At 41.9% G+C, this 72,089-nt stretch overlaps 1 protein-coding gene and 1 pseudogene across 2 annotated transcripts in view; one reads left to right on the top strand and one right to left on the bottom strand.

Annotated features, from left to right (window-relative positions):
- Positions 1-38,687: 38,687 nt before the first annotated feature.
- On the top strand, positions 38,688-47,323 carry LOC122430731 (pregnancy-associated glycoprotein 1-like). The gene is made up of 8 exons (XM_043451553.1): positions 38,688-38,828; positions 40,097-40,217; positions 40,312-40,430; positions 41,620-41,675; positions 42,747-42,857; positions 44,372-44,513; positions 44,609-44,707; positions 47,180-47,323. The coding sequence occupies exons 1-8, from the start codon at positions 38,688-38,690 to the stop codon at positions 47,321-47,323; spliced, it is 933 nt and encodes a 310-aa protein (XP_043307488.1).
- A 20,830-nt stretch (positions 47,324-68,153) lies between these two features.
- LOC122430822 overlaps positions 68,154-72,089 on the bottom strand; it is a 9,226-nt pseudogene continuing 5,290 nt past the window's right edge. The window contains exons 7-9 of the transcript XR_006266383.1: positions 70,396-70,537; positions 70,210-70,308; positions 68,154-68,458 (exon numbers count right to left, since the gene is read on the bottom strand). The product of XR_006266383.1 is annotated as a pregnancy-associated glycoprotein 1-like (transcript). The remainder of the gene's footprint in view (positions 68,459-70,209; positions 70,309-70,395; positions 70,538-72,089) is intronic.

Genomic DNA, 72,089 nt, shown 5'->3' with positions numbered 1-72,089 from the left:
ATTAATATTTGGATGACAGACAGTAGGCTTCTTAAATATCAGTCGCTGTTGTAGGAAGGACCAGGAACTAAGCTTAAAGTTTGTGGAAATTTAAATCCTGCCACTTTCCTTCTTGAGAAGGAAAATGAAGCACCTTATCACGATTGTTCCCAATTCCTAACTTTAAACTATGCAGCTAAGGAGGATCTCATGGATATCCCATTAGACAATCCTGACATGGAAATATTTACTGATGGCAGTTCTCTTGTTCAGGATGGAGAGCCTAAAGCAGGTTACGCCATGGTGACTGCTGAAGAGGGTTTTTAAAGCAAAATCTCTACCCCAGGGAACCAGTGCTCAGTTAGTGGAGCTTGTGGCTCTGACCCAAACTCTAGAGTTAAGCAAAGGGCAGCGGCTAAATATCTACACTGATTCTAAGTATGCTTATTTGATTTTACGTGCTCATGCTGCAATATGGAAAGAAAAACAGTTTAAAACAGCAACAAGAGAACTTAAACATTTCAGAGAGATTGAGAGGCTTTTAACTGCTATATATTGTCCTAAAGAAGTAGCTGTTGTGCATTGCAAAGGACACAACAGAGATGGGAGTAAAGTAGCTGCAGGAAATCAGCTGGCTGACTGTCAAGCCAGAAAAGCAGCACTTTACGAAACCCCCTCATTACAGACGCCTTTGATCTGGACAGGTCCTATGGAACAGGAAAAACCAAAATACACTGAGGACGAATTAGAAAGATATGAGAAAAGAGGAGCAAAGATTACTGGTAAAGGATGTTTACAGTCTGAGGATGGATGATTCATAATTCCTGAAAGTGCTCAATGGAAAATTCTTGAGGGTTTACACCAGTGTTTTCATTTGGGTGCAGAGAGTACTTACCAGATGGCTTCTCGTTTGTTTGAAGGGAAAAATGTAATGAAAACTTTAAAGAACATTATCAAAAGGTGTGAGGTATGTCAGAAAAGTTACCCAAAGACTTAAAAGCTAGGAAAATCTGAATTACAGCGAAGTTGAAAGTGTCCTGGATAGGATTGGGAAATTGATTTTACTCATATGCCAGAAGCTAAGGGATATTCTTGCTTACAAGTTTGGATGGCTACTTTTAGTGGATGGATTGAGGATTTTCCACATCATAGTGAGCAAGCTAAGGAAGTTATAAAGATTTTAATCCATTAAATTATCCCCAGGTTTTGACTGCCATGGAGCCTTCAGAGTGAGAAGGGCTCTGCCTTTAAAGCTGCTGTAACCCAGGGGGTGTCTAAAGCTCTAGGAATAGAGTATCACTTACACTGTTCCTGGAGACCCCGATCCTCAGGAAAGGTTGAAAAAGCTAATGACATTATCAAAAGAAATCTGCACAAATTAACTCAAGAGATGCAGTACAATTGGATTATAGTCCTACCCATAGCTTTAATGAGAGCTCAAACTGCCCCCAGAAAGGAGGGCTTGTCCCCCTTTGAATGCATTTATGGAAGGCGTTTCTTACACACAGACATTGTTATAGACCCTGAAGCCTTGGAATTAACTAGTTATGTAACTCAGCTCTCAGGTTTTCAGCAGGCATTAACAGAACTCCTGGAGACGACTCCTGACCTAGCCTCTGAATCAAGAAAGCCTCTATTTGAGCCAGGAACTGAGGTCTTCCTAAAAACATTGGAGCCTAGGGGCCCATCCCTCAAGCCCCACTGGGAAGGCCCTTACCAGGTTATTCTTTCTTCTCCCACAGCTGTCAAAGTGCCAGGAATTGTTTCTTGGGTACATCACACTTGAGTTAAGAGGTGACAACCTGACCAGAACTAAGTGACTTCATTTTATGTCTTTACTTTCTATGCTCTGGCTTGGTACTTTTCAGATGGGCCTGATAATCTATGTGAGCCTACTTACGCTGACTCCAAAATTCCTGAGTCTGCCATCTGATCCTCAAGACAATGACTTCCTTTCCTGGGTTCACTCCTCTGCAGCATTTCACAATCAGTCTAACTGCTGGGTCTGTGGAGCACCCCCTCCTCATCAGTGGAAATCTTCCCATGGTGGACATCTCTTCTTCAAGGAAATACAAGAAAATACTCAAGAAAACAACCCTAAAATGGTTGGGTGCAACACATTGTACTTTAACTATGGATATAATTTGATTTTTAAATTTGATTGTCCATTGTTGGTTCAATGACGAGTTTGCTACATATAAGGCAAATAGGTCTAGATCTAATGGTTTTTTACCTGACGTGTATCAAGTATGGAATGAGGTTATATGGTTAACTCCTGAAAAAGGACGTCTAATATCTACTGTCCCTATATGCTGGGAACATGTAGAGCCATCTTCAGAAGTTAGTCGGCAACTTAATTACAGTGATTCGAAACACTTGGGATTTTTGCCTCAGGAAATATTCAATATAATCATTCCCTTGTGTTCCAACCCCAATTCAGGTCCTCCCTTTTTCTGGCCAGGCACTGATTGGGACTGAATATCTCAGTCAGGCTGGCTTTCTCCAATCGGGACTTATTGGATATGTGGATCTTGCCTATGGGCATGGCTTCCCCCTGGTTGGATAGGAACTGCACCCTAGGTCTAGCCTTTACTCATGGCTTTCTATTTTCAGAGCTTCCAGAAAGGCCTGCTAATTTACCCACCTTAAAAGCCGGTGGGCAAGGTCTGTATTTTACTGGTATGATTATTTGGCTGCAGTGTTTGTTCCCTCTTTGGGATCTATATATATTATGCTATGAGTGAATACTTAGACTAATTTTACTCAACACGCATTACAAAATTCTCAAAAAGCTATTTCAGCTCTTAATGCTGAACAAGCACAAATTAGAAAGGTGGTTTTACAAAACAGATTAGCTTTAGCTATTCTGCCAGCTGTGCAAGGAGGAACCAGTGCCATTATTCATACCCAATGCTGTACTTGTATACCTGATATGAGCACTGATGTCACTCATTTTACTAAACACATGCCCTAATGATTGGGGCTATGGAGACTCCTGAAGCTTCATTGTCTCACTTTGGGAGACGTTAACTAGTTCCCCATCGTGCAAAACTATCTTATGACAATAAATCTGATTGTTCTATTTTTGCTGCTTTTTCTCTGCATCTGTAGCTATGTAATTCGATTTGTTTCTAGTCGAATGAAGGCTTTTAAGTTACAAATGGTTGTCCAATCTCCTATGAGTGCCACAGCTTCCTCCAACTATTACTTGGGGTCCCTGGATCAGAGACCCTCAATATGAGGGTTAGGAGAATATATTGCCTTAACAATTTAGGGACCAAGCCCCTAGACAGCAGGAAGTAGTTATGGAATGAAAAAGAAGCCCCTTTCCCTTGGCAACATAATTCTCCTAAAAGAAAAGGGGGAGGGGAATGATAGAGTCAAATCCTAGGCAGATTGATAAGAAGTCCAGGGGTCCCCAATGAGAGAGGGATCTGGAATTCTCAAGGAGGAAGAAAGGACAAACTTTTTTGCCCCTCTACATTCCTTAGGATTATATAACAATAATGTATCCTGCTTGAGGACAGTCTTTGGGAAAAAAACGTTCTGGTTAATCCTGTTATCTTAAAGTGTAATTCATGGGAGTAGGTCTAGTGAGGTCTTTACAACCTTCAGACATTCTTTTGATTTACTGTAATAACTAATTAGAGAGTATATAACTCCATGGCTAACACTAGCAAGGGGTACTCTTTCTGCCCCCTTCTTATGCCTATGTCAGAAGCTTTCTCTATCTCTTTTATACTTTAACAAAACTTTATTACACAAAAGCTCTGAGTGAACAAGCCTCATCTCTGGCCCCGGATTCAATTCTTCTCCTCCGGAGGCCAGGAATCCTGGCAATTTTGCATGGTTCAGCAACAACGTTTGACTGTCACCTTGCTTATTTAAATTATATGCTGAGTACATCATGCGAAGTGCCCAACTGGATGAAGTAGAAGCTGAAATTATGATTGCTGGGAGAAATATCAATAACCTCAGATATGCAGAAGACACCACCCTCGTGGCAGAAAGTGAAGAGGAATTAAAGTCTCACTTGATGAAAGTCTAAGAGGAGGGTGATACATCAGGCTTAAACTCCACATTCAGAAAATGAAGATCATGGCAGTTGGTCCCATCACTTCATAGCAAATTGATGGGGGAAACAATGGAAACTGTGAGAGACTTTATTTTCGGGGTCTCCAAAATCACTGTAGACGATTACTGCAGCCATGAAATTAAAAGATGCTTGCTTGTTTGAAGAAAAGCAATGACAATCCTAGGCAAAATTTTTAAAAGAAGAGACATTACTTTGCTGAAAAAGTTGAGTATAATCAAAGCGATGATTTTTCCAGTTGTCTTGTGTGAATTTGACAATTGGACCATAAAGAATGGTGAGCAGTGAAGAACTGATGCCTTTGAACTGTGGTGTTGGACAGGACTCTTGGCAATGCATTGGACTACAAGGAGATCCAACCAGTCAATGCTAAAAGAAATCAGTCGTGAATATTTATTGGAAGGACCGATGCTGAGGTTGAAGCTTCAATACTTTGGCTAACTGATGTGAAGAACAGACTCATTAGAAAAGACCCTATTCCTGGGAAAGATTGAAGGCCAGAGGAGAAGAGGATGACAGAGGATGAGATGGTTGGATGGCATCACCAACTCGATGCACATGACTTTGAGCAATCTCCAGGAGTTGGTGAAGGACAGCGAGACCTGCGTGCTGCAGTCCTTGGGGTTGCAAAAAGTTGGATACAACTGAGTGACTGAACTGAACTGAACATACACCATAGCAAATGCTATTTGCAATTGGCGTGTTTCTCCAGCAAGACTGGGTCTCCCCAAGGCCTCAACACATATCCCCAATCAAGTCTGCACCCAGGCACAGAAGTTAGTGCCTAGCATTCACAAGGCATTCAGTGAGTTCTGATTGCAGGGGGACCTCCATTGTAGTCGACATAAAGGAGTAAAGGACACATTTATCCTCCTGTCTCAACTCCAAAGTAGACAAGATAAATGAAAGAGCAGTTTGTTACATCAAACATCAGGCAGCAGAGAATGGATTCCTGAGCTGAGGAGCAAGCAAGGTGAGTTCCACAATTGCCCCAACTCTAGAAATAATTTCCAACACATCCACGGAAGTGGTATCTCGGCAGAGACAAATGGTCTCCCCAAGAAGAGAGATTTGAGACTCTAGATAGTTGGAGTTCACAGGAGAGAGTAACGCACAGAGATCTGTGGCAGTGTACAGGGGATACCCCTCCAGTTTTCAGCAGAGATTTGATAGCACTGGTCAGTATTATAGGGAGCAATGCTTGAGTCTCAAATTGAGCGAGGTCTGATTCTGTCTCCACCCACCAGTGTGCAAATTACTCATAATTCCCATGACAACAGTATGGCCCTGAAGACAATATTGCCTTGTTAGTGGGGATAGTAAACCTCGTATAAAGGCTGGCCTCATCTCAGTTAAAAAACTGAACAGCAAGCCTTCAAAAAGTACAATTGTTTCCAAGAAATTAACAGTGTTTGCAAACAGTGCCAGGAGAAATTTATAAAAATTAAAAAAAAATACAGCATCCAAAGGGTAAAAATGACCATATCCAATATAAAATTTCCATATAAATTCTGAAAGTATTTGTCTTAGGTCAATCACAATATTGTAAATAATTATCCTCTAATTAAGATAAATAAATATATTTAAAAAGAAAAAAATTTTTTGATGTGCAAGGAAGCAGGAAAATATCCATAATGAGGGAAAAATCAATTAGTAAAAACACAGTTAAAATATACATTACATAATTAGCAGGGAAAGACATTAAAAACCTGACTAGAACAATAATCCTTATATTCATTAAGCTGAAGAATATTAAGTATGTTAAATAGAGACATGGAAAGTAGGAACAGAAAGACTTTGGGAAAAAATGAATTGTCCATCAAAGAGATTTGAATCTAAATATGTGCAAAATACATGTAAAGACTTCTAAAGTATATGTGAATGGAATCCCACAGGAAGTGAAAGGAGAAAAGAGAAAAGAACTTCATAATTATTGGCTGAAAACTTTCCAGATATGATGAAAGCTTTAAACCCATTCACACAGAAGCTCACTTAATTCAAGGACAGGAAATATGACAACTATTCAAAGGCACATCATAATTCATTGTTTAAAACAATCAACCAGAAGTGTAACCAGAAGGAAAAACAGACGCAGTAGAACAAAAAATTGGGAATGACAGCAGATTAGGCATAGGAAACAATGTTAGCCAGAGGACACTGGCACCACATCTTAGAGTGCTGAGAGAAATATAATTGACTCAGAACTCTATACCCAAGAAAAATACATATCAAAACAAGATAAAATACTTTCTTGGACATAAAAGGACTACAAAACTGCATCAACTCCAACACACGAATGTAATAAATGTTTTATAAAACATCACAACTCATAAGGAATTTAAAAGGAAGTGGAAATCTGGATCTCCAGGGGAATGAACAGTACCCAAAATGATAAACATGTCATATATATTAAAAGGTAAATATAGGGACTTCCTTGGTGGTCCAATGGTTAAGGAACTGCTTTGCAATGCAGGGGATGCTGGTTTGTTCCTTTGCCAGAGGACTAAGATCTCACATGCCACTGAGTAACTAAGCCTGCATGTCTCATTAGAGTTTACATGCTGCAAGTACTGAGCTTTCCATACTTAAATAGAGAGTCCCGACCACAAGGAAGACCTGCATGCCACACTAAGACCCAATACAGCCAAAGAAATGACAAATAAATATATAATTTAATAATTATTAATAATTATCATAATTAATAATGATAGACTGGCAAGTTAAAGATGCATACCATGGATCTTAAAACTATTTAAAAAAACAGTTATTGTTAATAAGTGACAAAGGATATAAAAGGAAATCACTAAAACTACTCAGTCACAAAGCAGTCAGGGATAAAAAGAGAAATGGAAATAAAGAACATGGGACAAATTGAAGATAAAGAGCAAGATGATAGAATTAAACCCAACTAGAGTTAACCCCTCAGATGTGAACCCAGACTGAAGATATAACCCAGGACCCAGACGACAGCAGATCCACATACACTGCACTCTGCAGCCGAAACAGAGCCTGCCAGTCTCCAGGGCCCCATGTGCCTGGGCACAGAACAGCCCCAAAAGTTTCTATGGGACAGTAAATCAGAAGACCTCCATCATACAAAGTATATGTTCTGTTTATAAAGAAATTGCATTAGAAATCAATGTTCACTGGACAGAAGAATTAGCTGATAGCATAGTGCAGACCTTCCCTTTTTTACTGCTCTGATTCTTCTCAGGAGGGAGAAGATAAATTGACAGGACTTATGTCTCTTCAGTACTAGACATACTTGACCTGGGATACATGATTGATTTTCACGGTTCAGTCTCCTCTCTCTTCTCCTCTCTTGCTCATCCTGGGCAACAGGGACTGCGTCCCTAAACCACCACTCAATCAGTACAAACGAATCCAGATGATATTTGCCAAGTCTTTCACATACACCAGTGAAAACTTGTTTCCTCCTGTTTTGCATCTCTGGATCTTTTCAACCAACCATGTCTCTTGTCTCATATCCTGGAATCCTTGTCCTCTCTCAGTTGAAGTGACTTTCCCATCCACAGGACCTCAATTATACCCAATGGAATTCCCGCTCAGAGTGACCATAATACATGGAAAAAGAGAAAGAACAGGCAGCTCCTTACTCTCCTCTCTTGTTCCTTCACTACATACATTCACTGAAAACCTGTGTAGTAAGTCTATTACATACAGACCTTCAAGTTGAAAACTTTCAAACATGTAAAAGTGCATTTTCATGTACAATCCCATCAGTTAGTTCACAGATCTGACACACATTGCTGTGGGCACATCCTAGAGAAGTGGGTGTGCTTTGTGTACTTTATTGTACAGAAGTGTATGGAGTACAACAGTGCAGTATTTTTATTTCAAGCCTACGCTGTCTGGATGGAAGCATAAATGCAGTGGTGATGTAGATGGTACTACTACTCATAAAGGTGTGCTTAATTACTCAACTGTGTCCAACTTTAGCGACATATGGACTCTAGTCCGCCAGGCTCCTCTTACCATGGGGATTCTTCAGACAAGAATACTGAAGTGGGTTTCCATGCCCTATCCAGGTACTGTTTCTTTTATTGTTTGTGTTTGTTTTTTATGTATTATTTGCGTGAAAAGTGTCATAAAGCTATTAAACTATAGTAATATATAGCCAATTATCCTAGTTGGCTACCTAAGTAACTTTGCTGGACTTATGAAGAAATTAGGATTTTTGAACACCCTTTTGAAATGTAACTTGTTCATATACTGGGGACTTACTGTTCTGCTAATACCTGTGGATGCAAAAGTGAACACATCCCCTCCAGGTCCAAGGAAGTCAGAGTTTTGGTTGGGATTTTAGAGGAAACATGAGATCTCCATAATTGTACCCATCTCAGTCCTTCAAAAGACCTTGATCAGGACAAACAAATACTAAAGTAGAAAGAGTCATTGTGATTCTACCCACTTCTAGAAAGTATTGCTAACTCCTTGGTACTGGATCTTGCAATGCTGGTGGACTAGATGGAGAAGTGATGTGAGCAGAAATAACAAAGGTGAGACAGGTAGGTCAGAATGTGAGGTAACAAAGACAAGGTATTTATAAGGTTAAGAATTGAGAGAGATTTGGGACCTGAGTTGGAAAAGCAGTTTTCAATACAAATTGGGTCACGTGGTATGTATAATCCTCACTTCAGTCCTTAGAAGTTCTCTACGGACCAGTCTGTCTCTTTTTTTCTGGAGCACAGTTCAGATCCATCCATCTAGCTGTTCTCATTGCTGCTCCTCCCTCCTGGCTCCCACACTGTGTCCAGCTGTTCAGCCTCATCCATTCAGAAAAGGTTTGTTCTATAAGGCAGGCGCTTGTGGCTACCTTCAAAATTACCTATTCTCTGCTTCTCTTTCACAACTGACGATAGTTTGTTATATCGTTATGAGTCCAGTAGCTAGAGAGCTGCATTTCCTGCCCACCCACTCCTAGTCATGACCGGTGACTTTGAGATGCAAGCAGACCTAGAAGAGGGATTTCTTGGAAGACTGCTTTCAAGGAGCTGATTTAGCTGAGAGGTGAGACTCTTTCCTTCCCCACATATTTCCTAACTGTTTTCTGAATTGCAGTTGTGATGGCTGGAGCTCCTGTAGTTGTATTGGACAATCATGTAAGCTTGGAGATGGATACCACCCAAGGTCTGGCTGGCCCACCTCCACCTTTGTTTCAGTGGGAGGGAAAAATCAATTTTATCTTGCTAAAGTTATGGTTGTTTTAGTTTTTTTGTAATGTGCATGGAAACTTAATCCTGATACAACTATGTGTTTAATGTAATATAGCCTTATTATTTTGTTGGGTTTAGTGAATATATTTATATTTTACATTTCTCTTACTTTTTATTTTATAAATTGATTCATAAACCCCAGGTATACCTAAATTGTATAAATGCAAAATTATGATTATAAGCATGCTTTCCTATAGATTTTGCATTTTTATACTTTCTTATCTTCCTACGTTTCTTGTTTTCTCCATATTTGTACAGCCTGGGCCATTTCCTCTCTTATAACCTCATCCATATCCATGTCTGCAGGCCAAAACTGACTGAGAGGTGTGTGGGGAGAACCAAAGAAGAATGAATTACGGGGACATGACTGAAGGATGGTGGCCCTTGTAACTAATCATGAATGTTCTGTAGTAGGATCACATTCCCTTGCCCGCCTGTGGACCCACCACCTCCAGGTTTGCCATGACCATGGAAGATACTTCGGCTAGTGGAATTTGAGTATAGATGAAAAGTCACTTCCAAATGGAAGTATTATTTTGTGTCCTATGAGCTGGGATGCAGATTTAATGACAGGAGCTGGAGTAGCCATTTTAGACCAGAGGAAAATAGCATGGGTGGAAGATGTGACAAGAAAGAAGTGGGTCCCCATCTCTCTGGAGAGACCTGCACTACCATTATATGAAAGAGAATTGAAATTGTATTCTATTTAAGACTATGTTATTTAGGGTTTGATTTCAGTAGTTGAACCTGTAACCTAACACTCATAATAGAATAACTGATCTTTGTGTTAGCCTTGTCTTGACACTAGAGTATGAATGAGACAAGATCTACTGATATATACTTACAAGTGAGTCAAGTGACAGCCCTGCCCTCTGGAAGCTGTGGTCTACTGTGGGTTTCAGAAACTCAAGCAAGAACAAAGCCACAAGGCAGGACAGTCAAGATGCTGTAGAAACACTTGGGAGGGGGACTTAAATCAGTTCTGGTCTCAGGAGGTTGCTTGAAGCAGGGGACAATCCTCTATCAGTCTCCTCATAAATAGGCCATGGTGCCAAGTTTCATGTAAAAGTGATGCATTTCAAATTCTTTCCAGAGTGTTTTCCCTTTTGATCCAGTGCTGAAGACATGCGTTTGAGACCTGTTTGGGAAGATTGCAAATGCCCCAGGGCGACTAAGCCAGTGGGCCATAGCTACTGAGCCTGAGTACCCTAGAGCCTGTGATCTGCTCAAGAGAAGCACAAGATTGAAAACCAGTGTGCTGCAATTGCAGAGTAGCCCTTGTTTGCTGCAAATAGAGAATTCCTGAGCAGCAATGAAAACCTACTGCAGCCAAAATTAAAAAAAAAAAAATTCTCTCAGAGAAACCAGTGTGGTCTCAGAGGAAGCAGGAGATGACAAAGGATGAAACCAGTCTGGGTCTGATTTCATGGAATTTGTGGAAAGGGAAGCTACAGTCTGTTTTCACAGGGAACTTAGGACATAATTTGTGCCTCAAAAGTTCCCCAAACCAAGGCTATGGAGCTGGGATTTCACTCTCCTATCAGTACCTCCCTCTCCTGCTGCAACTACACCCAGCTGGTGTCTCCGAGCCCTTGTATTAGATCCTCCAAAGACAAATCAAAGGTGACACTAGAAGCAGGATACACCAAAGCTCAGGAAAATGCAACCTCAGATGATGTCTAGATTTCTGTACACATTCTGCCATCTTCAGCATCATATCTGGAATCTTGCGTGTCTAAAAAACCCCATGGGTCTCTACAGGCAAACTTTTTTTTTTTTTTCCTAAATTGAGCTTTTAAGTCATATAGAAGTTTAGTGTATTTACAGTATTGTATTAATATTAGTTGTATGGGAAATTAATTCCCTTATACATACACAAGTACCCATTCTTTCTTAGATTCTTTTCCCATACAGGATATTACATACTACTGAGCAGAATTCCTGTGTTATACAGCAGGTCTTTGTTGATTATCTATTAAGTGTAGTAGTATACATATATTAATCTCAAATTCTCAATTTACCCCTCTTCCACCTTGCCACTGTGGTAACTATAATTATTGTTTTGACCGAGGGAAGTGTCTAGGCACTTTTTGGATCAGAGTCTGTGCTTGTGAGAGCACAGTAGCCAGGGAAAGCAAACCTGAAATACACTCATTTGAGATGATGCTAAATGTTGAGAAGGACCTGGCCATGCAAAATGCTGGGAGAAAAGCATTCTAGATGTGGGAAGTAGCCACTGTTAAGAACCAAGGTAACCAAGCTTAATAAATGGCTACCCATCCACTGCCAACCATCCTTCCATGCTTGGAACTTGGTCTACAGGCAAACCACCATGACCTCATCCCATACTTCAGTTGTGAGTTAGCAGCAATGAGCCATATCAACCTTCCCAAGAAGGAAGAACCTGGGGTTATCACAAGCCTGAATCGGCTCTGGACTCAGGGACGTGTACACAAACTGGTTATCACCAGGAGCATCGGGTGCCAGGAGCACCACCAATGCCTTGACTATCTCCATGCACTTGTTCTCAGGCTTAGAAACTCCAAGGAACTGATAGAGCAAAGAAACAAGTAATCACTCTTGTTTCATCTTGCCCTTTGTGATTCTCATGGCCCTTTGACCACACTGCTCTGTGCCCTAAAACTCTTTCCTCTATTCCTTCTTCAAAGGTGGCTTGTGAATAATATTAGCCCCTGACTCTGAATCCTGGTGGCTGAATCTCAACTCACAATCAGCTGGGACCAGAGATGTCCAGCCTTGTCCTGTGTTTCTATCCTTTTTCTCCAACATGATTCATAAAGCAAAGTCCCTGAAAAACAAATGTGGTTGTAAGCTACTCAAGACCTTTGAACCCCATGTTCTCTTGGAGCATCAAAGAGGGAACACATCCCCTTCGTTCAGGCTAGTCTCAAACCCAAACTTCGCTCAGCCAGGGCTTCCTGTGGAAACATAAGACAATTATCTAAGTTGCCAGAAGGCTGAGAAGAGAATGCTTCTCGATGTGAATTCAGGTTCATGTTATCCAGGCAGCCAAGGGTCTATGTTGTCTGAATGAGGAGCAGGTGCTCTTTGGATTCTAAGTTGGGAGTGAGTCAGTCACCACCTGCACGACTGCCTCCTGGGGTCACTACAGCTGGGGTTTCCTCACTGTGCCTTGAAAACAGTAGAAAAAGCCCTGAATATGGCTTTCCTGCTGCTACATGGAGACGGGTCTGCTGATAAAATTGGAACCAGACTTGAGGGGCAATAGGAAAGGAACTTTCACTCTGGTGCTTGCAGACTGAGAGCTCCCCAGCAGCGGATGCAATTGAGATTTTGCTCATCTTGCCCTTCCTGGAAGTCTCCTAGCCTGGGAACCAGAGTTCCTGGATCCCAAGTCTTCACTAACTTACCTGCAGCCTTAAGGTGAGTCATGCACCCCAGGGTTCAGTTTGCCATCTCTGAGATGAGGAAGACTGGACTTGCTCCAGAACGCTTGTTCCAGACTGAAGCTCAGTGCCATTCAGTGGACAAGTGGCTCAGAGGTGTGTGTTGCTGAGGATGTTGAGGCTGCCTCTGCTGGGCCAGGGCTGTAACTGGTGATGTTCCTGGGCCCTGGGCTCAGGACTGGAAGTGGCAGACCACTTGGCACACAGCTGCTGTGACACCGAGGACCTTAGAGGCCTTGCTCCCTGGAACTTACCATCACTTTGGTTCTGTGGTGTGAGATCAGGTATTTATAAGTCAGAAGTTACCAATGGGGAAGATTGTAGATTCTTCAGCAGAAACCCAAATTAGGGTGAAGAATCCTCTCTCCTAAAAAACTCTGGGAACAAGATATGCCGATACTCTCAGACAAATTTTGTAGTATTTTAAACACTATTTCAAGTAGGTCATCTTTTGGGTGATCTGCCATTTGCTCTCTATCTTGGGTGGATACCCACAGTTACAGTGGAATTAAAGGGCTTCTGGAAGAGGCTGTCTGTCTCCCCATGACTACTTGGCAGTGAGTACAGTTCTATCCCCTCCACATCTGGAATAAGACTTTCAGCAGGAAGGATGTGACCTCCAAGTGTAACCAGAAGACTTAGGTAGGTCTGGCCCTCTGTTAGGCACTATTCTTTGCCCAGTGCTTCCTTCTATCCTCCTGAATCCTGTGCAAGCTGCCCACCTCCTGGTTCCTGGGTTCTGAATTCCTCCTCCCTTCACTTGCAGATATCTACGCAGTCCCACGTGTGGCTCACTCCCTACCCAGGCCCAATCCCTTACCTCACAATCGCACTAAAGATGGGAAAACCAAGGAGGGGTCTGTCCAGTTCATTCTTTCTAAAAATGTCCACATTCCTTCTGCTTCCAGACCCTGTCCTGAATTAACATCTCCAGGTAGATGATTCAGCTTAGCAGGGAAGAGGAGATGCAGATGGTGGGGAGGGGTTCGGGGGGAGGGCGGTACATTTTTCAGGTGTGGGGGACAGTTTTCAGATGACAAGAGATGAGTTGGAGTAAGGATCATGTGGTCCTCCAATCACTCATTCATTGGGAACCTGCCTGAATCTGCTATCTTTGTCTCCTCAGGGTATCACTAAGACAGAATCTTCAAAGTGGACTTTCTATAAACTTCTTACTACTAAACGATTTCACACATAACAAATATAAGTAGGAAGAGTGTCATGAACCCTGTATTTCATCATTTGACATCTATAACTACAAAACTAACCTCTTAGTCCCACAGGTTTTCATAGACTGGAGACTATGCAACATCCAGGTGGTGGACTTTTGAGTTCTCGATGAAGACATTCTTGACTTGCATCAGGTCTTTCTCTTCTTGCTATGATCACACATGTGGTGTGGGAAGGGAAGGAGGGAGAGGGAGAATAGGAAAGAAAAAGAGGGAGAGGCTAATCCCATCAAGAGGGACCACCATCAAAACCCCATGTCAACCTGCGCACCTCCCAAAGACCCTACTTCCTAATTCCATCACATTGGGAGTCAAGGGTGGACACAATTTAATCCATATCAGCTATGCAGATCTGTTTCTGAATCAAGAGAGACCCTCATTTCATTCTCTCTTTTACTCCATATGCATTTTTTCTGAAGTATTTTACAGACAAGATGAACATTTCACAAAATGTACATAATGAGTATTTGGGGTAAAATGATAGGATGTGAAAAAAATTGCTCTTTTGTTCACAATAAAATGAACATCTTATATCCAGTCCATATGCAAATTTCCCTGATTTACAAAAAGCAGTTGTCTTTTTGCAGTTTATTGTAAGAATGTACTCATTTGTTGCACTTGGTTGTTCTCCATTAAGACAAAATAACTGCTCCTCTCCCAATTATAATGCCATTTACTTCTTCAGAAACTGGGAGGAAGCAGGGTGGTTTGTGTTACAGAATGTCCCACTGTTGTGTTTAGAGCAGGAGTCCACAATACCAGTGCAGTGGGCCAGGACTAATATGAGTCCTTGGTCTACTAGGAACCAGACCTCCACAACAGGATGTGAGCTTCAGGCCAGTGAGTGTGGCTTCCTCTGTATTATAGCTGCTCCCTGTCACTCTCTCATCACCCCCAGAAGGGACAGTCTAGCTTGTTTTCCTGGAACTGTTTGTAGTTACATAACATATGCTTAATAGAAACAAAAATAGCATACATATTTATTATTTCCTTTCTCAGTGCTTAGAATGGTGAGTTGGTGCCCTAGCAGTCCATCACAGTGACAAATTAGATGTTGCCTATTAACATTTGGACACATTCGACCAGTTTAAAATTAAATATTAGAAAACTCTGATCAAGGGATCCAGCCCCATCCTTCAAGGCAAATAGAAGGAGAAAAGGTGGAAAAAGTGACAGGTTTCTTCATCGTATCCTCTAAAACCACTGTGGACAGTGACTGCAGCCATGAAATCAGAAGATTGCTTCTTGGTAGGAAAGCTTTGACAAACATAAACAGTGTGTTGAGAAGCAGAAATATCATTCTAGCCAACAAACTGGTAGATGTTTGGCCTTTTCATTTGGATTCCTAAACTTTCTGTCTAGTCCCACTGGTTATTGAAATCCTTCAGGTCCCTGTCATTCAAGATTCCCAAGATGATTTTGTGCATTTCTTGACCCAGTCCTGAAATCAGCTATGTCTTTAAGATTATCTGATGGGAAATATATTTAGAAGCTACATGTTAGACCTCAGAACAGTCACTGTTGTCAAGTTTTCGTGCTTCTAGGTTTTACAGTGGTCACAGGAGGAAGTATACATTTTCCTCAGAAAATAAAATAAAACTGAATATAATTATTTGGTACAAACTTATGCTTTCAGTTGAATATTTAAGACAGCAGGGTTTTAATTAAACTTCTTTATGTTATATGTGAACCTCTTTTACTAGCCACTGAAAGACTTACACCAGAACGTTAGTTTTAATTATTGTTTTGCTTTTATCTATTAACACACATACGATTCTGTCACAATAACAGAAACAATATCAGGAAGAGTAAGTTGTTGAATTATTGCTAGTCACAGCTGCTGTGGTGGTGCCGAAATTTGGCAGCTGTAAGGGCGGCACAGAAGCATGGTGGAGAGCAGCTTGCCCACGTCCAAGATCGGGGGCAGCAGCCGAGAGGAGCTACCCTGCTTCTAAGGTAAGGAGCAGTGACTGTGCTTTCCTGGAGCAGCGGTGAAGAGAGACCCCACGTCCAAGGTAAGAGAAACCCAAGTAAGATGGTAGGCACTGACAGAGGGCATCAGAGAGCAGACAGACTGAAACCACAATCACAGACAACTAGCCAGTCTGTCATATGGACCTCAGCCTTGTCTAACTCAATGAAACTAAGCCATGCCATGTAGGGCCACCCAAGACAGATGGGTCATGATGGAGAGGTCTGACAGAATGTGGTTCACTGGAGAAGGGAATGGCAAACCTCTTCAGTATTCTGGCCTTGAGAACCCCATGAACAGTTTGATAAGGCCAAAATAAAGGACAGTGAAAGATGAACTGCCTAGGTTGGTAGTGCCCAATATGCTTCTGGAGATCAGTGGAGGCATAACTCCAGAAAGATTGAAGGGATGGAGCCAAAGCAAAGACAACACCCAGTTGTCGATGGGACTGGTGATAGAAGGAAGATTCGATCCTGTAGAGAGCAATATTGCATAGGAACGTGGATTTGTTAGGTCCATGAGTAAAGGCAAATTAGAAGGGATCAAACAGGAGATGACAAGAGTGAACATCAACATTCTAGAAATCATTGAAATAAGATGGACTGGAATGGGTGAATTTAACTCAGATGACCAGTATATCTACTACCGCGGGCAGGAATTCCTTAGAAGAAATGGAGTAGCCATCATAATCAACAAAAGAGTCCAAAATGCAGTATTTGGATGCAATCTCAAAAGTGACAGAATGATCTCTGTTTGTTTCCAAGGCAAACCATTCAATATCACAGTAATCCAAGTCTACACCCCGACCGGTAATGCTGAAAAAGCTGAAGTTGAACAGTTCTATGAAGCCCTACAAGATCTTGTAGTACAAACACCCAAAAAAATGTCCTTTTCATTATAGGGGGATGGAATGCAAAAGTAGAATGTCAAGAAACACCTGGAGTAACACGCAGATTTGGCCTTGGAGTACAGAATGAAGGAAGGCAAAGACTAATAGCGTTCTGCCAATAGAACACACAGGTCATAGCAAACACCCTCTTCCAGCAACACAAGAGAAGACTCTACACATGGACATCACCAGATGGTTGACACCGAAATCAGATTGATTATATTCTTTGCAGCCAAAGATGGAGAAGCTCTATACGGTCAACAAAAACAAGACCGGGAGCTGACTATGGCTCAGAGCATGAACTCCTTATTGTCAAATTCAGAATGAAATTGAAGAAAGTGGAAAAACACCACTAGACCATTCAGGTATGATCTAAATCAAATCCCTTATGACTATACAGTGGAAGTGAGAAATAGATTTAAGAAACTAGATCTAATAGAATGAATGATGAACTATGGACAGATGTTCATGACATTGTACAGGAGACAGGAATCAAGATCATCTCCAAGAAAAAGAAATGCAAAAAACAAAATGGCTGTCTGAGGAGGCCTTACAGATAACTGTTAAAAGAAGGGAAGCAATAAGCAAAGGAGAAAAGGAAAGATAAACCCATTTGAATGCAGATTTCCAAAGAATAGCAAGGAGAGATACGAAAGCCTTCCTTCGTGATCAATGCAAAGCAATAGAGGAAAGCAACAGCATGGGAAAGACTAGAGATCTCTTCAGAAAATTAGAGATACCAAGGGAATGTTTCATGCGAAGATGAGCTCTATAAAGGACAGAAATGATATGGCCCTAACAGAAGCAGAAGATATTAAGAAGAGATGGCAAGATTACCCAGAAGAACTGTACAAAAAAAGTCTTCATGACCCAGATAATCACGATGGTGTGATCACTCACCTAGAGCCGGACATCCTGGAATATGAAGTCAAACGGGCCTTAGGAAACATCACTACAAACAAAACTAGTGGAGGTGATGAAATTCCAGTTGAGCTATTTCAAATCCTGAAAGATGATGCTGTTATAGTGCTGCACTCAATATGCCAGCAAATTTGGAAAACTCAGCAGTGGCCATAGGACTGGAAAAGGTCTGTTTTCATTCCAATCCCAAAGAAAGGCAATCCCAAAGAAATGCAATCCCAAAGAATGCTCAAACTACCGCACAATTGCACTCATCTCACATGCTCGCAAAGTATTGCTTAAAATTCTCCAAGCCAGGCTTCAGCAATACATGAACCATGAACTTCCAGATATTCAAGCTGGTTTTAGAAAAGGCAGATGAACAAGAGGTCATATTTCCAATGTCCAATGCATCATCAAAAAAGCAAGAGAATTCCAGAAAAACACATACTTCTGCTTTACTGACAATGCCAAAGCCTTTGACTGTGTGGATCACAATAAAATGTGGAAAATTTTTCAGGAGATGGGAATGCCAGACCACTTGACCTGCCTCTTGAGAAACCTGTATGCAGCTCGGGAAGCAACAGTTATATGTGGACGTTGTACAAATAAGAAAGGAGTACATCAAGGCTGTATATTGTCACCCTGCTTATCTGACTTATATGCAGAGTACATCATGAAAACGCTGGACTAGAGGAAGCACAGGCTGGAATCAAGATTGCCAAGAGAAATATCAACAACCTCAGATATGCAGATGACACAACCCTTATGGCAGAAAGTGAGGAATAAATAAAGAACCTCTTGATGAAGGTGAAAGAGGAGAGTGAAAATGTTGGCTTAAAGCTCAATATTTAGAAAACTAAGATCATGGCATCTGGTCCCATCGCTTCATGGCAAATAGATGGGGAAACAGTGGAGACAGTGGTTGACTTTATTTTTATGGGCTCCAATATGACTGCAGATGGTGATTGCAGCCATGAAATTAAAAGATGGTTACACCTTGGAAAGAAAGTTGCCACCAACCTAGACAGCATATTGAAAAGCAGAGAAATTTCTATGTCAACAAAGGACCGTCTAGTCAAGGCTATGGTTTTTCCAGTGGTCATGTATGGATGTAAGAGTTGGCTATAAAGAAAGCTGAGACCTGAAGAATTGATGCTTTTGAACCGTGGTGTTGGAGAAGACTCTTGAGCGTCCCTTGGACTGCAAGGAGATCCAACCAGTCCATCCTAAAGGAAATCAGTCCTGAATGTTCACTGGAAGGACTGATGCTGAGGCTGAAACTCCAATACTTTGGCCACCTGATGCAAAGAGCTGACTCATTTGAAAAGACCCTTATGCTGGGAAATATTGAGGGCAGGAGTAGAAGGGGATGATAGAGGATGAAATGGTTGGATGGCATCACTGACTCAGTGAACATGAATTTGCGTGGACTCCACGAGTTGGTGATGGACAGGGAGTCATGGAGAGCTGCAGTTCATGGGCTCACAAAGAATTTGACATGGCTGAGTGACTGAACTGAACTGAAGTTGTTGAATATATTTTTTTATTTCTTTCCTCTTTTTTTCTTTTGATTTGCTTTGATTTTGTTTTTGATGGGCAGTAATTTTGTTTTTCTTTCGATGATATTCCCTTCTGAATGTAGTCATAAGCCTGAATTTTAAAGCCACTTAAGTAATGTGTTGTTATATGCAGCTAGTCACCAACTTGATGCAATTAGATTTATTAGTCTTTGTTCTCAATTTTTTCCGTTTAGTTTAGTCCTTCAGTCATGTCCGTTTGTTTCCATCATCATGGACTGCAGCATGCCGGGCTTCCCTATCCATCACCATCTCCTGGAGCTTGCTCAAGCTCATGTCCTGTTTCTTTTCTGAACCATGACACAGAAATCTGACTGAGCCAGTCCTTCTGTTTTGTGGGCTCCAACAAGCTAATGATTACTGGCTCAGATTTCTCCCTTCCTCAGCCTTACCAATCAGCCTTTGCTTGCTAACTATTTCTCACCTGAAATCACACTGTAAGGAGAGATGTAAGGATTTTGGTCTCTTGAAGGTTTCCACATCTCCAGCGTAGCAACAAGTAGCTGTTATGGCTACTGTTCATAGCAACAACTATGGAACCTGCACAGTCCAATCTCAGCCTATTAAATGAAAATGTCCCCATATGGCCCCTCATATTTAAAATACCTACAGTGGCCTTAGAAACCTTCCTATGCCTGCTGTTTAACGAGGAAATTTGTGTGGACCTCATCTAGTTTTCTTTCCCAAGCATGATTCCAACCATGCAATGAAGCAATCAGACATTTAAACATCTAACTACCCACAAAAATTGACAAAAGCAAACCACCCATCGTACATTTCTCACTTAACTCAAAACAATATTGAAGTGATCTGCCGCAACAATCTGATATATTGGCATGTACATTCCAGACAGGATGTTTTTTCTGGATTCGTTTTCCACCTAGTGCAGAATGTCTACCATGAGCCTGGCCCTCCAGCAGCTGGTCACCTGGTTTTTGCAGACTCAGTCCACTCCAGATCCCTTCCACATCCCTCAGTAAAATCTAGAGAATAAACTCAGTCAAAGTACTCACTCCTGCAGAAAACAGCTTTTGTTTTTTTAGAAAACAATATTTGGTAACACATGCAAAATCTTGTGCTCCTTGCCTTGGATTCAAGGACTTGTACCAGAGGGTGGGAAGCTTCCCCTTCCACCTATATCTTGTTCCACTCCCACCAGGGCCACAGGCTTCACTGGACCCTGTGTCCTCATTGGTATTGTTCCGTTCCTAAGTCATGTATGACTCTTTGTGATTACATATATGGCAGCAAAACAGGTTTCCCTGTCTTTCACTGTTTCGCGGAGTTTCCTCATACTCATGTCCATTGAGTCGGTGATGCCATCTCACCATCTCATCCTTTTGACACCTCTCCTTCTGTTAACAATCTTTCCCAGCATCAGGGTCTCTTCCAATGAGCTGGCTCTTCGCATCATGTGGCCCAAGTGTTGTAGCTTCATCTTCAGCATTGGTCTTTCCATTGAATATTGCTCAACCACTTCCAAAACGAATCTCATGTTTCCAATCACCGAACAATATTGAATATTGATCAAGTTTAACAGTGCTGTGATCTTGTCCTCTGGGAAATCCCAGCACTGCCACCCTGCTTTACTCTTAGGATTCTCTCCACCTGGCATAGAATTACTTCTCTACAGCTTCTCTTGCTTGAAAAGGCCTGCCAACCCATCAATGTCAGCTACCCAGGGATTCTTTCTTCCTCATTCCCCAAAGACCTCTGCCTGGCCCCTGATTATCCTGTGTTCAGAGGACTTGCTATATCCTGCTAACTCCTTGCTATATCATGGGGTGCAGCACACCAGGCTTCCCTGTCCATCACCAACTTCTGGAGTTTGCTCAAACTCATGTTCATCAAGTCGGTGATGCCACCAAACAATTTCATCCTCTGTTTTCCCCTTTGCCTCCTGACTTTAATATTTCCCAGCATTGGAGCCTTTTCTAATAAGTCAGTCTTCCCATCAGGTGGCCAAAGAATTGGAGGCTCAGCTTCAGCATTGGTCCTTCCAATGAATATTCGGGACATATTTCCTTTAGGGTGGACTGGTTGGCTCTCCTTCAGTCCAAGGCACTCTCCAGTGTCTTGTCCAACACCACAGTTCAAAAGCATCAATTCTTTGGTGCTCAGCTTTCTTTATGGTCCAACTCTCACATCCAATCACAACTTCTGGCAAAACCACAGCTTTGGCTACACAAAGGTTTACTGGTAAAGTAATGTCTCTGCTTTTTAGTATGTTGTCTAGGTTTTTCATAGCTTTGTATTCAAAGGTTCAGCGTCTCTCTCTCTCTCTCTTTTTTTTACCCCTGCAGTCACTATCTCCAGTGATTTTGGAGCCCATCAAAATAAAGCCCTTCAATGTTTTCACTGTTTCTCCATGTATTTGCCATGAAGTAATGGAACAGGAAGCCATGATCTTCAATTTTTGATCTGTACATACCATATGAAGACCATCCCTAAGAAAAGTAAATGCAAAAAGCTTGTCTGAGGACGCCTTACCAATAACTTGGAAAGAAGAGAAGCAAAAGGCAAAGGAGAAAAGAAAGACATACCTATCTGAACGCAGAGTTCCAAAGAATAGCAAGGAGAGATTAAAAAAAAAAGCCTTCCTAAGTGACCAATGCAAGGAAATAGAGGAAAACAACAGAATGAGAAAGATCAGAGATCTCTTCAAGTAAATTAGAGATGGGGAGGGAACATTTCATGCAAAGGTGAACACAATAAATGACAGAAATGATATGGACCTAACAGAATCAGAAGATATTAAGAAGAGGTTGAAAGAATACATAGAATAACTGTACAAACAAGATATTAATGACCCAGATAACCACAATGGTGTGATCACTCACCTAGAGCTAGACATCGTGAAATGCAAATCATGTGGGCCTTCAGAAGTATCTCTTGGAGCAAAGCTAGTGGAGGTGATGGAATTGCAGTAGAGCTATATCAGATCCTAAAAGATGATGCTGTTAAAGCACTGCACTCAATATGCCAGCATTCTGGAAAACTCAGTAGTGGCCACAGGACTGGAAAGTTCGTTTTCATTCCAATTCCAAAGAAAGGCGATTTCAAAGAATGTTCAACTACCACACAGTTGCACTCATCTCACATGCTACCAAAGTAATTTCTCCAAGCAAGTCTTCAACAGTACATGAACTGTGAAATTCCATATGTTCAAGCTGGATTAAGAAAAGGCAGAGGAACCAGAGATCAAATTGCCAACATCCGTTGGATCATAGAAAAAGCAAGAGAATTCCAGAAAAACACCTACTTCTGCTTCATTGACTATGCAAAAGCCTTTGACTGAGTGGATCACAACAAACTGTGCAAAAGTTACAGAGACTGGAGTACCAGACCATCTTATCTGTCTTCTGAGAAATCTGTATGCAGGTCGAGAAGCAACAGTTAAAACTCAACATGGAACGATGGACAGGTTCCAAATCAGGAAAGGAGTATGTCAAGGCTGTATATTGTCACCCTGATTACTTAACTTATATGCATAATACATCATGAGAAGTGCCCAAGTGGATGAAGCACAGACTGGAATCAAGATTGCCAGGAGAAATATCAATAACCTCAGATATGCAGATGACACCACCCTCATGATAGAAAGTGACGAGGAGCTAACGGCCCTCTTGATGAAAGTGAAAGAGGAGAGTGAAACATCTGGCTTAAACTCCACATTCAGAAAATGAAGGTTATGGCATTTTGTCCCATCACTTCATGGCAAATAGATGGCAAAACAATGGAAAAAGTGAGAGACTTTATTTTGGGGGGCTCCAAAATCACTGCAGATGATGACTGTGGCCATGAAATTAAAAGATGGTTACTTTTTTGAAGAAAAGCTATGACAAACCTAGACAACATTTTTTAAAATTTTTTAATTTTTTTTGTTTTATTTTTATTTATTTATTTATTATTAGTTGGAGGCTAATTACATCACAACATTTCAGTGGGTTTTGTCATACATTGATATGAATCAGCCATAGAGTTACACGTATTCCCCATCCAGATCCCCCTTCCCACCTCCCTCTCCACCCGATTCCTCTGGGTCTTCCCACTGCAGCAGGCCTGAGCACTTGTCTCATGCATCCCACCTGGACTGGTGATCTGTTTCACCATAGATAGTATACATGCTGTTCTTTTGAAACATCCCACCCTCACATTCTCCCACAGAGTTCAAAAGTCTGTTCTGTACTTCTGTGTCTCTTTTTCTGTTTTGCATATAAGGTTATCATTACCATCTTTCTAAATTCCATATATATGTGTTAGTATGCTGTAATGTTCTTTATCTTTCTGGCTTACTTCACTCTGTATAATCGGCTCCAGTTTCATCCATCTCATTAGAACTGGTTCAAATGAATTCTTTTTAATGGCTGAGTAATATTCCATGGTGTATATGTACCACAGCTTCCTCATCCATTCGTCTGCTGATGGGCATCTAGGTTGCTTCCATGTCCTGGCTATTATAAACAGTGATGCGATGAACATTGCGGTGCACATGTCTCTTTCAGATCTGGTTTCCTCAGTGTGTATGCCCAGTAGTGGTATTGCTGGGTCATATGGCAGTTCTATTTCCAGTTTTTTTAAGAAATCTCCACACTGTTTTCCATAGTGGCTATACTAGTTTGCATTCCAACCAGCAGTGTAAGAGGCTTCCCTTTTCTCCACACCCTCTCCAGCATTTATTGCTTGTAGACTTTTGGATAGCAGCCATCCTGACTGGCGTGTAATGGTACCTCATTGTGGTTTTGATTTGCATTTCTCTAATAATGAGTGATGTTGAGCATCTTTTCATGTGTTTGTTAGGCATCTGTATGCTAGATAGCATTTTTAAAAGCAGAGTCATTACTTTGCTGAAAAAGTTCAGTATAAATCAAAACTATGATTTTTCCCAGTTGTCATGTATGGATGTGACTGTTAGACCATAAAAAATGGTGAGCAATGAAGAATTGATGGTTTTGAACTTTGGTGTTGGACAAATCTCTTGAGAGTCCCTTGGACTGCAGGGAGACCCAAGCAGTCAATGCTAAAGGAAATCAATATTGAATATTCATTGGAAGGGCTAATATGAACCTGAAGCTCCAATATTGTGGCTAACTGATGTAAAGAAAAGACTCATTAGGAAAGACTGTGTTGCTGGGAAAGATTGAAGGTAGGAGGAGAAGAGGAGGATAGAGGGTGAGATGGTTGGATGGCATCACCAACTTGATGGACATGAGTTTGAGCAAGCTTTAGGAGTTGGTGAAGAACAGTGAGCCCTGGCATGCTGCAGTCCATGTGGTTGCAAAGAGTCAGACATGACTGAACGACTGAACTGAACTGAACATGCCCCATAGCAAATACTATATGTAATTGTCATGTTTCTCCAGCAAGACTGGGGCTCCTCAAGGCCCCAAGTCATATCCCAAATGAAGTCTACACCCATGCACAGAATCAGTGCCTAGCATTCACAAGGCATTCAGTGAGTTCTGATTGCAGGGGGACCTCCATTTTGGTAGACATAGAGGAGCAAATGACACATTTATCCTCCTGTCTCAAACAACTCCAAGGCAGACATGATAAATGAAAGAGCAGTTTTTTACATCAAACATCTGGCAGCAGAGAATGGATTCCTGAGGCTAGGAGCAAGAAAGGTGAGTTCTAAAATTGCCCCAACTCTAGAAATAACTTCCAACACATCCATGGAAGGGGTATCTAGACAAAGAGAAAGAGTCTCCTCAAGAAGAGAGATTTGAGACTGTAAATAGCTAGAATTCACAGAAGAGAGCTACACACAGAGATCTGTGGCAGTATACAGGGGATACCCCTCCAGTTTTCAGTGGAGAATTGATAGTACTGGTTAGAATTATAGGGAACAATCTTTGAGCCTCAAATTGAGCCAAGTCTAATTGTGTCTCCACCCACCAGAGTGGAAATTACTCATAATTGCCATGACATCAGTAGGGCCCTGAAGACAATAGTGCCTTGCTAGTGGGGAATAATAAACCTGATCTAAAGCTGGTCTCATTTCAGCTTAAAAAACTGAACAGCAAACCTTCAAAAAGTACAATTCTTTCCAAGAAATTAACAGTGTTTTCAAACAGTACCAGGAATAATTACTAAATGTTAAAAAATATCCAGCTTCTAAAGGGTTAAAATGACCACATACAACATCCAATTTAAAATTTCCATATAATTTGTGAAAGTATTTGTCCTAATTCCTTCAGTATATTGTAAATATTATCCTCAAATTAAGATAAATAAATTTAAAAAGAAAAAAAATTCCAGATGTGCAAAGAAGCAAGAAAATATCCATAATGATGGAAAAATCAATTAGTACAAACACAGTTAAAAATATACATTACATAATTATTGTTAGTTTTTCATTTATTTTTATTAGTTGAAAGCTAATTACTTTACAATATTGTAGTGGTTTTTGCCATACATTGACACGAATCAGTCATGGATTTACATGTGTTCCCCATCCCGATCCCCCCTCCTGCCTCCCTCCCCATACCATCCCTTTGGGTCTTCCCAGTGCACCAGCCCTCAGCACTTGTCTCATGCATCCCACCTGGGCTGGTGATCTGTTTCACCATAGATAGTATACATGCTGTTCTTTTGAAATATCCCACCCTCACATTCTCCCACAAAGTTCAAAAGTCTGTTCTGTATTTCTGTGTCTCTTTTTCTGTTTTGCATATAGCGTTATCGTTACCATCTTTCTAAATTCCATATATATGTGTTAGTATGCTGTAATGTTCTTTATCTTTCTGGCTTACTTCACTCTGTATAATCGGCTCCAGTTTCATCCATCTCATTAGAACTGGTTCAAATGAATTCCTTTTAACGGCTGAGTAATATTCCATGGTGTATATGTACCACAGCTTCCTTATTCATTCATCTGCTGATGGGCATCTAGGTTGCTTCCATGTCCTGGCTATTACAAACAGTGCTGCGATGAATATTGGAGTGCACGTGTCTCTTTCAGATCTGGTTTCCTCAGTGTGTATGCCCAGAAGTGGGATTGCTGGGTCATATGGCAGTTCTATTTCCAGTTTTTTAAGAAATCTCCACACTGTTCTCCATAGTGGCTGTACTAGTTTGCATTCCCACCAACAGTGTAAGAGGCTTCCCTTTTCTCCACACCCTCTCCAGCATTTATTGCTTGTAGACTTTTGGATACCAGCCATCCTGACTGGCATGTAATGGTACCTCATTGTGGTTTTGACTTGCATTTCTCTGATGATGAGTGATGTTGAGCATCTTTTCATGTGTTTGTTAACCATCTGTATGTCTTCTTTGGAGAAATGTCTGTTTAGTTCTTTGACCCATTTTTTGATTGGGTCATTTATTTTTCTGGAATTGAACTTCAGGTGTTGCTTGTATATTTTTGAGATTACTCCTTTGTCTGTTTCTTCATTTGCTATTATTTTCTCCCAATCTGAGGGCTGTCTTTTCACCTTACTTATAGTTTCCTTTGTAGTGCAAAAGCTTTTAAGTTTCATTAGGTCCCATTTGTTTAGTCTTGCTTTTATTTCCAATATTCTGGGAGGTGGGTCATAGAGGATCTTGCTGTGATTTATGTCAGAGAGTGTTTTGCCTATGTTCTCCTCTAGGAGTTTTATAGTTTCTGGTCTTCCATTTAGATCTTTAATCCATTTTGAGTTTATTTTTGTGTATGGTGTTAGAAAGTGTTCTAGTTTCATTCTTTTGCAAGTGGTTGACCAGTTTTCCCAGCACCACTTGTTAAAGAGGTTGTCTTTTTTTCCATTGTATATCCTTGCCTCCTTTGTCAAAGATAAGGTGTCCATAGGTTCGTGGGTTTATCTCTGGGCTTTCTATTCTGTTCCATTGATCTATATTTCTGTCTTTGTGCCAGTACCATACTGTCTTGATGACTGTGGCTTTGTAGTAGAGTCTGAAGTCAGGCAGGTTGATTCCTCCAGTTGCATTCTTCTTTCTCAAGATTACTTTGGCTATTCAAGGTTTTTTGTATTTCCATACAAATTGTGAAATTATTTGTTCTAGTTCTGTGAAAAATGCCATGGGTAGCTTGATAGGTATTGCATTGAATCTATAGATTCCTTTGGGTAGAATAGCCATTTTGACAATATTGATTCTTCCAATCCATGAACACGGTATGTTTCTCCATCTGTTTGTGTCCTCTTTGATTTCTTTCATCAGTGTTTTATAGTTTTCTATGTATAGGTCTTTTGTTTCTTTAGGTAGATATACTACTAAGTATTTTATTCTTTTAGTTGCAATGGTTAATGGTATTGTTTCCTTAATGTCTCTTTCTGTTTTTTCATTGTTAGTATATAGAAATGCAAGTGATTTCTGTGTATTAATTTTATATCCTGCAACTTTACTATATTCATTGATTAGCTCTAGTAATTTTCTGGTAGAGTCTTTAGGGTTTTCTATGTAGAGGATCATGTCATCTACAAACAGGAGAATTTCACTTCTTCTTTTCCTATCTGGATTCCTTTTACTTCTTTTTCTGCTCTGATTGCTGTGGCCAAAACTTCCAACACTATGTTGAATAATAGTGGTGAGAGTGGGCACCCTTTTCTTGTTCCTGATTTCAGGGGAAATGCTTTCAAATTTTCACCATTGAGGGTGATGTTTGCTGTGGGTTTGTCTTATATAGCTTTTATTATGTTGAGGTATGTTCCTTCTATTCCTGCTTTCTGGAGAGTTTTAATCATAAATGGATGTTGAATTTTGTCAAAGGCTTTTTCTGCATCTATTGAGATAATCATATGGTTTTTATCTTTCAATTTGTTAATGTGGTGTATTACATTGATTTATTTGCAGGTATTAAAGAATCCTTGCATTCCTGGGATAAAGCCCACTTGGTCACGGTGTATGATTTTTTTAATATGTTGTTGGATTCTGTTTGTTAGAATTTTGTTAAGGATTTTTGCGTCTATGTTCATCAGTGATATTGGCCTGTAGTTTTTTTTTTGTGGCATCTTTGTCTGGTTTTGGAATTAGGGTGATGGTGGCCTCATAGAATGAGTTTGGAAGTTTACCTTCTTCTGCAATTTTCTGGACGAGTTTGAGTAAGATAGGTGTTAGCTCTTCTCTAAATTTTTGGTAGAATTCAGCTGTGAAGCCATCTGGTCCTGGGCTTTAGTTTGCTGGAAGATCTGATTACAGTTTCGATTTCCTTGCTTGTGATGGGTCTGTTAAGATCTTCTATTTCTTCCTGGTTCAGTTTTGGAAGGTTATACTTTTCTAAGAATTTGTCCATTTCATCCAAGTTGTCCATTTTATTGGCATAGATCTGCTGGTAGTAGTCTCTTATGATCCTTTGTATTTCAGTGTTGTCTGTTGTGATCTCTCCATTTTCATTTCTTATTTTGTTGAGTTGGTTCTTCTCTCTTTGTTTCTTAATGAGTCTTGGTAATGGTTTGTCAATTTTGTTTATTTTTTCAAAAAACCTGCCTTTAGCTTTTTTGATTTTTGCTATGGTCTCTTTAGTTTCTTTTGAATTTATTTCTGCCCTAATTTTTAAGATTTCTTTCCTTCTGCTAACCCTGGGGTTCTTCATTTCTTACTTCTCTAATTGCTTTAGGTGTAGAGTTAGGTTATTTATTTGGCTTTTTTCTTGTTTCTTGATGTAAGCCTGTAATGCTATGAACCTTCCCCTTAGCACTGCTTTTACAGTGTCCCATAGGTTTTGGGTTGTTGTGTTTCCTTTTTCATTCATTTCTATACATATTTTGATTTCTTTTTTGATTTCTTCTATGATTTGTTGGTTACTCAGAAGCGTATTATTTAGCCTCCATATGTTTGAATTTTTAACATTTTTTCCTGTAATTGAGATCTAATCCTACTGCACTGTGGTCGGAAAAGATGACTGGAATGATTTCAATTTTTTTGAATTTTCCAAGACCAGATTTATGGCCCAGGATGTGGTCTATTCTGGAGAAAGTTCCATGTGCACTTGAGAAAAAGGTGAAGTTGATTTTTTTGGTGTGAAATGTCCTATAGATATCAATTAGGTCTAGCTGGTCCATTGTGTTATTTAAGGTTTCTGTTTCCTTGTTAATTTTCTGTTTAGTTGATCTATCCATAGTTGTGAGTGGGGTATTAAAGTCTCCCACTATTATTGTGTTACTATTAATTTCCTCTTTCATACTCGTTAGCGTTTGCCGTACATATTGTGGTACTCCTATGTTGGTTGCATATATATTTATAATTGTTATATCTTCTTCTTGGATTGATCCTTTGATCATTATGTAGTGTCCTTCTTTGTCCCTTTTCACATGCTTTATTTGAATGTCTATTTTATCTGATATAAGTATTGCAACTCCTGCTTTCTTTTGGTCTCCGTTTGCGTGAAATATTTTTTTACAGCCCTTCACTTTTGGTCTGTGTGTGTCTCTTGTTTTGAGGCGAGTCTCTTGTAGACAGCATATATAGGGGTCTTGTTTTTGTATCCATCCAGCCAATCTTTGTCTTTTGGTTGGGGCATTCAACCCATTTACATTTCAGATAATTATTGATAGGTGTGGTCCTGTTGCCATTTACTGTGTTGTTTTGGGTTCACTTTTATACAACCTATCTGCATTTCCTGTCTAGAGAAGATCCTTTAACATTTGTTGAAGAGCTGGTTTGGTGGTGCTGCATTCTCTCAGCTTTTGCTTCTCTGTAAAGCTTTTGAATTCTCCTTCATATCTGAATGAGATTCTTGCTGGGTACAGTAATCTAGGTTGTAGGTTATTCTCTTTGATTACTTTCAGTATGTCCTGCCATTCCCTTCTGGCCTGGAGGGTTTCTATTGATAGATCAGCTGTTATCCTTATGGGAATCCCTTTGTGTGTTATTTGTTGTTTCTCCCTTGCTGCTTTTCATATTTGTTCTTTGTGTTTGATCTTTGTTAATTTGATTAATATGTGTCTTGGGGTGTTTTGCCTTGGGTTTATCCTGTTTGGGACTCTCTGGGTTTCTTGGACTTGGGTGGCTATTTCCTTCCCCATTTTAGGGAAGTTTTCAGCTATTATCTCCTCGAGTATTTTCTCATGGCCTTTCTTTTTGTCTTCTTCTTCTGGGACTCCTATGATTTGAATGTTGGGGCGTTTCATATTGTCCCAGAGGTCCCTGAGATTGTCCTCATTTCTTTTGATTCTTTTTTCTTTTTTCCTCTCTGCTTCATTTATTTCTACTATTTTATCTTCTACCTCACTTATCCTATCTTCTGTCTCCGTTATTCTACCCTTGGTTCCCTCCAGAGTGTTTTTGATCTCATTCATTGCATTATTTATTTTTAATTGACTCTTTTTTATTTCTTCTAGGTCTTTATTAAACAGTTCTTGCATCTTCTCAATCTTTGTTTCCAGGCTATTTATCTGTAACTCCATTTTGTTTTCAAGATTTTGGATCATTTTTATTATCATTATTCTAAATTCTTTTTCATGTAAATTCCCTATCTCCTCCTCTTTTGTTTGACTTGGTGGGCATTTTTCATGTTCCTTTACCTGTTGGGTATTTCTCTGCCTTTTCATCTTGTTTAGATTGCTGTGTCTGGAGTGGGCTTTCTGTATTCTGGAGGTCTGTGGTTCCTTTTTATTGTGGAGGTTTTACCCAGTGGGTGGGGTTGGACGATTGGCTTGTCAAGGTTTCCTGGTTAGGGAAGCTTGTGTCGGTGTTCTGGTGCATGGAACTGGATTTCTTCTCTCTGGAGAGTAATGGAGTGCCCAGTAATGAGTTTTGAGATGGGTCTATGTGTTAGGTGTGACCTTGGGCAGCCTATATGTTGGTGTTCAGGGCTTATGTTCCTGCGTTGCTGGAAAATTTGCATGGTATGTCTTGCTCTAAAACTTATTGGCTTTTGGGTGGTCGTTGGTTTCAATGTAGGTATGGAGGCTTTTGGATGGTCTCTTATTACTTAAAGTTCCATGTAGTCAGGAGTTTTCTGGTGTTTTTAGGTTTTGGGCTTAAGCCTCCTGCCTCTGGATTTCAGTTTTATTCTTCCAGTAGTCTCAGGACTTCTCTAACTATATAGCACTGATAATAAAACTTCTAGGTTAATGCCGAAAAGATTCTCCCCTGTTCACAGAGACGTTCACAGAGTTTCATGAAGAAGAGGAGAGGGAGGAGGGAGATAGAGATGAGCAGGATGAGAAAAAGGGGGACTCAATAGGAGAGAGACAGATCTATGCAGTTGTCTGTTCCCAGAGTGTTCTCCGTAGCCCAGGCACCCAGAAAGATTCACAGAATTGGATTGGGAAGAGAAGGAGGAAATAGATGTGTTCTGAGGTAGAAAATGGAGAGTCAAGATTGGGAGAGAATAATCAACACACTCCTGAATAAAAATGGGAACTGAATATTGGATTCTTAAATGTCCACAATTTATATCATATATTGAAAACCAAAGATTTAAAATCTAGAGTAGAGGTTAGACTCTTAAAAATACTATATTAGAAACAAAAACCAAAACAGACAAAAAAATTTTAGAAATATATATGAGGTTCGGTTTAAAAATAAGGCTTCTCTTCTTTTTTTTTTGTGTAAGGTTATAGTGTAATGAAAATGAAAATTAAGGAATAGTAGAGGAGTAATAGAGGACTTTAAAAGGAAATAAGAGAAAAAGAAAAATAGAAAAAAAAGAGAAAAAGGAAAAAAAAGACAAGAAAAAAAGTTTTTCATAATTAAAAAATTCGTAAAAATCAAGAAAATGAAAGTTAAGTAGTAATGGGGGAGTAATAGGGAATTTTAAATGAAAATAAAAGAGAAAAAGAAAAAAGATAAAAGAAAAAAAAATTTTTCTTACTTAATAAAAAAAAAGTAAAAGTATATCTAGGAATTTCTCTGGAGCTGTTGCGGTCATTGTGGGTTTGGTTCAGTTTCAGATAGCTCCTCGTTCCTGCTTACACTTCTCAATATCTACGATATCTACAGGCCCCTTCCTGTGTAGTTGGTGTTATCTACAGGGATTTTAATCTGTTGCACCTGTCACTTCTGAAGCGGTTCCCTTTGTTTATTTGGCTTCTATCTGCCGGTCTCTTCAGTGCCCAGTTTCCGCCCTGGCACAGGCGGCTGGAGGTGGACTCTTATTCAAGTTGCTAGTTCCATCACACTGCAGGGAGGGGCCGGCGCTGCGGGGAGGGGCTGGCACTGCTTTCCCCTCTACGCTGCTCAGGCTCCTGGCTGCTCTATATGGAGCGTGCCCTGCGCTGCGCGCGGCTCCAGCCCTCGGGTGTTCCACAGAAGCGAGGAACAAAAACCTGCGCCTGCTTTTTGTGCCTTCCCCATCAGAGCGGCTCAGGTAGCCAGGAGCTTGACAGGTGCAGTCTCCCCAGGTGTGGCGCGCCTTCTCCCCTGCGTGGTCCCAGTCTCAGTTTCCGCCCATGCCAGTTGGGTGCGTGTGCCTTCTGCCCTCTGCGTCCCCAGCCCCAGTCCCTGCCCGCTCCAGACGGGTGCCTGCGCCCTCTGTCTCGCGGCGACCCTCCTGGCGGATGTCGACCATCCAGAATCTCAGGAGGTCTTTGATTAGTAACTGGAGGCCTGTTTGCAGTGCGGTAGGGGATGCGGTCCTTGAGGAAGAGCCTGCCCCTTTCCCCTCCCCCCTGCCTCCAGCCTCCAGTGGGGTTGGGCCGTCCGAAGCCTGCGAGCCCTTCTCTGGGCTTGCTCGGTCCCTTTGTTCTGCGAATGGCCGGCAGTGTGTTTGGGCTGGTTAATTTTCTCTTTCTCTTTTGCTATCCCACAGTTTAAGTTGGTAACTCACAAAAGCTCCGTCCGATTGTCCTCAGGGCACTCAGGCCCAGTCCTTACCCTAAGCAATGCCGCCCGCTCCTCTCCATTCTGCCCCCACTTGCTGGTGGTGGATGCGGGTGTCTGGGGTACTTTTCTGCTGGGAGTTGCTTTTAGGCATGTAATCTGTGGGTTATATTTATTGTTCCCCTCCCAGTCAGGTGGCCTCCAAGATTCAAACACTTCCCCTAGACCCACCAGTGCGAGGGTTTCCCAGTGTCTGGAAACTTCCTCTATTAAGACTCCCTTCCTGGGATGGATCTCCTTCCTTAGCTCTTTTATCTCTCTTTTTATCTTTTATATTTTGTCCTACCTCCTTTCGAAGACAATGGGCTGCTTTTCTGGGCACCTGATGACCTCAGCTAGCAATCAGAAGTTGTCTTGTGAAGTTTGCTCTGCGTTCAGTTATTCTTTTGATGAATTTGTAGGAGAGAAAGTGGTCTCCCCGTCCTATTCCTCCACCATCTTGGCTCCTCCCCCACAATGATTTCAAGCATAAGATGTATAAGAAAGAAGAGTGTCATGAACGCTGTATTTCATCATCTAGCATCAATGACTACAAAATTAATCTCAGTCCCACAGTTTGTCATAGACTGGAGACTATGCAAAATCCAGGTGGTGGACAATTGAGTTCCCAGTGAATACATTCTTGACTTGTATCAGGTCTTTCTCTTCTTGCTATGGTCTCACTTGTGGTGGGGGAAGGGAACGAGGAAGAGGGTGAATAAGAAAGAAAAAGAGGGAGAGGCTAATCTTATCATGAGGGACGACCATCAAAACCCCATGTCAACTTGTGTACCTCCCAAAGGCCCTACTTCCTAATACCATCACATTGGGAGTCAAGGGTGGACACAATTCAATCCATAAAAGCTATGCAGGTCTGTTTTTAAATCAAGACAGACCCTCCTTTCATTCTTCATTCATTTTTCCTGAAGTATTTTAGGGACAAGATGAACATTTCACAAAATGTACATAATGAGTATTTGGGGTAAAATGATAGGATGTTAAAAAAATGCTTTTTTGTTCCCAATAAAATTAACATCTAATATCCAGTCCATGTATAAATTTCCTTGATTCACAAAAATCAGTTTTCACAGTTTATTGGAAGAATGTAATCATATGTTGCACTTGGTTGTTCTCCTTTAAGACAAAATAACTTGTTCCTCTCCCAACTTTAATGCCATTTATTTGTTCAGAAACTAGGAGGAAGCAGGGTGGTTCGTGTTACAGAATGTCCCACTATTGGGTTTAAAGCAGGAGTCCACAATACCAGCACAGTGGGCCAGGACAAGTACCAGTCCTTGATCTATTAGGAACCAGACCTCCACAGCAAGATGTGAGCTGCAGGTCAGTGAGTGAGGCTTCATCTGTATTATAGCTGCTCCCCATCACTCTCTCCTCACCCCCAGAAGGGACAGTCTAGCTTGTTTTCCTGGAACTGTTTGTAGTTACATAACATATTCTTAATAGAAACAAAAATAATATAAATATTGATGAATATTGTCCTTTCTCAGTGCTCAGAATGGTAAGTTGGTGCCCTAGCATTCTATCACAGTGATAAGTTAGATTTTGCCTATTAACATTTGGACCGATTTGGCCAGCTAGAAATTAAATTTTAAAAACCTCTGATCATGGGATCCAGCCCCATCCTTCATGGCAAACAGAAGGAGAAAAGGTCAAAGCAGGACAGATTTCTTCATCTTAGCCTCTAAAACCACTGTGGATGATGATTGCAGCTATGAAATCAGAAGGCATTTGCTTCTTGGAAGGAAAGCTATGAAAAACACAAACAGTGTGTTGAGAAGCAGAAACATCATTCTGGCCAACAAACTGTTAGATGTTGGGCCTTTTCATTTGGATTCCTAAACTTTCTGTCCAGTCCCCACTGGTCTTTGAAGTCCCTCACCTTTCTGGTCCTTAATGATTCCCAAGATTATTTTGTGCATTTCTTGACCGAGTCCTGAAATCAGCCTTGTCTATAAGAATCCATGGATCATCTGATGGAAAATGTATTTAGCAGCTACATGTTAGACCTCAGAATAGTCACTGTTATCCAGTTGTCATTGCTTGTAGGCTTTACATTGGTCAGAGTAGGAAGTACACATATTCTGTAAAAAATAAAATAAAAAGGGATAATTAGTTGGTACAAACTTATGCTTTCAGTTCAAGATTTAAGACAGCAGGGTTTTAATTAAACTTCTTTATGTTATGTGTGAGCCTCTTTTTCTAGCCACTGAAAGGCTTACTTCAGAACTTTAGTTTTAATTATTGTTTTGCTTTACCTGTTAACATACATATGATTCTGTCTCAATAACAGAATCAATATGAGGAACAATAAGTTGTTGAATATAGTTTCGGATTTCTTTCCTGTTTTTCTTTTGGTTTTCTTTTGTTTTGTTATGGATGGGCAGTATTTTTGTTTTGCCTTAGAAGATATTCGACTCTGAATGTAGTCATAATTCTGAATTTTAAAGCCACTTAAGTAACGTGTTGTTATGGGCATCTAGTTGCCAACTTGATGCAATTAGATTTATCAGTCTTTGTTCTGTATTTGTACAGTTCAGTTCAGTGGCTCAATCGTGTCCGTCTGTTTGCAGCGACTTGGACTGCAGCATGCCAGGCTTCCCTACCCATCACCAACCCCCAGGCCTTGCTCAAGTTCATGTCCATCAAGTTGGTGATGCCATCCAACCATCTCATCTTCTGTCTTCCCTTTCTCCTCCTGCCTTCAATCTTTCCTCACATCAGGGTCTTTTCCATTGAGATAGTTCTTCCCATCAGGTGGGCAAATAATTGGATTTTCAGCCTCAGCATCAGTCCTTCCAGTGAATATTCAGGACTGATTTCCTTTAGGATGGACTGGTTTGATCTCCTTGCAGTCCAAGGGACTCTCAAGAGTCTTCTCTAACACCATAGTTCAAAGGGCATATATGTGTGCCATTTGTCAGTGATGTCATATTCCCCTTTTGGGATTTAACTACCAAAACTGAATTTGAACAATATGCAAATATGAGGATTAAGTGACAGTGCCCCATCTAAACACACCTGGCAATAGGAGGGTCTTCTGCTGTATTCAAGGGATAGGTGTGGATAGATCTCATGCAGGAATAGACCCTGGCAGTCCTGGATGAGTAATTAAACACGATTGTCTTAACTTTAGCTGCCACAGCTGTTTTTGTCTTCGTTGATTAGGAAGACATTTCAAAATTATTTTTTTGTATGTTTGCTTTGGCAGACATAATTTTTCATGGCATAGACCCTATGGGGAAATTTTATCAGAAATATATCCATTTATCTTCAGCAGTTAAATTTGTTGCTTTTTATGTCCCCAATGATCTTTCTTTATAAATAGAAAGGAAACAAACATGTTCAGTATGCATACAGTCTCTTTGTAAATCAACCAACTTGAACTAAATTCCTCTCTGTCCTCACAGAACTCTCAAGTCTAGGCCAGGAATAAAAACCTGCAGAGACTGAAGGCTGATTTCAGCACATCATTGTGGAGATTGTGTTCTCACTGTTTTTTTTTCCCAGAAAAAAAAAATATTTGCTAACATTAAAATCAGTAGATTGTACATAAAAATCCAACCGTCTGATTCTCTTGAAAACATGGCCAACTGGCCTGCTTTCCAGCATGGTTGTAGTGGAGGAAAGGCTGCTCCCAGTGGTCAGGCCTGTGCTGCCCAGGTCCAGCATGGCCACCTAGTCCAGCTATCGTTTCTCTTGCTCCTGGAGCCATGAGTTTGTGAGAACTAGACTCCTAGCATGTGGAAGATTAAGACTACTTTTGTCTTGATCAACTTTGACTTTGAAGCCTTTCACCCAGAACCCAACACACAGTACTTCATTGTACACTTGTTGGATGATATAAAATATCTTGTGGATGCATATGACGTTTCTTCCAATACTGAAACCATGTAATTGAAGTACTGCTCTGCCCTAAATCTTTGTTGCAGACTGGCATCACAAGTACCCTTTATCTCTGCCACTAGACCCACTACCTAAAGCCAGTTGTATGTCCCTGGGCTGTCCCTGAAGTCTTCACCTTGCCATTTGACAACTTATCCTCCTAGAAATCTCCTCTCTAATGAAGACAGCAATGCATATCTCATGAAGCGGCTAGGAAGATGACATGAAACCACAAATGTCAAGTATGGCCTTTAGCATCCATTTTAATGATGTTCTTAGCAGTTTTTTCCCCCAAGTAGGCAAGATTCTCCATCTTCTTAGATGTCCATGTAGATCCATTTGATTTTCCAGCCAAGCTTTAAGGAGGAGTTTACAGTTCAATTGTCTGTATTCTGAGAAGCTTCAAAGTCCACTCTCCAAGGGCATAGATGAAGGTACAGATTTTATTTGAGACCTTTGTGTTTTTTCAGATCTACTAGTGGCCTAAAGGGCTAAATTAAGGCATGTCAGAGCATATAGAACTAGGGGCTCCCAGTCACCACTACATGCTAAGAAACTGAACTTCCCTGAGTACTTGGAACTAGGAAAGAAGTGGCTTGTGCTCTTTGGGCTGGTGGCCTTCTCAGATTGCAGAGTCATGTAAGTATGCGGACTGTAAGCCGCATCATATTTCTTTCTGTGATTTTTTTTTCATCTGATTATTCTTCCATCCATCAGGTTTAGAAGGGAATGGAATATTTCCCTGACAGTGTTAAAGGTCAGCTCTTACTTATTGATAAGTACTTTGTTACAGGAGCTGTGGGTCCCAAGAGTTTTTGTAGATTTGCAGACTTGCACAACTCTTGGGGTCCAGTTGTGTCATCACCTATGGAAATTGGAAGTCCTTGCAATTGTTCAGTGCACTGTCAATGCAGATGTAGGTGTGGTCCTGTGGAATAGCATTTTTCTACTTTTTATTTAACATGTCCTCTATATTCCCTCTCTACTTCAGTGTGTATATGTCTATGTCTGACTCTCTGTATCACTATCATTTATCTCTCCCTATCTTTGGAAGTCTCTGTGAGTGTATTTGTCTCTGTGTTGTTTTCTTTTAATTTTTCATTTGACTCATCCTTTTTTTCTCGAGCCTCTACATTTCCCTAACTTGTTCTCTATCTCCTGGATTCTTCTTTCAACTCTCTCTTCTCTTTCAACTTGGAGAAAGATTGGAAGAGCTACTTATACACTGTTTTATATCTGACAAGCAGTGTGACCACAGCCAATTCGCAAACCTCTTGCATTTCAAATTCCTCCCTTATAAAAGAGGATAGGAATCCCCCTTCTACCTCCTTCCCTGAGCTTCTATGAGAAGGATACGGTGGGATGGCAACAGCAATGCCAATGGCTGTCATTGTTGAGACTTCCTATTTATCAGGTACCTTATATGCATCATTTCACTTATCCCCAAAATATTCTATTTGGAGAGTTTGAATCATTACATTCCACCATTTTACTGAGGGGAGACTGAGACCCCACATGGTCATATGGCTTACCTAACATTACAGAACAGAACCTGTAATCAAACCTATGTCTTTGCCATGGTATATGTGTAACATTCTGGTAATAAGTTGACTCATAAAAATGATTGGAAAATACACAGGGCCATTACAATGACAGTTATACCTTAACACTGACAGCTAATTGTAGCTTCTTCTTTGTTTTCTTTGTCAAATGTTCCATGAAAGAATACCTCTAATGAAAGTGAAGACCACGAGAAATACCCTCAGTGAAAAAAACATGCTGAACAATTTCCAGAAGGAACATGCTTACAGACTGTCTCAGATTTCTTCTCGTGGCTCAAATCAAACTATTCCCCTGCTGAGGAACATCATGGAAGTGAGTGTTTTGGGAGGATGGTGGTCTACAGCACCCCTGATGCTCTAGCCTAGTACTGGGGCTCATTTGGAGATGCCACGTGGGATGTTGGAGCCAGGGTTCTGCAGGACGTGGAGACCCTGGGCATAGGGGCCCCACCCAGAGGAGAAGGTACTGTCATCCTCAACACCTGGTCTTGGTGACTGGGCCCAGAAATTGGCAGGTGGCAGGTAATCATCCATTTGTTTGTCAAAGATGTGTCATTAGTTTGAGGAAGGCTGTTCCTTCTGAGCAGAAGGCAATGGCGACTCAGTACAATACTCTTGCCTGGAAAATCCCAAGGATGGAGGAGCCTGGTAGGCTGCAGTCCATGGGGTCGCTAAGGGTTGGACACGACTAAGCGACTTCACTTTCACTTTTCACTTTCCTGAATTGGTGAAGGAAATGGCAGCCCACTCAAGTGTTCTTGCCTGGAGAATCCCAGGGAAGGGGGAGCGTGGTGGCTGCTGTCTATGGGGTTGCACAGACTTGGACACAACTGAAGCGACTTAGCAGCAGCAGAAGCAGAGGTTCCTTCTGAGCTAAGTGAGTCACTCAGTTACAGATGAAGAGTGAACCATCTCTGATCAGAAGGTAGAACAAACTGCAAAGCAATTGTGAATCCCCAGGTAGAGGAATCCAGTTTCCACAGATGCAAGAATCAAGGCTGTAAAAAGTTACTGAACCTGTATTCTGTGTAAGGCCGTAAGAATCTAACACATTGGTTACTGTTTTTAGATTAGAAAAAAAAAACTTATTTTGTCTTCAAAAATGCCCATGCTGGCCTGAGAGATAGGCAAAGAGGAAATACCTGTCAAAATAAAGGGTTACCTTTGTGGTGTTGATTGAATGTGGTCTGAGTTTAGAGGGAGTGGCTGGGGTTGATCAAGAAGGACTTCCTGGAGAAGGGGGTGTTAAGCCTGGGTTTAAAGAGACTACAGAGTGTCACAAATGAAGGCACCAGAACTTCCCTGGGTGTCCAGCGGTCCTGGAGGTCCAGTGGTTATGCCTCTGCACTTCCAATGCAGGAGGTACCACTTCAATGCCCTGTTATAGAGTCAGTGTCCTGCACACCATGTAGCACACACACACACAAAATTCAAATGCAAGCACCTCTGTGATCAAAGGCTGTGAGCTGCACAGTGGTTGGAAAGTGATCTCAAGAGGTATGTGACACCCAGAGGGGGGCATCAGTGTGGGAATAGAGGGTAGCCAGTTCTGCACTAACCCATCCCTCCTTTTACCTGTAGATGCTCTATGTGGGTAACATCACCATTGGAACACCCCCTCAGGAATTCCAGGTTATCTTTGACACAGGCTCATCTGACTTGTGGGTACCCTCCCTCTTTGCACGAGCCCAACCTGTTGTGAGTACAGACAACCCATACATGGACCCTCCTTCACTTGCCCTGCCAGCCTGTTTTGCACCCTTGGCCCTGATGACACTCATCTCTTGTGTCTGCAGCTACACAAGTTAGGTTCAGACATTACAAGTCTTCCACCTTCCAGCCTACCCAAAAGACCTTCAGAATCGCTTATGGATCTGGGAGCATGAAGGGATTTCTTGCTTATGACACCATTCGGGTAAAGTGTATTCAGAAGCTGAGCCAGGACTGGCTATGGAGTGACCACTGCTTGCAAAACAGATGCAGGACCATCTGGCAGGACACTTCCTAGCCTAACTCCTGTAGATATTGGCCATCTTACCCACAGGATCCTGTCTCTGGGGAGGCAGTGCCTGTGGTGACACACGAGTAAACAGATTAGCTAACCCGGAGAGTGGCTTGAGGTGTGGACTTGCAGCTTCTCTGCCCATGATCAGTTCAAGGTTCATTTTGCTGGGAGCAAGAAGAGGGGAAAAAAACACCCACTTTTATATTCACAGACTGTTCCAGCACTTTCAGATAATAATTGTTTTAATCCTGCAAAAACCCAACATAGCAGGTGGCCTGATTAGCTCATGACACATATGAGGAAACTGAGGTGCAGACAGCAAGGGCCTTGCTGAGGTCACACATATGGTAAACGATGGAGCTAGGCTGGCTTATCAGGACTGCAGTTGCTGTAGGGTGTTTGGGGATAGGATAAAACTGATCTAGGGACCCTCGGGGCAGTCAAGGGCTTCAGGTATCCAGACTGGGAAACTGGAGGCCAGAGAAGTCAGGGGGCCTGATAAATGAGTTCTCACTCTAGAGGGTCCTTGAGAGTCTAATAAAACCTATGGCCTGCCTCCCCAAAGCACTTGAGTAGTTCCCTTCTCTCATTTTCTCTCTAAAAGCCACACAAAGACACACATATTCCCAAAAGTGAATTTCCCACTCAGTAATTTCATAGATCCCTGTAAGCAAGATTGTATCTTCTGTCTTCCTGGACAGACGCAGAATCCACAGTACCTTACAGAGAATGCAGTCCATTCCTGTCATTAGGTCACAGTGATGCCAAAGAGAAGGCTACCTTGCTCTCGGCTCATTTTGTCCACAAGGGGGCACTGATGGGACCTGCCCTGACTCTTGGTTGCCCCTCCTGTACAGAAGCCACGAGGCCAATTTGACTCACTCAGGTGGTGTTTTTCAGATTGGCAGATGTTTTAAAATTCATAGCCTCTCACAAATGGAACCCAAATTCCCCTCCCAGCTTGGTCTAACCGTCTGAGGTCCACCAAAGACACAGCCCAGCCTCAATCCTTCCCTGAGGATCTAATGGCAATGCACCCCAGGCCAGTCCTAGCCCCACTTCACGTATCTGTAAGTGGGAACACTCTTCTCTCCCACAGATTGGGGACCTTGTAAGTAGTGATCAGCCATTTGGTCTAAGCATGGCAGAATATGGGTGTGAGGGTGTACCTTTGATGGCATCTTGGGCTTGAACTATCCCAACCTATCCGTCTTTGGAGCTATCCCCATCTTTGACCACCTGAAGAATCAAGATGCCATGTCTGAGCCTGTTTTTGCCTTTTACTTGAGCAAAGAAGTCTGAGATGGATAATCCCATTTTCTAAATTAGCTGTAAGTTGCTCTCAGTTGCACAAAAATTATGGAACACTTGATAAAGAAGTATTCTGAAAGATAATCTAACCCAGGATAACTATAGCCCTAGGACCATACCTAGCTTCACCACTGGCTTTTATAAATAACATTTTATTGGAACACAACCGTGCTCCTGGGCTCAAGACCAGTAACTTGGTCTAGGTGGATGAATGAGGAGGAAGACTAATGGAAGTCAACAGGAAACAAGCTGGAGGAAAAGGCAATATGATTTGCTTATGTATTTGATAAGGAATAAAGGAGAAGGATGGTGGGTAGGTTTCCTTCCCCATTAGCATTTCACTATGAGCCTAGGACCAGCTACACAATTTGCAGGAGCCAGTGAAAAATGAAAGTGTGGCACACAAAACAAAAGTGTGGGACCCCTTGTTCAAGAAATATTAGGCATTTCAAGACAGAGAGAGCAGGGGTGGGGTCCCTTCTGTGTGTGGGGCCGTTTGGACAGTAGAGGTCACAGACCTTTGGAGCCAACTCTGGGTGACCTGAACCCACACCCTTTGCACTCCCAGGCCTTGATTTTCCTGAGAAATGACAAGCTGGACAAGGAGAGGGCCAAAATGCTTCAGCATCCTGTCCTCTGAGTGTGTCTGAGCACTCAGGTCACAGGAGGTCCAGGGCATCTTCAGAAGATATAGTGGGTGGAGCCCAGCCAGGTGACTCAGCTTCTAACCTCCTCTGTGCCACTCATTAGCCAGGAACCAACCTCAGTCTGGTTCTCAGTCACTCCTAGACTCGATTTCTGCATCTGTAGATGGGGATCTTGTTAGGGCCTGGAAGGGTGGAGAGCAAAGCTCTCAGAGAGTACTGTTGCTATGGTCCTCCAAAGATCCCCTCCTCTCTTCTCTCTACAATGCAGGGCGAAAGGCACTGTGGTGATGTTTGGTGGGGTGGACCACCGCTACTACAAGGGAGAGCTCAACTGGGTACCATTGACCCAAGCGGGTGACTGGCGTGTACACATGGACAGGTAAGCCTCTCCCTCTGAGGGTCAACCCAAGGGATGCTCCCACTGCTGTAAATGGACACAGGCAGACACACACAAATGCATTCTCAGACACATAGTCACAACAACACACACAGACACATGGAAACACACAAGCAGACACATAAACATACACAGAGACACATAAAAACATGCAAAACTTGCATAGCTAGTGAGAGACACAGAAGCACACACAGAGACACATACAAACACACATACAGACAAACACACAAACACATAGATACACAAACAGCCCATGGGTTCATAATCCCCAGGCCTCCTGACCAGGGTTCTGACCAGTGTCCTCACAGGGTCCAGAGAGGTCTGTGCAGCTGGGAGAGCGCTGCATGCGCTGACCTGTGAGGCAGGGAGCACAGTCAGAGGACTCTGCAGTGTGGTGAACAGGATCAGGGAGGATTTCACCAGCCTGGACAGCGCTATAAGACGACCAACTGTCCAGGGCTACCTGGGACCAAGGAAGTTCTCAGTACAGATAAATGTCAGTTTAAAAACAGGGCAAGTCCTGAGCAAATGGGGACAACTGGTCTCCTTATGGAGAAGCTACTCAGCAGTGGAGAGAGGTTGGTTGCAGTCTTAAACATGAAAACAACTAATAAAAAAGACACCCCACATCCCTGGGCACACAGTGGGGCAAGGGCTATAACTGGGAGAATCAGGAAGATGGGATCCAGGAATGACCTGAGGACAAGAGGCAATAACTGATAGGATTCTGTGTGATACCCTCAGACAAAAGCTGACCTGTCTTTTGGAGTTTCTATAGGCTAGTCCTGCATTTCCTGGCCAGCGTCTCAGGGTCCGAGCTGGTTGTAGGAGCAGTGCTGGGAGACACCCTCTCACAGAAGAGCCCCTCTCTCCCACCACTGTGAGAATCGGCTGCCCTGTGAATCTCCATCTTCACCCTGTCGTTGGCTGGTTATTTGCTCTCCACCAGATACAGCTCTCTGGATCTTTCTCATTCATTATTTTCACAGTCTGCATTCACTCACTAAACAGACAAGCGTTGTGCATCCACTGTGTGCCAGGCACTTTAGGGAGACAACGAGAATAAAATTTGCCCTCACATCTAAGAAGGCAGATGCACAGAAGTGACACACACACATAGTGAATTGTGACTTTGGTACATTTTAGACGTGAGGAAGGATCTACAGAGAGTGTCAAGAAAGGAGACTGATAAACACTGGGGGAAAGACTTCCCTGAAACCATATCGATTAAGCTGGAATCTGGTAGATGAGAAGAAATTTGCTAGTCAAATGGGAGGAGACTCTTCTAGGAAGGAGACCAGCTTGTGTCAAGGTACAAAAGATCCTGGTGTATTTAAGTAGTGCATTCAAGGATGTCAAGGAAGTTGCCATGTCGAGAGCAAGGGAAACGATTCAGGGCAAGAGACGAAGGGCTGTTTAGGAGACAGTCGGGACACGGGCGGCACTGGGGAGACTCAGAGTGACCTCGATGCCCTCTTTGTTCCATTATCTCTCAGCATCTCCATGAAAAGACAGGTTATTTCTTGTTCTGGCGGCTTCGAGGCTCTTGTGGACACCAGGACATCACTGATCCTTGGCCCAAGAAGACTGATCAATAACATCCAGGAGCTCATCAGTGCCTCGCCATGGGGTTCCGAGGTGAAGGGTGATGGCCCAGGGTCACTCCCAGTCTCCACACACAACAAGGATCTCCAGGGCCAACCTCTCTCTCTCTCTCTCTCTGTCTCTAATAGCACTACGTTTCATGTTTTGTGGTCAATATCCTGCCCTCTATTGTCTTCACCATCAATGGTATCAACTACCCAGTGCCAGCTCGAGCCTACATCCTCAAGGTGAGAGGAGGACCCTGAAGGGTGGTTCTCAAATAGGAACTTGATATAACTCCTGGGATGCTTCTGGGAGGAGGCCGCCCTCTGCAGGCCATCTCTCACTATTGCAGATGCTGCTGAGCCCTGTGGCTGGGCCAGAACCTCCCTCAACACCAAAGACTTGATAGTAAAGGCCCATCTGGGACACTGATCATCCTGAAATAAATGTGGAGATGACACACAATGCTGGCATGGTGGGAGTCACAACGAGAGAGGAACACTGAGGTCCTCAGTGTTCAAGGAGCTTCAGTTCAAAATGAAACCTCAGAGGCATGAACCCAGAAAGTCAGCGCTAGCAGCCCCTGAAATAGGCCATGTGACAAGGAGAATGGCTGGGGACAGTCCCAGCTTGCTGTCCCAACACAGGGATTAACCCTCTCCCTCCCCCCTCACAGTTTTCCTGGTTTGGATGATAAATTACACGGTCAGCCTAGTTCTTGGCCGCCACCTTCCCCTTGCTCTGGCCAAGTGACGCCTTTGTGAGTTTGGATACCTGACCCCTCTGTAGGGAGGTTGGATGCTAAGGTGAATAAAGAGTGCATGGTGACTGCTCAGCCCCGGCACAGGGTGGAGGCTTCATGTCAGCTCCCTGTGGGAGTTCAGAGCAGGCTGGTGGGCTAAAGAAGGCTTTGAGGAACAGAGGGAATTTCAGGAGTTCTAAAACCACAAACTCATGGAGCCATATGGCAGGTTGCTTGGTTCTACGCAGAACTGCACTGGATTCCATGCAAATGGCATCCCAAGGTGCTCTGCATTGGGGCACTGGGACTTATCAGGGGTGATCAGGGCTACCGACTGACCAGTGGGGATGGGGAACATGAGTATGTTACCCAACCAAGCCTGGAGTGGACAAAGAGGGTGAGTGTGGGCCAAAGGAGGCTTCCCAGAGCTCCTGAGTTAAGTCTTCAAGAACTGTTGTTCTTGTGGGCACTGTTATATTTAAGATGGATAACCAACAACAAGTTAGGGTGTAGAACAGGTAACTCTGCTCAGTTATGACAGCCTGGATGGGAGGGGTATCTTTGGGACCACGATACATGGATACATAAGGTTGAGTCCCTATACTGTCCACCTGAAACCCAGAATATAGTTAATCAGCTATACTCCAATACAAAATACAGTTTTTTTTTTAAATACAGTTTTTTAATGAAGTACGGATTGTGGGATGCCGGAGAACCGGCACTCGCTGCAGAGAAAACAAGGAAAAAAAAAAAAAAGGAGCAGGAGTCAGGAGGAAAGAAACAGGGAGTGAGGAGAACCAGGGGACACTCTTGTTCTTTTCTAAAAATTGTATTGAAATGTGGCTGATCTTCAGTGTCGCCTTAAGTTCTGCTGCCCAGCAATGTGACTTAGTTATACACATACAAAATATATACATTTTTTTCTTATTCTCTTTCATGTAGTGTATCACTGGATATTGAATATAGTTCCTTACAGTAGCTCTATAGTAGGACTTTGTTTTTTATCATTCCTCTGTTTCCCTAACTCCCCGTCCTCCCGTCCTCCACACCCTTCCTCATGGCAACTGCATGTACAGGCCCTTTTTGGTTGTGGATGAACTGTCACATATCCCCTGCTAATGAGAAAATCCCTTGATACTTACCAAAAGAGGGAAATATAACCAAGAATCGTGCTGGGTCTGGATATTTGTGGGAGTCGCATATAAGGACTCAGGCTGACTGGTGTGTGTCTCTGACTCCCCCAAGATTTTAGAGGCCACTGCTCTACCACCATTAAAGAGAACACAGTGAGTACATCTACAGAGACCTGGATCCTGGGTCACATCTTCCTGAGACTGCATTTCTCAGTCTTTGATCGAGGAAATGACAGGGTTGGCCCGGCACAGGCAGTGTACATGGTTGGAGTGGCACAGGAATCAGTACGGCCGCCCCTAAGAAACACTCACTCACACTTAGGACACTCCTGCCCAGGACGCTGGTGAACTGTAACTGGTGGTCTGCACACCCTATTCTCAGTAAAGAATAAAGGGTTTCACTCATCATGGTGCTGAAACAAATGGGTGCCTATGTTTTTGCCTGGGAGGTGTACAATGATCAGGAAGGATATAGAACAAAGTCTGAATCACAGTTGAGAGGAGACAACTCCAACTGGCTTTGAAGAATGGGGAGACTTATTGAAATGATACTGGGAATCCAGGACACAAGACTCACAGCAAATGCAAAGATCTCAGTGACTGGACCCAAGAAATCAGAAGTCATCTCTTCTCTATTTCATACCCTCATTCTTTCATTCCCTCTTCCTTGATGGTCTTAGCCTGACAACTTTCTTACTTAAGGCTTCTAAATCTAATGAGGGAGTCCAAACTACCTGCCCTAGGGTTTTATATCCTGAAGGCATCTCCAATAAGGAAAAAGATTGCAGACATCAGAGTTCAAGTGTGTTCTCTGAATGACCCACCTCAAATTACATGTACAGCCCAAGATCAGCCAACCTGGCAGGGCCATGGGGTCCTTTGATTGGCCTTACATGGTCCTTGTCCCTGACCGAGCAGCACACATGACTGTCAGTTTACTCCAGAAATTCATGACTGAAGCTGGGGAGAGGCAGCCCCACGGATAGTGACTATGGGATGGTGTAGGCCATGGAAGAGTTTGTGATGACCCACCAACTCCACCACCACCTCATTCAGAGGAATTCTAAGGGGTAATGATATTGACACTTTTGGTCCCAACTCAGATGAACTTATCATTGGGCTTCTCCTCCAGGGGAGTTTGGGTGAGGTACTTCATGCAGAGCTGGTTCCCTTTTGTGACTACACCCCAGTCACCAGCTCTCACACATATGCCTGCTCTGTCCTTTCCAGTCCTACTTGTTAAGTGGTGGCCCCAGTGGATCCCTGAGCCATCCCCCTCCTCCAGGGCCCCAAATCCCCCTTCCTTGGCTTCCAGTGCTGCTGGGGAGAATGCAATGCTTGTATCAGGGGTCCCAGAGTACACAGAGCCTTCAGCCTTTCTGAGCTTCCTCTAGGGGTGGAGCTACAAACCCTGATTGGAGCTACCATGGTTAGGCACTTTTGCAGTGGAAGAATCAGTTCTTTCCACCTGGTGGCCCTCAGTAGATGCCTCAGCTGAGACAGCAGGGGTCAGATGTTGATTTCCTTTCAGATTGACTGGTTTGATCCCCTTGTTGTACAAGGGCCTCTCAAGAATCTTCTCAAGCACCACAGTTCAGAAGCTCAATTTTTTGGCATTCACCCTGTCTTATTGTCCAGATCTCACATCTGTACCTGATTACTGGAAAAACCATAGCTATGACACTACAGACCTCTGTAGCAAAGTGAGTCTCTGCTTTTTAATGCACTGTCCAGGTTTTTCATAGCCTTTTTCCCTTCCAAGGAGCAAGTATGTTTTAATTTTGTGGCTGCAGTCAAGGTCCATAGTGATTTTGGAGCCCAAGAAAATAAAATCTGCCACCGTTTCCACTTTTTCCTCATCTATATGCTATGAAGTGGTGGGCCTGGATGGCATGAATGGTGAGTATCTGTTTGTGAGTAGTTTTTTGAATGTTGAGTTTTAAGCCAGTTTTTTTCATCTCCTCTCCTCATCGAGAGGCTCTTTAGTTCTTTGCTTTCTGCTATTAGGGTGGTGTCATCTTCATATCTGTGGATGTTGATACTTCTCCCAGCAATCTTGATTCCAGCTTGGCAATTATCCAGACTAGCATATCGAATGAGCATCCTACATATAAGTTAAATAACCAGAGTGACAGTCTATACCTTGTCATGCTCCTTTTCCAATTTTAAATCTTTCAGTTTTTCTGTGTCTGATTCTAACTGCCACTTTTTGACCTACATACGGACTTTTTAGGAGAAAGGTAAGGTGATTTAATACTCCAATTTCCTTAATGATTTTCTGCAGTTTGTTGTGGTCAACACAGTGAAAGGCTTTAGTATAGTCAGTGAAGCAGGTGAAAATATTTTTTTCTGAAATTCGCTTGATTTCTCTATGATCCAATGGATGTTGGCAATTTGATCTCTGGTTCCTCAAACCAGTTTGTACATCTAGAAGTTCTCATTTCCTGTGCTGTTGAAACTTAGCTTGAAGGATTTTGAGCATTACCTTGCTAGCAAGTGAAATGAGTGCAATTGCATGCTAGATTGAACATTCTTTGAAATTGCCTTTCTTTTGGATTGGAATGAAAACTGACCTTTTCCAGTACTGTGGCCATGGCTGAGTTTTCCAAATTTACTGACATGTTGAATGCAGCACTTTTACAGCCTCATTCTAGAGGATTTTTAAACAGCTCAGCTGGAATTCCATCACCTCCACTAGCTTTGCTTGTAGTGTTGCTTCCTAAGGCCCACTTGACTTCATGCTCCAGTATATCTGGCTTTATGTGAGTGACCCCAGCATCATCCCTATCCCAGTCATTATGACCGTTTTTGATAGTTCTCCTCTGCATCTTGCCCCCTCTTCTTAATCTCATCTGCTTCTGTTAGGTTATTGAGTTTTCTGTCCTTTATTGTCCCAAGTTTGCATGAAGTGTTCCTCTGGTATCTCCAATTTTTGAAGAGATCTATACTCTTTACAATTCTTTTGTTTTCCAGTAATTCTTGCACTGTTCATTTATAAAGACTTTTCTTTTTTTTTTTGAAAGATCCTAGATAATATTTATTTTGCATGCATTATAATATTGCTAAGCCATTTATTACATTTATCTGTGTTTACAAACATTCTGGCTATATGTAGATATACCTAATGAAGAAGTTTTTCTAATTCAACGAATTGTTCTGTGATATCATTATGAAGACATACTTGACATATCAGTAAACGCAAAGGTAATAATCAAAATATTTAACAACCAGTACAGCATAAGCATGAAACAACGAGATTAGACAATGCTGTTGGATCAAAGGTCTGCAAGTCCCCTGCTGTGCCGTGTTGGGGTTGAAGGAAATGGGAAATTCCTATACTTTGGCCACCTGATGTGAAGAACTGACTCATTGAAAAAGACCCTGATGCTGGGAGAGATTGAAGGCAAAAGGAGAGAGGGTGGCAGAGAATGAGATGGCTAGATAACATCACTGACTCAATGGCCATGAATTTGAGCAAACTCCGGGAAATAGTGGAAAACAGAGGAGCCTAGTGTGCTACAGTTCATGAGGTCACAAAGAGTCAGACACAACTTGGCAACTGAGCAACAATAACAACAGAAATGTTTTAATATTTAACAATTGGGGCAGTTCTATGACTGTGTAATAACTGAATATCCATCCAGAGGAGACTGTAGAAATCTTTTTTTTTTTTTTTTTTAATTTTTTTTATTAGTTGGAGGCTAATTACTTCACAACATTTCAGTGGGTTTTGTCATACATTGATATGAATCAGCCATAGATTTACACTTATTCCCCATCCCGATCCCCCCTCCCACCTCCCTCTCCACCCGATTCCTCTGGGTCTTCCCAGTGTACCAGGCCCGAGCACTTGTCTCATGCATCCCACCTGGGCTGGTGATCTGTTTCACCATAGATAGAATACATGCTGTTCTTTTGAAACATCCCACCCTCACCTTCTCCCACAGAGTTCAAAAGTCTGTTCTGTATTTCTGTGTCTCTTTTTCTGTTTTGCATATAGGGTTATCGTTACCATCTTTCTAAATTCCATATATATGTGTTAGTATGCTGTAATGTTCTTTATCTTTCTGGCTTACTTCACTCTGTATAATGGGGCTCCAGTTTCATCCATCTCATTAGGACTGATTCAAATGAATTCTTTTTTGACGGCTGAGTAATATTCCATGGTGTATATGTACCACAGCTTCCTTATCCATTCATCTGCTGATGGGCATCTAGGTTGCTTCCATGTCCTGGCTATTATAAACAGTGCTGCGATGAACATTGGGGTGCACGTGTCTCTTTCAGATCTGGTTTCCTCAGTGTGTATGCCCAGAAGTGGGATTGCTGGGTCATATGGCAGTTCTATTTCCAGTTTTTTAAGGAATCTCCACACTGTTTTCCATAGTGGCTGTACTAGTTTGCATTCCCACCAACAGTGTAAGAGGGTTCCCTTTTCTCCACACCCTCTCCAGCATTTATTGCTTGTAGACTTTTGGATAGCAGCCATCCTGACTGGCGTGTAATGGTACCTCATTGTGGTTTTGATTTGCATTTCTCTAATAATGAGTGATGTTGAGCATCTTTTCATGTGTTTGTTAGCCATCTGTATGTCTTCTTTGGAGAAATGTCTGTTTAGTTCTTTGGCCCATTTTTTGATTGGGTCATTTATTTTTCTGGAATTGAGCTGCAGGAGTTGCTTGTATATTTTTGAGATTAATCCTTTGTCTGTTTCTTCATTTGCTATTATTTTCTCCCAATCTGAGGGCTGTCTTTTCACCTTACTTATAGTTTCCTTTGTAGTGCAAAAGCTTTTAAGTTTCATTAGGTCCCATTTGTTTATTTTTGCTTTTATTTCCAATATTCTGGGAGGTGGGTCATAGAGGATCTTGCTGTGATTTATGTCGGAGAGTGTTTTGCCTATGTTCTCCTCTAGGAGTTTTATAGTTTCTGGTCTTACATTTAGATCTTTAATCCATTTTGAGTTTATTTTTGTGTATGGTGTTAGAAAGTGTTCTAGTTTCATTCTTTTACAAGTGGTTGACCAGTTTTCCCAGCACCACTTGTTAAAGAGGTTGTCTTTTTTCCATTGTATATCCTTGCCTCCTTTGTCAAAGATAAGGTGTCCATAGGTTCGTGGATTTATCTCTGGGCTTTCTATTCTGTTCCATTGATCTATATTTCTGTCTTTGTGCCAGTACCATACTGTCTTGATGACTGTGGCTTTGTAGTAGAGTCTGAAGTCAGGCAGGTTGATTCCTCCAGTTCCATTCTTCTTTCTCAAGATTACTTTGGCTATTCGAGGTTTTTTGTATTTCCATACAAATTGTGAAATTCTTTGGTCTAGTTCTGTGAAAAATACCGTTGGTAGCTTGATAGGGATTGCATTGAATCTATAGATTGCTTTGGGTAGAATAGCCATTTTGACAATATTGATTCTTCCAATCCATGAACACGGTATGTTTCTCCATCTGTTTGTGTCCTCTTTGATTTCTTTCATCAGTGTTTTATAGTTTTCTATGTATAGGTCTTTTGTTTCTTTAGGTAGATATACTCCTAAGTATTTTATTCTTTTTGTTGCAATGGTGAATGGTATTGTTTCCTTAATTTCTCTTTCTGTTTTTTTCATTGTTAGTATATAGAAATGCAAGGGATTTCTGTGTGTTAATTTTATATCCTGCAACTTTACTATATTCATTGATTAGCTCTAGTAATTTTCTGGTAGAGTCTTTAGGGTTTTCTATGTAGAGGATCATGTCATCTGCAAACAGTGAGAGTTTCACTTCTTCTTTTCCTATCTGGATTCCTTTTACTTCTTTTTCTGCTCTGATTGCTGTGGCCAAAACTTCCAACACTATGTTGAACAGTAGTGGTGAGAGTGGGCACCCTTGTCTTGTTCCTGATTTCAGGGGAAATGCTTTCAATTTTTCACCATTGAGGGTGATGCTTGCTGTGGGTTTGTCATATATAGCTTTTATTATGTTGAGGTATGTTCCTTCTATTCCTGCTTTTTGGAGAGTTTTAATCATAAATGAGTGTTGAATTTTGTCAAAGGCTTTCTCTGCATCTATTGAGATAATCATATGGTTTTTATCTTTCAATTTGTTAATGTGGTGTATTACATTGATTGATTTGCGGATATTAAAGAATCCTTGCATTCCTGGGATAAAGCCCACTTGGTCATGGTGTATGATTTTTTTTAATATGTTGTTGGATTCTGTTTGCTAGAATTTTGTTAAGGATTTTTGCATCTATGTTCATCAGTGATATTGGCCTGTAGTTTTCTTTTTTTGTGGCATCTTTGTCTGGTTTTGGAATTAGGGTGATGGTGGCCTCATAGAATGAGTTTGGAAGTTTACCTTCTTCTGCAATTTTCTGGAAGAGTTTGAGTAAGATAGGTGTTAGCTCTTCTCTAAATTTTTGGTAGAATTCAGCTGTGAAGCCATCTGGTCCTGGGCTTTTGTTTGCTGGAAGATTTTTGATTACAGTTTCGATTTCCTTGCTTGTGATGGGTCTGTTAAGATCTTCTTTTTCTTCCTGGTTCAGTTTTGGAAAGTTTGTACTTTTCTAAGAATTTGTCCATTTCATCCAAGTTGTCCATTTTATTGGCATAGAGCTGCTGGTAGTAGTCTCTTATGATCCTTTGTATTTCAGTGTTGTCTGTTGTGATCTCTCCATTTTCATTTCTAATTTTGTTAATTTGGTTCTTCTCTCTTTGTTTCTTAATGAGTCTTGCTAATGGTTTGTCAATTTTGTTTATTTTTTCAAAAAACCAGCTTTTAGCTTTTTTGATTTTTGCTATGGTCTCTTTAGTTTCTATTGCATTTATTTCTGCCTTAATTTTTAAGATTTCTTTCCTTCTTCTAACCCTGGGGTTCTTCATTTCTTACTTCTCTAATTGCTTTAGGTGTAGAGTTAGGTTATTTATTTGGCTTTTTTCTTGTTTCTTGATGTAAGCCTGTAATGCTATGAACCTTCCCCTTAGCACTGCTTTTACAGTGTCCCATAGGTTTTGGGTTGTTGTGTTTTCATTTTCATTCATTTCTATACATATTTTGATTTCTTTTTTGATTTCTTCTATGATTTGTTGGTTATTCAGAAGCGTGTTATTTAGCCTCCATGTGTTTGAATTTTTAACAATTTTTTTCCTGTAATTGAGATCTAATCTTACTGCACTGTGGTCAGAAAAGATGACTGGAATGATTTCAATTTTTTTGAATTTTCCAAGACCAGATTTATGGCCCAGGATGTGATCTATTCTGGAGAAGGTTCCGTGTGCACTTGAGAAAAAGGTGAAGTTGATTGTTTTGGGGTGAAATGTCCTATAGATATCAATTAGGTCTAGCTGGTCCATTGTGTCATTTAAGGTTTGTGTTTCCTTGTTAATTTTCTGTTTAGTTGATCTATCCATAGTTGTGAGTGGGGTATTAAAGTCTCCCACTATTATTGTGTTACTATTAATTTCCTCTTTCATACTCGTTAGTGTTTGCCGTACATATTGCGGTGCTCTCTATGTTGGGTGCATATATATTTATAATTGTTATATCTTCTTCTTGGATTGATCCTTTGATCATTATGTAGTGTCCTTCTTTGTCTCTTTTCACAGCTTTTATTTGAAAGTCTATTTTATCTGATATGAGTATTGCGACTCCTGCTTTCTTTTGGTCTCCATTTGCATGAAATATTTTTTTCCAGCCCTTCACTTTTAGTCTGTATGTGTCTCTTGTTTTGAGGTGGGTCTCTTGTAGACAGCATATATAGGGGTCTTGTTTTTGTATCCATTCAGCCAATCTTTGTCTTTTGGTTGGGGCATTCAACCCATTTACATTTAAGGTAATTATTGATAGGTGTGGTCCCGTTGCCATTTACTTTGTTGTTTTGGGTTCACGTTTATACAACCTTTCTGCATTTCCTGTCTAGAGAAGATCCTTTAGCATTTGTTGAAGAGCTGGTTTGGTGGTGCTGAATTCTCTCAGCTTTTGCTTATCTGTAAAGCTTTTGAGTTCTCCTTCATATCTGAATGAGATCCTTGCTGGGTACAGTAATCTAGGTTGTAGGTTATTCTCTTTCATTACTTTCAGTACATCCTGCCATTCCCTTCTGGCCTGGAGGGTTTCTATTGATAGGTCAGCTGTTATCCTTATGGGAATCCCTTTGTGTGTTATTTGTTGTTTTTCCCTTGCTGCATTTAATATTTGTTCTTTGTGTTTGATCTTTGTTAGTTTGATTAATATGTGTCTTGGGGTGTTTCGCCTTGGGTTTATCCTGTTTGGAACTCTCTGGGTTTCTTGGACTTGGGTGGCTATTTCCTTCCCCATTTTAGGGAAGTTTTTAGCTATTATCTCCTCGAGTATTTTCTCATGGCCTTTCTTTTTGTCTTCTTCTTCTGGGACTCCTATGATTCGAATGTTGGTGCATTTCATATTGTCCCAGAGGTCCCTGAGGTTGTCCTCATTTCTTTTGATTCTTTTTTCTTTTTTCCTCTCTGCTTCATTTATTTCCACCATTTTATCTTCTACCTCACTTATCCTATCTTCTGCCTCCGTTATTCTACTCTTGGTTCCCTCCAAAGTGTTTTTGATCTCATTCATTGCATTATTCATTTTTAATTGACTCTTTTTTATTTCTTCTAGGTCTTTATTAAACAATTCTTGTATCTTTTCAATCTTTGTTTCCAAGCTATTTATCTGTAACTCCATTTTGTTTTCAAGATTTTGGATCATTTTTATTATCATTATTCTAAATTCTTTCTCAGGTAGATTCCCTATCTCCTCCTCTTTTGTTTGACTTGGTGGGCATTTTTCATGTTCCTTTACCTGTTGGGTATTTCTTTGCCTTTTCATCTTGTTTAGATTGCTGTGTCTGGAGTGGGCTTTCTGTATTCTGGAGATCTGTGGTTCCTTTTTATTGTGGAGGATTTACCCAGTGGGTGGGGTTAGACGATTGGCTTATCAAGGTTTTCTGGTTAGCGAAGCTTGCGCCAGTGTTCTGGTGCGTGGAATTTGATTTCTTCTCTCTGGAGAGCAATGGAGTGCCCAGTAATGAGTTTTGAGATGGGTCTATGTGTTAGGTGTGACCTTGGGCAGCCTGTATGTTGACGTTCAGGGCTATGTTCCTGCGTTGCTGAAGAATTTGCGTGGTATGTCTTGCTCTAAAACTTATTGACTCTTGGGTGGTGGTTGGTTTCAGTGTAGGTATGGAGGCTTTGGACGGTCACTTATTACTTAAAGTTCCATGCAGTCAGGAGTTTTCTGGTGTTCTCAGGTTTTGGGCTTAAGCCTCCTGCCTCTGGATTTCAGTTTTATTCTTCCTGTGGTCTCAGGACTTCTCCAACTATACAGCACTGATAATAAAACTTCTAGGTTAATGGCGAAAAGATTCTCCCCCGTTAGGGACACCCAGAGAGGTTCTCAGAGTTACATGAAGAAGAGGAGAGGGAGGAGGGAGATAGAGATGAGCAGGATGAGAAAAAGGGGGACTCAATAGGAGAGAGACAGATCTACACAGTTGTCTGTTCCCAGAGTGTTCTCCGTAGCCCAGACACCTACAGAGATTCACAGAATTGGATTGGGAAGAGAAGGGGAAAGGAGGAAATAGAGGTGTTCTGAGGTAGAAAACAGAGAGTCAAGATTGGGAGAGAATAATCAACACACTCCTGAATAAAAATGGGAACTGAATTTCGGTTTAAAAATAGGGCTTCTCTTCTTTTTTTTTTGTAAGGTTATAGTGTATTGAAAATGAAAATTAAGGAGTAGTAGAGGAGTACTAGAGGACTTTAAAAGAAATAAGAGAAAAAGAAAAATAGAAAATAGAAGAGAAAAAGGAAAGAAAAAAAAGAGAAAGAAAGAAAAAAAAATTTTTCCCTAATTAAAAAAATCGTAAAAATCTATGAAAATGAAAGTTAAGGAGTAATGGGGGAGTAATAGGGAATTTTAAAGGAAAATAAAAGAGAAAAAATAAAAAATTAAAAATTAAAAAAATTTTTTTTTTCTAACTTAAAAAAAAAAAAAGTAAAAATATATCTAGGAATTTCTCTGGAGCTGTTGCAGTCAGTGTGGGTTCGGGTCAGTTTCAGATAGCTCCTTGTTCCAGCTTACAGTCTCGATATCTACAGGCCCCTTCCGGTGAAGTCGGTGTTTTCTACAGGGATTTTAATCTGTTGCACTGGTCCCTTCCGAAGCGGTTCCCTTTGTTTATTTGACTTCTATTTGCTGGTCTCTTCAGAGCCTCATTTCTGCCCTGACACACGCGGCCGGAGGTGGACTCTCATTCAGGTAGCTAGCTCCGTCGCTCTGCGGGGAGGGGCTGGCACTGCGGGGAGGGGCTGGCGCTGCTTTCTCCGTCTGTGCTGCTCAGGCTCCCGTCCGGTCCATATGGAGTGCGCCCCGCGCTGCGCACAGTTCCAGCCCTCGGGTGTTCCACAAAAGTGCGGAGCAAAAAGCTGCGCCTGCTCTCTGTGCCTTCCCCGTCAGAGCGGTCCAGGCAGCCAGGGGCTTGATGGGCACACTCTCCCCAGGTGTGGCGCGCCCACTCCCTTCCGTGGACCCAGTCTCAGTTTCCGCTGGCGCCAGTCGGGTGCGTGCGCCTTCTGCCCTCCGCATCCCCAGCCCCAGTTTCCGCCCGCGCCGGTCTGGTGCCTGCGCCCTGTGTCTCGCCGCGATCTTCCCCTCCCCCCTGCCTCCTGCCTCTGGCGGGGCTGGGCCAGTCCACAGCCTGCGAGCTCTTCTCTGGACTTTCTCGGTCCCTTTGTTCTGCAAATGGCTGGCAGTGTGTTCGGCCGGTTAATTTTCTCTCTCTCTTTTGCTCTCCCACAGATCAAGTTGACAACTCATAGAAGCTCCCTCCGATTGTCCTCAGGGCACTCAGGTCCGGACCCTACCCCAAGCAATGCCGCCTAAGACACCCTTCACGGGAGGGATCTCCAGCCTTAGCTCTTCTGTCTCACTTTTTATCTTTTATATTTTGTCCTACCTCCTTTCGAAGACAATGGGCTGCTTTTCTGGGCGCCTGATGACCTCAGCTAGCAATCAGAAGTTGTTTTGTGAAGTTTGCTCTGCGTTGAGTTATTCTTTTGATGAATTTGTAGGAGAGAAAGTGGTCTCCCTGTCCTACTCCTCTGCCATCTTGAATCTTCCCCTGGAGAGTTTTTTTTTTTTTTTTATCATAAATGGATGTTGAAATTTGTCAAAGGCTTTTTCTGCATCTATTGAGATAATCACATGGTTTTTATTTTTCAGATTGTTAATGTGGTGTATTACATTGATTGATTTGTGGGTATTAAAGAATCCTTGCATTCCTGGGATAAAGCCCACTTTGTCATGATGTGTGATCTTTTTTAATGCGTTGTTGGATTCTGTTTGCTAGAATTTTGTTAAGGATTTTTGCATCGATGTCCATCAGTGATATTGGCCTGTAGTTTTCTTTTTTTTGTGGCATTTTTTTCAGGCTTTGGTATTAGGGTGATGGTGGCCTCATAGAATGAGTTTGGAAGTTTGCCTTCTTCTGCAAGTCTCTGGAAAATGTTAAGTAGGATAGGTGTTAGCTCTTCTCTAAATTTTTGGTAGAATTCAGCTGTGAAGCCATCTGGTTCTGGGCTTTTGTTTCCTGGAAAATTTCTGATTACAGTTTTGATTTCTGTGCTGGTGATGGGGCTGTTAAGATCTTCTATTTCTTCCTGGTTCCATTTTGGAAAGTTATACTTTTCTAAGAATTTGTCCACTACTTCCAAGTTGTTCATCTTATTGGCATATAGCTGCAGGTAGTAGTCTCTTATGATCCTTTTGTATTTCAGTGTTGTCTGTTGTGATCTCTCCATTTTCATTTCTGATTTGTTGATTTGGTTCTTCTCCCTTTGTTTCTTGATGAGGCTAACGATTTGACAATTTTATTCACCATTTCAAAAAACCAGCTTTTACTTTTTTGATTTTTGCTATGGTCTCTTTAGTTTCTTTTGCATTTATTTCTGCCCTAATTTTTAAGATTTCTTTCCTTCTACTAACCCTGGGGTTCTTCATTTCTTCCTTGTCTAGTTGCTCTAGGTGTAGAGTTAGGTTATTTATTTGACTTTTTTCTTGTTTCTTGAGGTAAGCCTGTATTGCTATGAACCTTCCCCATAGCACTGCTTTTACAGTGTTATAGGTTTGGGGTTGTTATGTTTTTATTTTCATTCATTTCTATGCATATTTTGATTTCTTTTTTGATTTCTTCTATGATTTGTTGGTTATTCATGAGCATGTTATTTAGCCTTCATATATTGGAATTTTTAATAGTTTTTTTCCCTGTAATTGAGATCTAATCTTACTGCATTGTTGTCAGAAAAGTTGACTAGAATGATATCAATTTTTTGAGTTTACCAAGGCTAGATTTACGGCCCAGGATGTGATCTATTCTGGAGAGAGTTCCGTGTGCACTTGAGAAAAAGGTGAAATTGATTGTTTTGGCGTGAAATGTCCTATAGATATCAATTAGGTCTAGCTGGACCATTGTGTCATTTAAAGTTTGTGTTTCCTTGTTAATTTTCTGTTTAGTTGATCTATCCATAGGTGTGAGTTTGGTATTAAAGTCTCCCGCTATTATTGCATTATTGTTAATTTCCCCTTTAATTCTTGTTAGCAGTTGCCTTACATATTGCGGTGTTCCTATGTTAGGTGCATGTATACTTATAATTGTTATATCTTCTTCTTGGATTGATCCTTTGATCATTATGTAGTGTCCTTCTTTGTCTGTTTTCACAGCCTTTATTTTAAAGTCTATTTTATCGAATATTACTATTGCAACTTCTGCTTTATTTTGGTCTCCGTTTGTGTGAAATATTTTTTTCCAGCCCTTCACTTTTGGTCTGTATGTGTCCCTTGTTTTGAGGTGGGTCTCTTGTAGACAGCATATATAGGGGATCTTGTTTTTGCATCCATTCAGCCAGCCTTTGTCTTTTAGTTGGGGCATTCAGTCCATTTACATTTAAGGTAATTATTGATAGGTATGGTCCCATTGCCATTTGCTTTGTTGTTTTGGGTTCTCATTCATACAATCATTCTGCATTTCCTGTATAAAGAAGATCTTTTATCATTTGTTGAAGAGCTGGTTTGGTGGTGCTGAACACTGTCAACTTTTGCTTGTCTGTAAAGCTTTTGAAAATTCTGAAAGAGATCGGAATACCAGACCATCTGAACTGCCTCTTGAGAAACCTGTATGCAGGTCAGGAAGAAACAGTTAGAACTGGACATGGAACTACAGACTGGTTCCAAATAGAAAAAAGAGAATGTCAAGGCTGTATATTGTTACCCTGATTATTTAACTTATATGAAGAGTACATCATGAGAAATGCTGGGCTGGGGGAAGCACAAGCTGTAAACAAGATTGCCGGGAGAAATATCAATAACCTCAGATATGCAGATGGTACCACCCTTATGTCAGAGAGTGAAGAGGAACTGAAAAGACTCTTGATGAAAGTGAAAGAGGAGATTGAAAAATTTGGCTTAAAGCTTAACATTCAGAAAACTAAGATCATGGCATCTGGTCCCATCACCTCATGGGAAATAGATGGGGAGAAAGTAGAAACAGTGTCAGACGTTATCTGCGGATAAAGTGTCAGACATCACTGCGGATGGTGACTGCAGCCATGAATTTAAAAGATGCTTACTCCTTGGAAGGAGAGTTATGACCAACCTAGATAGCATATTAAAAAGCAGAGACATTACTTTGCCAACAAAGTTCCGTCTGGTCAAGGCTATGGATTTTCCAGTGGTCATGTATGGATGTGAGAGTTGGACTGTAAAGAAAGCTGAGCACTGAAAAATTTATGCTTTTGAACTGTGGTGTTGGAGAGGACTCTTGAGAGTCCCCTGGACTGCAAGGAGGTCCAACCAGCCCACCCTAAAGGAGATCAGTCCTGGGTGTTCATTGGAAGGACTGATGCTGAACCTGAAACTCCAGTACTTTGGCCAGCTCATGAGAAGAGTTGACTCATTGGAAAAGACCCTGATGCTGGGAGGGATTGGGGGCAGGAGGAGAAGGGGACAAAAGAGGATTAGATGGATAGATGGCATCACTGACTCGATGCACATGAGTTTGAGTAAACTCCGGGAGATTGTGATGGCCAGGGAGGCCTGGCGTGCTGTGATTCATGGGGTTGCAAAGAGTCAGACACAGCTGAGCGACTGAACTGACTGACTGAACTGATTCATTTTAATGTCCTTCCTTGCTGATTATGTAATGTATACTTTACCTGTGTTTTTACTAATTGATTTTTCACTCATGGATATTTTGTTGCTTTACACATTTGGATTTTTTTCTTTTTAAGTTTATTTATTTATATTAATCAGAGGATAATTACTTTACAATGTTGAGATGAAACTAGGACCAATAATTTAACAATTTATATGGAACTTTTAAATTGGATTCTGGATGTGATCATTTTTACCCTTTGGATGCTGGATAATTTTTAATTTTTACTAATTATTCCTTTCACTGTTTGCAAACACTGTTAATTTCTTGGAAACAATTGCATTTATTGAAGGCTTGCTGTTCTTCACCAACTCCTGGAGCTTGGGTGAACTCATGTCCATCAAGTCAGTAATGCCATCCAACCATCTCATCCTCTATCTTCTCCTGCCTTCAATCTTTCCCAGTAACAGGGTCTTTTCTAATGAGTCAGTTCTTCACCTCCGTTGGCCAAATTATTGGAGGTTCAATTTCAGCATCAGTCCTTCCAATGAATATTCAGAATTGATTTCCTTTAGGATTGACTGGGTGGATCTCCTTGCAGTCCAAGGCACTCTCAAGAGTCTTGTCCAACATCACAGTTCATAACCATCAATTCTTTATCGCTCACCATTTTTTATGGTCCAAGAGTCACATCCATACATGACAACTGGAAAAATCATAACTTTGATTATACTGAAATTTTTCAGCAAAGTAATGTCTCTGCTTTTAAAAAATTTGTATAGGTTTGACATAGATTTTCTTCAAATGAGCACGCATCTTTTCATGGTTGAAGTCATCATCTGCAGTGATTTTGGAGCCCCCCCAAAATAAATCTCTCTCTGTTTCCATTGTTTCTCCATCTATTTGCCATGAAGTGATGGGACCAAATGCCATGATTTCATTTTCTGAATGTGGAGTTTAAACCAGATGTTTCACCCTCCTCTTTCACTTTCATCAAGAGGTTCTTTAGTTCCACTTCAATTTCTGCCAAGAGGGTGGTGTCTTCTGCCTATCTGAGGTTATTGATATGTCTCCCAGCAATCTTGATTCCAGCTTGTGCTTCATCCAGTTGGCATGATGTATTCTGCATATGAGTTAAATAAGCAAGGTGACAATATAGAGCCTTTACCTACTGGTTTTCCGATTTGAACCAATCCATTGTTCCATATTCAGTTCTAACTGTTGCTTCTTGACCTGCATACAGATTTCTCAGAAGGCAGATAAGATGGTCTGGTATTCCAGTATCTTTAAGTTTGCCACGGTATGTTGTGATCCACACAGTCAAAGGCTTTTACATGGTCAATAAAGCAGAAGTAGGTGTATTTCTAGAATTCTCTTGCTTTTTCCATGATCCAGTGGATGTTGGCAATTTGATCTCTGGTTCCTCTGTCTTTTCTAAATCCAGCTAGATCATATGGAATTTCACAGTTTGTGTACTGTTAAAGACTTGCTTGGAGAAATTACTTTGGTAGCATGTGAGATGAGTGCAACTGTGTGGTAGTTGAACATTCTTTGAAATCACTGTTTTTTGGGATTGGAATGAAAACGAACTTTCCATTCCTGTGGCCACTGCTGAGTTTTCCAAATTTGCTGGCATATTGAGTGTGGCACTTTAACAGCATCATCTTTTAGGATCTGATATAACTCTACTGCAATCCCATCATCTCCACTAGCTTTCCTCATAATGATGCTTCTGAAGGCCCATTTGAATTAGCATTTCAGGATGTCTAGCTCTAGGTGAGTGATTACACCATTGTGGTTATCTGGGTCATTAATATCTTTTTTGGACAATTCTTCTATGTATTATTTCAGCCTCTTCTTAATATATTCTGCTTCTGTTAGGTCAATATCATTTCTCTCTTTTATTTTGGCCATCTTTGCCTAAAATGTTCCCTCCCTATCTCTAATTTTCTTGAAGAGATCTCTGGTGTTTACCATTCTAATGTTTTCCTCTATTTCTTTGCATTGATCACTTAGGAAGGGTTTTTTTTTGTTTTGTTTTTTGTTTTTTTAATCTCTTCTTGCTATTCTTTGGAACTCTGCATTCAGATGGGTATGTCTTTCTTTTCTCCTTTGACTTTTCCTTCTCTTCTTTTCTAAGTTATTTGTAAGCCCTCCTCAGACACCCATTTTGCCTTTTTGCATTTCTTTTTCCTGGGGATGGTCTTGATGTGGTATATACAGATCAAAAAACGAAGATCACTGCATCCAGTTCCATCACTTTATGACAAAAACCTGGATAAACAATGAAAACATTGACAGCCTTTATTTTCCTGGGCTCCAAAATCACTGCAGATAGTGACTGCAGCTGTGAAAAAAGAGACGCTTGCTCCTTGGAGAAAAGATAACGAAAAACCTGACACCATACTAAAAAGCAGAGACATTACTTTACCAGCAAAGGTCTGTATAGTCAGAGTTAGGGTTTTGCCAGAAGTCGTGATTGGATGTGAGAGTTGAACCATAAAGAAAGCTGAGCACCAAAGAATTGATGCTTTTGAACTGTGGTGTTGGAGAAGACTCTTGAGAGTCCCTTGGACTGCAAGGAGATACAACCAGTCAATCCTAAATGAAATGTGTCCTGAATACTCTTTGGAAGGAACGTTGCTAAAGCTGAACTTCCAAAACTTTGGCCAATTGATGAGAAGAACTGACTCATTAGAAAAGACCCTGACACAAGGAAAGATCAAAGGCAGGAGGCAAAGGGGAAGACAGAAGAGGAAATTGTTGGGTGGCATCACCGACTTGGTGAACATGAGTTTGAGTAAGCTTTGGGATTTGGTGATTGACAGGGAAACATGGCATGCTGCACCTCATGATATAGCAAAGAGTTGGACATGACTGAGAGACTGAACTGAACTGATGTACAGAGGACATCAGGGAGCAGACAGAAGTCTTTGCAGAAGGTGGAAGGACCAATATCTGGATAGCTGACAATGATGGGTCAGCAGGCCTTTTAAAGCTGGAGAAGCTGTAGGGAAGCAATTCTATGCCAGAAGCTGTAGGGAAGAGAATGGTAAGAGAAAGGCAGGGCAGCAGTGCTGGGATTTCCCAGAGGACAAGATCCCTGTTCGATTAAACTTTATCAATACTTAGTATTGTTCGGTGATTGGAAACATGCGTTTTGTCTTAGAAGTGGTAGAGCAATAATCAATGGAAGGACTGATGTTGAAGATGAAGCTCCAACACTTAGCCCACCTGATGTGAAGAGCCAGCTCACTGGAAGAGACCCTGATGCTGGAAAGATTGTGGGCAGAAGGAGAGGGGTCAAAAGAATGAAATGGTGATTCGGCATCACTGACTCATGAGTTTGAGGAAACTCTGCAAAACAGTGAAAGCCTGGGAAGCCTGTTGTTTCCGTACATTTAATCACAAATAGTCAGACATGACTTAGCAACTGAAAAATACCAATGAGAACAGAGGGTCCAGTCAAGCCTGTGGCCCTGGTGGGAGTGGTGAAAGATTTAGGTGGAAGGGGAGGCTTCCCATCCTCTGGTGCAGGTCCTTGAATCCAAGACAAGGAGCACAAGATTTTGAATGTGTTACCAAACATAGTTTTCTGGGAAAAAAAAAAAACAAACTGTTTTCTGCAGGAGTAAGAACTTTGAGTTTGTTCTCTAGATTTTACTGAGGGATGTGGAAGGGTTATGGAGTGGGCTGAGTCTGAAAAAACCAGGTGACCAGCTGCTAGAGGGTGAGGCATGTGGTAAACATTCGGCACTAGGTGGAAAACGAATCCAGAAAAAGTGTCCCTTCTGGAGTGTATATACCAATGTATCAGATTGTTTCAGCAGATCACTTCAGTGCTGTTTTGAGGCAAGCGAGAAATGTGCAATGGTTGGTTCGCTTTTGTCAATTCCTGTGGGTAGTTAGATGACTCAGTGTCTGGTTACTTCATTGCATGGTTGGAATCATGCTTGGGAAAGAAAACTAGATGAGGTCCACATATATTTTGTTGTTAAACAGCAAGCATAGGAAGTTTCTAAGGCAACTGTAGGTAATTTAAACATGAGGGGCCAAACGGGGACAGTTTCATTTAACAGGCTGACATTGGACTGTACAGTTTGCCATAGATGATGCTATGACAAGTAGCCATAACAGATACTTGTTGCTATGCTGGAGATGTGGGAAACTGACAAGAGACCAGGAGCCTTTTTGGCTTTCCTTTCAGTGTGATTTCAGGGGAGAAGTAGTTGACAAGGAAAGGCTGACTGGTAAGGCTGAGGAAAGGAGAAATCTGAGCCACCAATCATTAGCTCTTGTGGGAACCCAGAAGCATCAGCTCAGTCAGAGTTCTGTGTCATTGTTTAAAAATAGATGTCATTTGGCTTGAATCAATATTTAGCCTTGGGGATGGCAGCCATAATCTCTAAGCAGTAGATTCCCTTCTCCCCGGGTGGGAGGATAATTCATATTTGTTCCAAACTCAGGAACCCAGAAAGCCCTCTCAGTGCCTCTTGTTCTCAGCAGGCACACATGCAATCTAGAAGGTGGAATTATCATCATGGTGCCCATTCTCCAGATGAGAAAACTGAGGTTAAGGGACTTGATCAAGGTCACACAGCTAAGTATGTGAAAAGCCAAGCACAAACCCAGGGTAACAGTCCTCAAATTGTGTGTTTTTGCTCCACACCCACTGGGAGTGGTGGGTGGTTATCTGGCACCAATGCTTATTCAGAAGCAAGCAATATTCAGGCTTAAATTGAAGAAAGTAAGGAAATCCACTAGAACGTTCAGCTATGACCAGAATCAAATGCCTTATGATTATATAGTGGAAATGAAAAATAGATTCAGTGGATTAGGTCTGGTAGCCTGACGAACTATGGATGGAGGTTTGTAACACTGTATGGGAGGTGGTCACCAAAACCATCCCCAAGAAAAACAAATGCAAGAAGGCAAAGTCGTTACCTGAGGAGGTCTTAAAATCAGCTGAGAAAATAAGAGAAGTGAAAGGGAAAGGAGAAAGGGAAAGATATACCCAATGGAAAGCAGACTTCCCGTGAATAGCATTCACTGGAATGAATAGCAAGGAGAGATAAGAAAAGTCTTCGTAAGTGAACAGTGCAAGAATTACTAGAAAACAACAGAATTGTAAAGAGTATAGATCCCTTCAAGAAAACTGGAGATACCAGAGGAACACGTCATGCAAACTTGGGCACAATAAGGGACAGAAAACCCAGTGACCTAACAGAAGCAGATAGATTAAGAAGAGGTGGCAAGAATGCACAGAAGAACTATACAAACATGGCCATAATGACCGGGATAGGGAAGATGCTGGGGTGACTCACATAAAGCCAGACATACTAGAACATGAAGTCAAGTGGGCCTTAGGAAACATCACTACAAGCAAAGCTAGAAAAGGCGATGGAATTCCAGCTGAGGTGTTTAAAAATCCTATAGAATGAGGCTGTAAAAGTGCTGCATTCAATATGCCAGCAAATTCGAAAAACTCAGCCATGGCCACAGTGCTGGAAAAGGTCAGTTTTCATTTGAATCCAAAAGAAAGGTAATTTCAAAGAATGTTCAACCTATCATGCAATTGCACTCATTTCACTTGCTAGCAAGGTAATGCTCAAAATCCTTCAAGTTAAGCTTCAACAGCACATGAACTGAGAACTTCCAGATGTACAAACTGGTTTGAGGAATCAGAGATCAAATTGCCAACATCGATTGGATCAAAGAGAAAGCAAGGGAATCCCAGAAACACATTTTCATCTGCTTCACGGACCATGCTAAAGCCTTTCACTGTGTGGACCACAACAAACTGTGGAAAATTCTTAAAGAAATGGGAGTACTAAATCACCTTACCTTTCTCCTAAAATGTCTGTATGTAAGTCAAAAAGCAGCAGTTAGAATCAGACACGGAACAACTGAAAGATTTAAAATTGGGAAAGGAGCATGACAAGGTGTAGATTGTCACTCTGGTTATTTAACTTATATGTAGGATGCATCATTCCATATGCTAGTCTGGATAATTCCCAAGCTGGAATCTAGATTGCTGGGAGAAGTATCAACATCCACAGATATGAAGATGACACCACCCTAATAGCAGAAAGCAAAGAACTAAAGAGCCTCTCGATGAGGAGAGGAGATGAAAAACCTAGCTTAAAATTCAACATTCAAAAAACTATTCACAAAAAGATACTCACCATTCATGGCATCCAGTCCCACCACTTCATGGCATATTGATGAGGGAAAAGGGAAAACGGTGACAGATTTTAATTTCTTGGGCTCTAAAATCACTATGGACCTTGTTTGCAGCCACAAACTTAAAACACACTTGCTCCTTGGAAGGAAGAAAGGCTACGAACAACCCGGACAGTGCATTAAAAAGCAGAGACTCACTTTGCTACAGAGGTCTGTAGTGTCAAAGCTATGGTTTTTCCAGTAATCATATACAGATGTGAGATCTGAACCATAAGACAGGGTGAATGCCAAAGAATTGAGCTTCTGAACTGTGGTGCTTGAGAAGATTCTTGAGAGGCCCTTATACAACAAGGGGATCAAATCAGTCAATCTGAAAGGAAATCAACTTCTGATCCCTGCTGTCTCAGCTGAGGCATCTACTGAGGGACTCTAGGTGGAAAGAACGGATGCTTCCACTGCGAAAGTGCCTAACCATGGCAGCACCAAGCAAAGAGTTTGTAGCTCCACCCCTAGAGGAAGCTCAGAAAGGCTGAAGGCTCTGTGTACCCTGGGACCCCTGATACTGGCGTTGCATTCTCCCCAGCAGCATTGGAGGACAAGGAAGGGGTATTTTGGGCCCTGGAGGAGGGGGATGGCTCAGGGATCCACTGGGGCCACCACTTAACAAGTAGGACTGGAAAGGACAGAGCAGGCATATGTGGCAGAGAGCTGGTGACTGGAGTGTGGTCACAAAAGGGAACCAGCTCTGCATGAAGTACCTCACCCAAACTCCCCTGGAGGAGAAGCCCAGTGATAAGTTCATCTGAGATGGGATGAAAACAGTCTATATCATTACCCCCTTAGAATTCCTCTGAATGAGGAGGTGGTGGAGTTGGTGGGTCATCACAAACTCCTCCATGGCCTACACCATCCCCCAGTCAATATCCTTGGGGCTGCCTCTCCCCAGCTTCAGCCATGTATTTCTGGAGGAAACTGAGAATCATGTGATCCTTTGGGTCAGGGCCAATGACCATGAAAAGCGAATCATAGGACCCCATGGCCATGCCTGGTTGGGTCATCTGGGGCTGTACATGTAATTTGAGGTGGGTCATTCAGAGAACACACTTGAACTCTGATGTCTGCAATCTTTTTCCTTATTGGAGATGCCTTCAGGATATAAAACCCTAGGGCAGGTAGCTTGGACTCCCTCACTAGGTGTAGAAGCCTTAAGGAAGAAATTTGTCAGGCTAAGACCTCCAAAGAAGAGTGAAGGGAAAAAGCGAGGGTGAGAAAGAGAGAAGAGATGACTTCTGATTTCTTGGGTCCAGTCACTAAGGTCTTTATATTTGCTCTGGGTCTTGTGATCTGGATTCCCAGAATCATTTCAATGAGTCTCCCCTTTCTTCAAAGCCAATTGGAGTTGTCTCCTCTCAACTGTGATTTAGAATTTATTCTAGATCCTTCCTGATCATTGTACACCTCCCAGGCAAAAACATAGGCACCCATTTGTTTCAGCACCATGATGAGTGAAACCCTTTATTCTTTACTGAGAATAGGGTGTGCAGACCACCAGTTACAGTTCACCAGCATCTTGGGCAGGAGTGCCCTAAGTGTGAGTGAGTGTTTCTTAGGGGCGGCCGTACTGATTCCTGTGCCACTCCAAGCATGTACACTGCCTGTGCCGGGCCCATCCTGTCATTTCCTCGATCAAAGACTGAGAAATGCAGTCTCAGGAAGACGTCACCCAGGATCCAGGTCTCTGTAGATGTACTCACTGTGTGCTCTTTAAAGGTGGTATGGCAGTGGCCTCTAGAATCCTGGGGGAGTCAGAGACACACACTAGTCAGCCTGAGCCCTTACGTGCGACTCCCACAAATATCCAGACCCAGCACAATTCTTGGTTATATTTCCCCCTTTTGGTAAGTATCAAGGGATTTTCTCATTAGCAGGGGATATGTGAGAGCTCATCCAAAACCAAAAAGGGCCCGTACATGCAGTTGCCATGAGGAAGGGTGTGGGGGAGGGGAGAACTGGGAGTTGGGGAAACAGAGGAATGATAAAAAACAAAGTCCTACTGTAGAGCTACTGTAAGGAACTATATTCAATATCCCATTATACACTACATGAAAGAGAATAAGAAAAATTATATATATATATATATATATATATATATATATATATTATATTATATTTATGTGTATAACTGAGTCACATTGCTGGGCAGCAGAACTTAAGGCAACACTGAAGATCAGCCACACTTCATTGTAGCCACACTACAATTTTTAGAAAAGAACAAGAGTGTCCATAGTTCTCATCACTCCCTGTTTCTTTCCTCCTGACTCCTGCTCCATGTCTTCTCTACAGAGAATGCAGGTTATCCTCCTGCATCCCCACAATCAGTACTTTATTAAAAAACTTTATTTTTTATTGCAGTATAGCTGATTAACAATATTCTGGGTTTTAGGTGGACAGCAAAGGAACTCAACCATATGTATCCATGTATCCTGGTCCCAAAGATACCCCTCCCATCCAGGCTGTCATATAACTGAGCGGAGTTGCCTGTGCTACACACTAACTCTTTCTTGGTTATCCATCTTAAATATAGCAGTGCCCACAACACGTTCTTGAAGACTTCACTCAGGAACTCTGGGAAGCCTCCTTCGGCCAACACTCACCCTCTTTGGCCACTCCAGGCTTGGTTGGGTAACATACTCTGGTTCCCCATTCCCACCAGTCAGTCCGTAGCTCTCGTCACCCCTAGTAAATCCCCAGTGCACAATGCAGATCACCTTGGGATACCATTTGCATGGAATCCAGTGCAGTGTTGCCTAGAATTAAGCAACCCTCCATATGGCTCCATGAGTTTGTGGTTTTAGAATTCCTGAAATTCCCTCCCTTCCTCAAAGCCTTGTTTGAGCCCATCAGCCTCTGAACTCCCACAGGGAGCTGACATGAAGCCTCCACCCTTTGCTAGGGCGGAGCAGTCACTGTGCACCCTTCATTCCCCTTAGCATCCAACCTCCCTAGAGAAGGGTCAGGTACCCCAACTCACAAAGGGGACACCTGGCCAGAGCAAGGGGAAGATGGCAGCATAGAACTAGGCTGACCATGTAATTTATCATCCAAACCAGGAAAACTGAGAGAAGGGGAGGGAGAGGGTTAATCCCTGTGGTGGGACAGCACACTGGGACTGTCCCCAGCCATTCTCCTTGTCACATGGCCTATTTCAGGGACTGCTAGCGCTGACTTCCCGGATTCATGCATCTGAAGTTTCATTTTGAACTGAAGCTCCTTGAACACTGAGGACCTCAGTGTTCCTGTCTCGTTGTGACTCCCACCATGCCAGCATGGTGTGGCGTCTCCACATTTATTTCAGGATGATCAGTGTCCCACACGGGCCTTTACTCTCAAGTCTTTGGTGTTGAGGGAGGTTCTGGCCCAGCCACAGGGCTCAGCAGCATCTGCAATAGTGAGAGATGGCCTGCAGAGGGCGGCCTCCTCCCAGCAGCAGCCCAAGGGTTATTTCGAGTTCCTATTTGAGAACCACCCCTCAGGGTCCTCCCCTCACCTTGAGGATGTAGGATCGAGCTGGCACTGGGTAGTTGATACCATTGATGGTGAAGATAATAGAGGTCAGGGTATTGATCACAAAACATGAAACGTAGTACTATTAGAGAGAGAGGGAGAGAGATTGGCCCTGGAGATCCTTGTTGTGTGTGGAGACTGGCAGTGACCCTGGGGCATGACCCTTCACCTCGGAACCCCGTGGCGAGGCACTGATGAGCTCCTGGATGTTATTGATCAGTCTTCTTGGGCCAAGGATCAGTGATGTCCCGGTGCCCACAAGAGCCTCGCAGCTGCCACAACAAGCAATAGCCTGTCTTTTTATGGAGATGCTGAGAGAGAGTGGAACAAAACGGGCATCGAGGTCACTCTGAGTCTCCCCAGAGCTGCCCCCTTCCCGACTGTCTTCTAAACAGCCCTTTGTCTCTTGCCCTGAATCTTTACCCTTGCTCTTGACATGGCACCTTCCTTGACATCCTTGAATGCAGTACTTGAATACACTAGGATGTTTGTACCTTGACACAAGCTGGTATTCCTTCCTAGAAGACTTCCCTCCCCTTTGACTAGCAAATTTCTTCTCATCTTAGATTCCAGCTTAATTGTCATGGACTCAGGGAAGTCTTTTCCCCAGTGTTTATCAGTCTCCTTTCTTGACACTCTCTGTAGAACCTTCCTCACGTCTAGCATGTACCAAAGTCACAATTCACCAAGTGTGTGTGTCATTTCTGTGCATCTGCCTTCTTAGATGTGAGGGCAAATTTTATTCTCGTTGTCTCCCTAAAGTGCCTGGCACACAGTGGATGCACAACGCTTGTCTGTTTAGTGAGTGAATGCAGACTGTGAAAATAATGAATGAGAAAGATCCAGAGAGCTGTATCTGGTGGAGAGCAAATAACCAGTCAACCACAGGGTGAAGATGGAGATTCACGGGGGCAGCAGATTCTCACAGTGGTGGGAGAGAGGGGCGCCTCTGTGAGAGGGTGTCTCCCAGCACTGCTCCTACAAGCAGCTCGGACCCTGAGACCCTGGCCAGGCAATACATGACTAGCACACAGAAACTCCAAAGGACAGGTCAGCTTTTGTCTGAGGGTATCACACAGAATCCTATCAATTATTGACTCTTATCCTCAGGTAACTCCTGAATCCCATCTTCCTGATTCTCTCAGTTATAGCCCCTGCCCCACTGTGTGCCCAGGGATGTGGGGTGACTTTTTTATTAGTTGCTTTCACATCCTAAGAATGCAGCCAACCTCTCTCCACTGCTGGGTAGCTTCTCCATAAGGAAACCAGTTTTCCCCATTTGCTCAAGACTGTCCCTGTTTTTAAACTGACATTTATCTGTACTGAGAACTTCCTTGGTCCCTGGTAGCCCTGGACAATTGGTCATCTTATAACTCTGTCCAGGCTGGTGAAATCCTCCCTGATCCTGTTCACCACACTGCAGAGTCCTCTGACCGTGCTCCCTGCCTCACTGGGCAGCGAGTGCAGTGCTCTCCAAGCTTCACAGACCTCTCTGGACCCTGTGAGGACCCTGGTCAGAGCCCTGGTCAGGAGGCCTGGGGATTATGAACCCATGGGCACCTTGCGTATCTATGTGCTTGTGTGTTTGTTTGTATGTGTGTTTGTATGTGTATTTGTATGTGTGTTTGTTTGTGTCTATGTGTGTTTCTGTGTGTCTCTGACTAGCTACGCATGTTTACATGTGTCTCTGTGTATGTTTATATGTGTCTGTTTGTGTGTTTCCATGTGTCCGTGTGTCTGTCTGTGTCATTGTGGATGGTGTATATGTTTGTGTGACTATGTGTCTGAAAATCCATTTGTGTGTGTCTGCCTGTGCCCATGTACAGTAGTGGGAGCATCCCTTGGGTTGACCCTCAGAGGGAG

Source organism: Cervus canadensis, chromosome 29, assembly GCF_019320065.1.
Source record: "Cervus canadensis isolate Bull #8, Minnesota chromosome 29, ASM1932006v1, whole genome shotgun sequence".
Lineage (NCBI taxonomy): Eukaryota > Metazoa > Chordata > Mammalia > Artiodactyla > Cervidae > Cervus > Cervus canadensis.
Note: the sequence above shows the minus strand (reverse complement) of the source record. Positions and strands in the feature narration are given on the sequence as shown.

Coding starts and splice junctions, on each gene's coding strand:
- LOC122430731 (XM_043451553.1), top strand. CDS start 38,688: ATGAAAGTGAAGACCACGAGAAATACCCTCAGTGAAAAAAACATGCTG. Junction 41,676..42,746: donor CTAAGCATGGCAGAATATGG/GTGTGAGGGTGT, acceptor TCTACAATGCAG/GGCGAAAGGCACTGTGGTGA. Junction 44,708..47,179: donor CTCGAGCCTACATCCTCAAG/GTGAGAGGAGGA, acceptor TTACATGTACAG/CCCAAGATCAGCCAACCTGG.